We start from the raw sequence: 72089 nt of genomic DNA, 5'->3' as shown, positions 1-72089 counted from the left end.
CTTCATACTCTCCGGTGAGATTATCTGTGAGAGCCACAGCTACAGAGCACAGCCCCCTGTACGAACATCTAAACGCGTGTGTGACCTGCCATCAAGGCAACAACCTCAACAGAAAAGAGGGAAGCGGGGAGGAGATGGATTACCAAACTGGGATGTAAAATACTTAAAATATCACTTCCCAGGAACAAATTGAATTAGCTAAAACTCAACTGTTCTAGTTCATAGCCACATACTGAGCAAGGGTCAGACTTAAAAGCTTTTTCAAAATAGCATCTCACTTTGATGTGATGGTTGCGATTACTCAAACTTTCCTCGACATTGCTTCATGAAAATATTCTTGCTCGCTTCTCGTTTCACTGATAGTAGTGAGTTAGATTTTGAGGTGCTTCTAGTGTACTTATATCAAATATTTTAGTAGTTATTTTATAAAATAGCACGTGTCTTATTGAAATATGAGTAATGTATATTTTGGGCATAAGTTCTTTGTCAAATGTATATATTGTAAATATTTTTCTGCAGTATGTGGCTTGTTTTCATTTTAACAGTGCCTATCAGTGAGAAGAAACTTCTGATTTTGATGAATCCAAATATTTCATTGTTTCTATTATGCTTAGTAATTTCTAATCATGGTTAAGAAATCTTTCTTTCTGACCCAGGTTCCATCCTTGGCCCCCCCCACCTGGCCCTTGGGCCTGCTAGAAGTGATCCCTGAGCACAGAGACAGAAGTAAGCTCTGAGTACTTCTAGATGTGGCCCAAAAAACAAAACAAAACAAAAAAATTTTATCTACGTTAAAGACAATTTCATGCTTTCTTTTCCTTCCAGAAGCTTCACCAACACAAGAATAGATTTTTTTTAAAAAAAAGCAATAGCTGACAATACATAATGTAGGCAGAAATGTAGGTAACCAGATCTCTCTTGAATTGCTGTTGAGTAAAAAAATGTTAGTATAGGCACTGTCAAAATTCGTTTGATAGATTTTAATGATGGTGAACATATACCTACTCTACATCCAGAAGTTCCACTCTCCATATTTTTTCAAGTAGATAGATGCCTATTAAAGCTTATAAATTACAGCAACTGTATTTACAACCGCATAAAACTAGAAACATAAGTATCCAACATGCATCAGATCAGATAAACAAATTTTAATATATTCATACAATGGTGAATAAGATACATGTATATTCAATAATTTAGATGAATCACAAAAATAGGAACAAAACAAATCAGGGACAGAAGAGTAACATACTTTATCATTCCCTTTATTTTATGTTCAAAATAGATCAAACAAATGGATGCTGATGAAATTAAAATAGTTATTGCTTTGGTGTGCAAAGAATGGGTATTTTTCAAGAAGGTCCATAATGGAATTTTCTAAGATCATAGAAATATTTTTTATCCTGACAGTAGTAGACAATACAAAGATGTATTCAATATTATTGGATTGTGCATTTGAAGCTTGTGCATTTTACTGAATGTAAGTTGTTTCTCAAAGTACACATATGTTACATTTAGTTTTAGATTCATATGTTTAAATTTGTCCTAAATGTACATCAGCTAAAAAATATATACACTTTAAATATTCAGGTCTAAAAGCCACAGGCGTTCTACTGGGAAAAACATGTGAACTGAGAGCAATTCTGGTGGAAGCATACCTTTATTTCTTATATTCCTGGAAAGATATATCCTCATCTGAATGGTCTTCGATACAAGTATAGAATCAGTTATATGATGGAGTTTGTTACACTCTGGATTGCAACATTTTAACACAGTGAAAACTTTCGGAGGGACTGTGATTTCTAGGACATTTGATCTGTACAAAATGTTCACTTATGTCTACCTAGAGATCTACATGCAAAATATGATCTAACAGGATTTCTAAACTCTGATTGAACATAATTTTATTAGTTATAAAATTAAGTGCAATGCACTCCATCTTCTTTTTTTCTTTTGAATTTTATTTTTTTCATTTTAATGAATCACCTTGAGATACAGTTACAGACTTACAAACTTTCAGTTAAACAATGTTTCAGTTAAACAACATTCCAATACCCATCCCTCAACCAGTGCCCATTCTCCACCACCAATTTCCCAGTATCCCTCCCCCGACTCCCACCCCTTCCTACCTCCTACCTCCATGGCAGGCACATTCCCTCTTACTCTCTCTCTCCTTTTAGGTGTTATGGTTTGCAATACAGGTACTAAGCACCCATCATGTTTGGTCCATAGTCTACTTTCAGCACGCATCTACCATCCCAGGCGATCCCTCCAACCATCATTTACTTAGTGGTCATGTCTCCCTCCCAGCTGCCTTTTCCCCCAGCACGTGAGATCATTCCAAGCCATGGGGTGATCCTCCTGACCCTTAAGAGCCAGAGCAGGAGATTTGACCCGGGTGGCCATGTGCAGCCGCGGGAATGCCGAACGAGCAGGAACCAGAGGCAGCTATAAGACTTGGGGTTCCGGCGAGTGCTTGCAACCATGTATGCGGACTGTGAACTAAGCTTTTGCTCCATGCTGCTCCAGGAAGGGAAATGATTCAATTTCCAACTTTAATCTCCCTGGATTTAATTACTAAAATACAGAAATTGTAAACCGTGCGTCTGCTACCGTGGCCGCGTGACTTTTTAATCTCTTCATTCTCATCAGTGGATAACTCAATATCAAATATTTCCTTGTCAATAGGGCTGTATTCTTGGGGGATAAATTCCAACAAAAATAGTGAGTCTGTGTTGAAACTCCAATAACAATAGTGAGTTTTGTGTTGAAATATGGAATGTAATCAAGGTAAAGAGAAGAGTGAAATTTATCAGTTACCCAGGTGGGGGTGGGGGGTGGGGGGGGAGGCATACTGGGGTTTTGGGTGGTGGAATATGGGCACTGGTGAAGGGACGGGTGTTTGAACATTGTATAACTGAGACATAAGCCTGAGAACTTTGTAACTTTTCACATGGTGATTCAATAAAATAAATTAAAAAAATAAATAAATAAATAAAAGACAAAAAAAAAAGAGCCAGAGCAAAAGTGTCACTAGCTCAATGTCCCAAACCTGCAAAGACTCAACAACTTTTAATAGTAGAAGAGAATATGTAACTCTTGGGAAAGCATTAAGAAAAACTTTTGTCCCTTCTGAATGAAGTTGACCTGGGGTTAACTTTTTATCACACTGTTTCCCTGGAAACCTGAAAAAATAGAAAGGAAGTGGTGTTACTGGGTGACATTTCTTATGATGAAAGATGACAAGTTACATCTGGCAGGAGAGAAACTGGATGTGAAGCACAAATACCTGAGTGGAAACCATAGCTTTGGGCTCCTTGAGTATGATGAGTCATAGAACCCGGCGGGCCCCTTGCAGAGATGCTGGAGTGCAGACCTCTCATGTTGGCATATGTGATGCCACTTTCTCTCTGAGACATGGAGTTTTCAAACCAAAATGAACCAGCCCCAGTATGTGATGCACCTCCTTGCACCTGAACTGTCAGCATGGAAGCCGAACAATAGTCCCTGGGCTGGTGTAAGTATAGCTGCAAAAAAAAAAATCTTGCTGAAGAGAGATCCCAATTCTGCCCTTCCAGTGAGCCGCATATTCCCTGTCCTATATGCTTCTAATTGCAGGCGTGCGGCCATGGAAGTGTGACTCAGAATATTTAGACCCACGCAGGGAGCTCCAATAGCACAATATACACAAGCCTCTCCTGTTGGCTAAAAGTAGGCCCTTCCTATGAGGCTTTCATAAGCCAAAACGGCATAAATCAGAGGAACATTTGCCATATATGCATAAGGAAAAAAATATTTGAGCACTCCTCCACCACCAGATAATCTACCAAATCACATCAAATAACACATAAAGGCTAAAACTAGCATGTGGTTGGGCCAGGAATGTTGTGAGAGATGTAAAGCCCGCGTAGTCTTTCACGGGGAAAGAAGTTGGTGGTGCCATTCTTCCTGCTTAGGTGCAGGCTGAATAGTAGAACTCAGTATGTCAAACATTTTGGAAAGGCTATTTAGTTCCTTTTTAAGCAAAGATTTAAGTTTTTTAAAAAGAAAACAAAAAGTACTTTTTGAGGGGCCAGAGAGAGGGCTGGAGGGATAGCACAGCAGGTAGGCATTTGCCTTGCATGCGGCTGACCCACGTTCAATTCCTCAGCCCCTCTCAGAGAGCCCGGCAAGCTACCAAGAATATCTCACCCACATGGAACAGCCTGGCAAGCTAGCTGTGGCATATTTGATATGCCAAAAACAGTAACAACAAGTCTCACAATGGAGACGTTACTGGTGCCCACTCGAGCAAATTGATGAGCAATGGGACAACAGTGATTTAGTTCCTATAGTGATTCATGTTATGTCAACTTGGATACAACACAGGACCCAGATACTGGGTCAAACATTAGTTAGTCTTCCCCAAAAGGAGTGATGAGAACCTCTACCCTGGAAGTATGCTGGAATTATGGGGTACAGTAATAGCCTTGGGAACAATTGAGGGTCTCATCCCATTAGTTTGCATGAAGAGACAGATTTCTAGGGAGACACTGGGCAATAATATTCTGAAAAAGGGACCTGGGTTAGTTAAGTTTGGGGCTGTCTATAAGCTGTTCGTGTGTACGTTGGCACTGAAGTTCATATACTGTTAAGCAGATTGCCCCTCTGCTTAATGTGAGAGGATTAGGCGCACATCCAACTTAAATTCTCTCTCTCCCTCCCTTTTTTCCCATTAAAATTGTTACTCTTCACCTCTTTCCACCTCCTCAACGTCTTTTTATTCTATTTTCAATCATTAAGATTTTAACTTCAAAAATACATCCATATGCTCTGATAAAAAAAAAAAGCATTCACAAAAATAAGTCCCCACTATATCCAGTAAAAGCATTCCTTCTTGGTCAAGATAATATCTTCTGTCTGAATCTGAAGATTTTATCACTTTTGGTAAATTTAGAGGAGGGAGAAACAAGATAAAACAGAGGAATCACTCTGATCATCTCTGAAACTGGAGGAAATAGATAAAACTGTCTTTTCTAGAGTGAGTATAATTGTTATTTCTTTGTTCACACTGTCTGGGTCAGGAGAGATACTGCATGTGTTAAAGCACTTGCCTTACATGTGACGGACCCTTGTTCAGTCCCTGGCACTACATATCATTCCCTGAGCACCACCAGGAGTGATCCCAGAGCATAGATTCAAAGCCCTAAGTACTATCAGGTAAGGCCCAAAATACACACACATACACACACACACACACACACACACACACACACAGAGTAGATTACTATACACCTACTATTTTCCCACTGAGGAAAGAAAGACATGGAGTTGGCATTACAAAGTAGAGAAAGGAGAAATAATTGAAGAATCAAGAAACCCAAGTCACCCAAAATATTAACAGGTAGGCACTCATTAGAATCTTTCATTTTTATCCTTTTTATGAATTAATGATACATAAAGAATACCTCAAATCCTACTGAGAAAAGAAAAGGTGCTGAAGTGCCAAGGACATGGTTCAAGTCTGTGCCTCATTCATCCTTTGTACACTTTCTTTGTACACCCAGGATGCGGGAGGCAGAGAGAGGGGGATAGAGTTAGGCACGATAGCTGTGATCCCTTCTTAAAAGTGGGGGGCCATGGAGAGAGAATCCCATGATGTATCAAGCTGTAAAACACTGTGAGCCCTGCAAGGAGAAGCAGCTAGTGGAGACAGTTCCATGAGTTCGAATCATCACTCCGAGAAACGTTCTATAAGGAAGTGCTCTCTAAACCCAAATTAGAAAAGTAAATAGAATTTAGGACCATGGAGAAGGACATACAGAGGGTGAGGAGACAGCCCCAGGGCCTGGAGCTCCCACCTGGCATGTAGGAAGCTTGAATTTAGTCTTCAGCACCACAAGGCTCTACCCAGCACTGCCAGGTTTGGTCCTGTTGGCCCCCTGAGCACCAACCATCAGGCCCTGGCAGTCTGGGTATCAGTCGAAGTAGCCCTGGGGCTGCCAAGACCACTGGGTAGCCACTACCCTGATTTTAAGAGGTGGGGGGGTGCAGAGGGTAGCGACCAAAAGGGTTACTCAGGAAAGTGTCCCAGAAGGAATAGCACACGGCAAAGGGCTGAATGTGCAGTTTCTGGGGTCTCTCATTTACGATTCATAAAATATTCCTGACTTCTGTTCTAGGGTGACTTATATAGACCATTGTTACAATCACCAAGAGTTCACAAAAGGCTGGGGCAAGGGGGGAGGGGGCGGGAAATTCCTCTACATGATCAATAAAATTGCCCTCCGAATTCAATCTACTTTCAGACCAAGAACATGGCATAAAGTTGCCTGCTGATCTATTGTGAGAAAGGACATTAACTGGAAAATAGTTTACATTCTCTAAATTGAACCATAACTTTCTAATCTGGGAGGCTGAGTTTAGAACGAAAAGGATACAATTAAATCTGTGCTGTCTCAATTTATGTCCCCAACTAAATTTTAAATTACTCAGGAGGAATCTTACCTTGAACATCCCTTACAAAGCCTTATACAGACTCTAAAATCAAAGAAAACATTACTCTGCACACTTTAAAGAAATACCATCCTTTCTGAAAAGCCTAAGAATGCTTTTTCATGTCAGTCTTCTTTTTATGTCAGTCAACTCCCATCATGGGTCTTGGAGGGATGAGGACACATTCAGAAAAGTCTCCTTCCAAATTCTCCACACAAAAATAGAAATTGGAGTTCCCTGAAATGCAAGCACGGGACAGGTTGGCTTGATAGAACAAAACTACCAGACCAGTCTCTGTACCATTCCCTAGTGCATAGGCACATAGATAACAATAGCCATTCCCTCTCTCCTCTCTCTCTGTCTGTCTCTGTCTATGTCTCTCTCTCTCTCTCTCTCTCTCTCTCTCTCTCTCTCTCTCTCTCTCTCTCTCTCTCTCACACACACACACACACACACACACACATACATATACACACATGGTTACAAATGTTTAGATCACAACCTTAAGAAACAGATCGCAGGACTGGAGCCATAGCAAAGCGGATAGGGCGTTTGCCTTGCACACGGCCATCCCGGGTTCGATTTCCAGCATCCCATATGGTCCTGCCAGGAGTAATTCCTGAGTGCATGAGCCAGGAGTAACCCCTGTGCAATGCCAGGTGTGACCCAAAAAGCAAAAAGAAAGAAAGAAAGAAAGAAAGAAAGAAAGAAAGAAAGAAAGAAAGAAAGAAAGAAAGAAAGAAAGAAAGAAAGAAAGAAAGAAAGAAAGAAAGAAAGAAAGAAAGAAAGAAAGAAAGGAAGAAAGAAAGAAAGAAAAACTGATAGCCTGGATCTTTAGGGTTCCAGCAACAATAAATTGTATTGTATGGATTTGGTTAGATTGCTTAACTTCGACTTACTTCAGCCAAACTGGGTTCGATTCCTCCATTCCTCTCGGAGAGCCGGCAAGATACCAAGAGTATCCCACTCACACGGCAGAGCCTGGCAAGCTCCCCGTGGCGTATTCAATAGATAAGCCAAAAACAGTAACAACAAGTCTCACAATGGAGACGTTACTGGTGACTGTCAAGCAAATCGATGAACAACAGAATGACAGTGCTACAGTACTATTAATTGAAAACATTAAGACCTCCCTAATATTTGACTATTTTTCCCATGTTCACTGAATAACTAGGCACCTGGAAAACTTTTCAGCTTCTGCCATTACCCTAAAAATTTCCAACTCCCACATGTGAACTCATTCCAGATGGCGTCGTCAGCTTGTTTTTTTTTTTTCTTCTCAACACCACAAGCCTTCACTAACAGATTTGGTTTCTCACTTTGAAGGCTATACCCTGAACCTTGTTATCACTCTACTGACATCTCATATTGTATAACCAGAGCCTTTCAATCCTCTGTATTCCTCAGCTCCCTCTCTAATTACAACTCTCAAACACTGGGTTCCCTCTCCAGTTCCAAAATCCAAAAGACACACGATGCTTTTCATGTCCCAGAATTGTTCCTTAGGTTCTTTATTTTCCTACAACTTAGGGGAACCTCTTCTTGCCCCAATTTTCATTTCTCCTCCACTTAGATACTGTAGTTCATTATTCAAACAATATTCTCCCCATAACCCTTAAATTCACTGATTAAATGTTTTTCTATTTGAAGTCTCAGGTTTTAAAAAAAAAACCAAACATATCTAAATTCTTAATTTGCTATCGGACATGTTCATCTTCTGAAGGTTAAAGAAGCAATGAATTGTTCCACCAGGTCTCTTACATTACTGGAGGATACAAGTTCCTTTGTATTCTCATCTTATAGTGCATGCCAAATAAATCTCAGATTATCATCCATTCAATTATTTTATTTTAATTGATAACAAGTTCTGAAAATATACTTCCTATTAGCCCTTCATTGAAAAATGTAGACGAGCAGGGGCCAGGTGATAATGCAGCAGGTAGGGGAATGGTCTTGCACACAGCCAAGGTAGCTCCATCCCTGACACCCCAGACGGTCTCCTGTGCCTCTCTGGGAGTGACCCCTGAGGACAGAACCAGAAGTCAGCCCTGTTTTTAGCACTGCTGGGTGTGACTCCAAAGCAAAATTAAGCAAAAGTACAGAAGATCAGCTTCAGCTAAACAAGATAAATGGAAAAATTTTACAAACCAGTCTTTGCTTCTTTGGCCTCCATCAGTTGGAGGTGTGTAGTTTTTTACTTGGAGCACATGTCCACGTTAGGGGATGTATACTTGGGGCTTTTTCCACTCCAAAGAAGCCTGTATTCTCTCTAGAACATATATCTCTTTCCTTCCCTCCCTTTATTTCCCAAATGAACTTGGTTTACTTGAAAAAAAGTACAAATAGAATTTGAATTTCTGAATCTACTTAAATTTAAATATAGTGGGACTGGAGCAATAGCACGGTGGGTAGGTGTTTGCCTTGAAGGTGGAAAACCCAAGTTCAATTACCCTGTCCCTCTCAGAGAGCCTGGCAAGCAACCAAGAGTATCCCGCCCACACGGCAGAGTCTGGCAAGCTACCTGTGGCGTATTCAATATGCCAGAAACAGTAACAAGTCTCACAATGGAGACGTTACTGGTGCCTGCTTGAGCAAATTGATGAAGAATGGGACGACAGTGTACAGTGTACAGTGAACTTAAATATAGTAGTAGACCAAACTGAAAATTACAGTTGGGAAACAGAATTTAAATATTACAAATTGTAATAAGGCAAAAGTGTTACAAATAATAAAAGTTGAAGGAGGGAAGGTGGGGAAAATATCCTAATATAAAACTCTTATAATAGCATGCTGACAATGGCTTCCCACACAGAGTAAACTTGTTATGTACATTGCTTCTTTGCCATGTATTTAAAAACCGTGCAGTACACTGGATTTTTTAAATTTAGAATATAAGCAATAATGAATAAGCTTAGTAAAATGGCAAGATACAAAAGCCACATACACAATCTGTTGGCAGTTCTGAATTAGGGGAATGTAAATTAAGAAAACTATTCTTTTCATAGCTGGATCAGTAAAGACAAAATGGCTGGGAGCACACCATCTTATTTCAGCTAAGAGGAGAATTGCGAGAACAAGATGTATGCAACCGTTTTTGAGTTAGGGAAAAAGGCATGGCACTGATGCCATAAAAATGAATAGTTTGGGGGCCGGAGCGATAGCACAGCGGGTAGGGTGTTTGCCTTGCACACGGCCTACCCGGGTTCGATCCCCGGCATCCCATATGGTCCCCCACGCACCGCCAGGAGTAATTCCTGAGTGCAAAGCCAGGAGTAACCCCTGAGCATCGCTGGGTGTGACACAAAAAGCAAAAAAAAAAAAAAAAATGAATAGTTTGTACAACCCAAATGCCCAAGAACAGATGACTGTGTAAAGAAGGTATGCTACATATACACAATGGAATACTACGTAGCCATTAGAAAATATGAAATCATGAAATTTCCTATTACATGCATGGAGCTGCAGAGTTCTACGCTGAGTGAAAAGAGTCAAAGAAAGAAAGCCACACACAGAATGAACATTTGCGGGATATAAAGGAAGATAGCAGGGTAGTAACCAATGCCCAAGGATAATTAAAAACAAAGGGAAGGAGAAGTGATCTCCATCAGGAAGCTTTCTATTATAGCGGGAGGTGGGGGATAGGTCAGGGCAGGGACCACTAAGGGGGGGGGGGGCAATGTGCATGATACACCATCAGTGACAGTTTTGTAAACTACAGTCCCTAAAAGAGAAAAAGACAAAAACTGCCTGCCAGAAAGGAAGGCTGGGGCTCAGGAGGGAAACTGGGGACACTGATGGAGGGAAGAGGACAGTGGTAAAGGAATTAGCTCAAATATTGTATCCCTGGAAGTCAATCATGAGTAACTTTGTAGTGCGAGGTGATTCAAGAAATCATTTTTTTTTATTTTTTCTTTTTGGGTCACACCCGGCAATGCTCAGGGGTTACTCCTGGCTCATGCACTCAGGAATCACTCCTGGTGGTGCTCAGGGGACCATATGGGATAGTGGGAATCGAACCCGGGTCAGCCGCGTGCAAGGCAAATGCCCTACCTGCTGTGCTATTGCTCCAGCCCCTCAAGAAATCATTTTTATTTTTTTTCAAGGCAGAGTCTCTTGCCCGCACACCTGGCTGTCTTCCCCGGGGCCCCTCGAGGGGATGGGCTCCAGCTTCCCTCCCAACCCCGAGCAGAGCTCCGGGCGGCCTAAGACCACCAGAACCTAGCTACATCCATGCTCGAGGCCCCTCTCCACACGTTCGGACAGGCCTCATGCATGAAGGTACTGGCAGAGGAACCCAGGTGTGTGTAATCCCATCAACAGCCAACATCCAGAGAGAGACTTAACAGCAAGCTCCCAGATACCTTTAGCCTACTTCTCCCTCTGGGAAAAACTGGCAATCTTCTGAGAGTTTCCTTCCCCCATGGGACAGCCTTGCAAGCTTCCCATGGTGTATTCATATGCAAAATCCAGTAACAAGTTGGATCTCATTCCCCTGACCCTGAAAGAGCCCTCAGTGCAACATCTTTAGGAGGACTGAGTCGAGACAGACTTCTAAGATCTCAGGGAAAGGATGAAATAAGATGTTACTGAACCCACCCAAGAAATCAGTGATTAACGGGATTTTGTGATCATGATCATGATTGTGATCATGATTTTTTTAAAAAATGAAGGAGGAATTAATGACTAATACAATGACTAAGGAGTCTCAGCAGTTCCTAGAAATATTGGTACTCTGTTAGGATGTATTTAACTGCAAGCAATAAGTAACAGAATAGTGGACCAACTAAACTAAGCAGAAATTTATTATCCCACTAGAAAATAAATACAGGGCCAGAGGGAGAGTAGAGGGTAAGCTGATAGCCTGTACACAACCCAATCCCAATTTCAGGCCCACCATCATTTAGGGTTCCCTGAGTACTGCCAGGAGTAGTCCCAGAGCAACGAGTACCAGAAATGAGCCCCTAAGCACAAACAGGTATCGCACAAAAACAAAAGCAAAACAAAAAAAGAGGAAGTGATTCCAATCCCGCTAGCTATGAGACTCAGTTATGTCATATGGACCCAGGTTGTTCCCTTGCACCTGCACTATGTTAGCAATTTCTGCCTTCATGTTCACAAGAGAGCTGCTAAAGCTGGGAGACCACATCACCACAAGAATAACAACAGTGAAAAAAAATAAGGCAGAGGAAAGATAGTAGAAAGAGAAAATACTATTTCTTTTTTTTTTCCTTTCTTGGGTCACACCTGGAAATCCACAGGGGTTACTCCTGGCTCTGCCCTCAGGAATCACTCCTGACTGTGCTCAGGGGACCATATGGGATGCTGGGAATCAAACCCGGGTCGGCCGCATGCAAGCCCTACCCGCTGTGCTATCGCTCCAGCCCCCGGAAATACTGTTTCCAAAGTTCTTCCATTTCACTCTTTTACTTACTTTCCCACTGGCCAAAACTGTTCATTTGTTCAGACTGAATGAAAAAGAATGGGATTTCCATTCCTGGCACAGGACATTTTTCCATGGCTAGTGAACAGAGATGCATTCTCCCTGTCCTATTCTACCTAACAAGTAAATAAAATGAGAATTAAATTTGCATGGAACACTGAAAAAGTCCCAAATTCATGGCATTTGCATAGGTGACTGACCACATGATATGTGGCAGATCCTGAAAAAGTCACTCCCGAGGCCATTCATCACTGATTAAATATTTGTCGAATGTCTTCTATGTGACAGGTACTATTCTTTGTCCTTGAGATATATCAGGAAACAAAATATAGTTTTCAAAACTCATGGAATTTATAGTCTACAGGAGGAAGATAGACGATAAACAATAAATATGATAAATAGCAAGATACAAATGTGAAAATATATACATATTTCATCTATGTGTGAAAATGTAAGAAATGTTTTCTTTTATTTTTAACATTAGAGTAAGGTAGGACTGGGTAGAAGTTTTAAATATAGAGATTATATACTGCTGAGAAACCAGAAGACCTCATCGGGAAAGGGCTAACCACTGCCCCATCCCACTCCCCTTCAACTGAAAAATGAATTTATTCTGCATCCCTAATGAGAGAAAGTTAGATTGCTGCTTTTGAAGTTAAAACCAAATTTTCAGGTGGCCTTAAGATAGCTGTCATTAAAATGAAAGTATATGTTATAAGATCGAGAATCAATTACTAGCATGTTATATAGAATATACCTAGGTGGAACTGGAGTGATAGCACAGTGGGTAGGGCATTTGCCATCTCTGGTTCGATTCCCAGCATCCCATATGGTCCCCCTAGCACTGCCAGGAGTTTTAATTCCTGAATGCAGAGCCAGGAGTAACCCCTGTGCATCACCACGTGTGACCCAAAAAATAAAGGAAAAAAAAATACCTAGGGAAATACCTTGGGAATATACCTAGGGGAAAAATAGGCTATGCTTAAAGTTACGCTAATTGAAAACAAACTAGGAACAAAGGAAAAATTAGAATATTGTGTGATTAAAGAATTTACAAAACTAAGACCCATGTGCTTTTTTGAGCGATAAAGCAACCTATATATGGCCTGGGGAGATAGTACAAATCGTCAAGACACTTGCCTTGCTCATGGCCAGCCCTCAGTGCTCCCAGGAGTGAACCCTCGGCAGAGGACCAGGAGTCGCCCCTGAGCTGAGCCAGAGTCATGATGGGACCATGTGATTAAATTCAGCAGCGATGTGAGTAGATGTGCTACTTTTCTGTCTGAGTTGAAGTGGGCAAGATGTTTGCCTTGCATATAGAGGACCCTAGCTCAATTCTGGCACTGCATTTAGTTCACCAAGCATCACCAAGAGTGATTCCTGAGGAGAGAAGGAGGAGTGACTCCTGAGCACCTACAGATGTGACTTAACACTCCCCCCCCCTCCTCTTCTCTCCCTCCCTAAAAAGAGGAACTGGAACCGTTAAGAGGACCTCCTCTACACTGTTCCCCCTTTCTGGGTGAAAATCAGAAGTGCCAACCAAGACTCAATGATAAGATTCTAAAAGATGGAAGAATTCTGAGCCCCTACCTCCCCACTTGGAAAAAAGCTGGGCTAAGCCTGAAATACCCCTGACTATTACACAACAGGAGAATGATCTTGCTTATTAATTCTCTTATTTTCTAAGTCTATTTTTATCATTTAGTCTATGCTGACACAGAAATGTAGCTCCCTACTATTGTAGATATTATCTCCAATATATTTTAAGATGCAAGAAAGAATGAATATAACATACTTTAGGAAACTTGTTTTTTTTTTCTCAATTTGGACTGTTATTAGAGAATATTTAGATAAGGTGTCTTATAAACAACACAACTTTGCTTCACACAGTTCTGAAGGTTGAAATGTGAGACGAGATGATAGCAGATTCTGTGTCTTGTGTAGGCCTACTTCCTGGTTCACAGACAGACAGCTTCTCAAGCACACACTGCTCTGGTTCCTTCTTCGGAACCTTCTGGAAGTCACTAACTCCATCATCAGGGAAACCCCCTCATTAATTAATAACTTCCCTAAGGGCCTACCTCCAAATATGATCACACTGGGAATTCCAACAGGTGAATTTGGGGAAACAAAATTTGGTTTCTCGCTGCATTCCTCAAAAACAATTAAAAATCAAAAGCTTTGAAATCATCATTTTCCAGTTATTAAAAAAAAAGATAAAATTTCACACTCCTACAGATAAGTAATATTATAGTAATATAAATAATATATTATAATACTATATTATTATAGTAATATTATAGTAATCACTATAATATTGCACAAGTAGAATCTATCAAAATAGTGAAAAAAGAGCAAGAGAGAAAATTATTCTTTGCCAATGTAGTGAACACCTTTTTAGTGCAACAGCATGTAAATATATTTTCATTTTACCAAATGCAATTAAATGTCTATTAAATATAAATGTAATGTTAAAACCATTTAAGATCTTCAACAGCCCCAGATGTTTCCCTGAGCACCACCAGGGGTGATTCCTGAGCACAGAGACAGGAGTAACCCCTGAGCATGTCCAAGTGTTCACATGGGATGCCAGCTATCAAATCTGGGTCATATTCATGCAAGGTAAGCAATGTACTGCTGTACTAACTCTCTAGCCCCTCCACACCACTACTTTTCTGAATTTTAAGAAAATGTTTAAAATAATTCAAATTCTGAAAGTAAAATTTTGTATCTAACTCAATGGACACACCAATGGTTAATTCCCAAAAATGTAGATTTCAATCTTGAGCCTGAATATTCCACACTCAGATATCTGATATTTATACAACGAAGTACAAAAATAAACCTTCAGTAAAATATTATGAAACAGGCTCTTTTGTAACTTAGACATCAATCCAAAACTTTCCTTTTATCACCTTGAATTCGACTGTGGGAATTGTGCACATTACTAAAGACTGGATTTGGCCCAAAGCAGGAAAAAAAAAAAATCAATAGCTTCATGGTTAACTCCCAATCTTCTCCCAGCAATGCCTTCAGTGAATTTATCCACAGACTGGAAATAGCTTTGGTTTGTGCTGCTTGCACAACAGGACAATGGATCAGTAGAACAGCCTGCCCGTAATGTCAGCATTACTGTAACTATAGGTGGTAAATCCCTGTAATGCAAATATTTGTATCCAAAGTCTTCAAAAGAAAGCTTGTCTGAGCTTAAGAGGAAATATACTTTAAATAAATATATTTTCCTTAGAATTAAGGATTCCAATAGAGTGTCTCTAGACACTATTTCTAGAATCCTATAAGGATTAGACTTTTAGAAAAAGAATGCACAAAGCTGAAATAAATCTGCCACATAATTCAGGTTGACTACAAAGAAAAAAAGAATTTGAAGACAGTTATAGCTCTCTTGCTTACGAAAAGTAAAAAAATAATTTAAACAGGTACCTTCATATCAAATAATTCCATAAGCCAGAATGCAATCTAAGATTGAAAATTGAGTTCAGTGTTTATTAACCCATTTTAACACATTTATTCAAGAAATATTTATTGAACACATCTATAGAAGAAAGATATTGTCACCTATTCCAATTTCTACAAACTCTCTTCTAAATATTCTGATATTTAGCCAGACACATGGATCAAAAACCATATTCACAAACCTTCCTTTCAGTTAGTTTCTTACTACTGCAAAGATGAAGGATAATCAAAAATGCTACCCAGCAACTTCTGAGACATTTCCTTAAAAAGCAACTAGTATATATTCTTCTGCCCTCTTTTCTTGCCAGCCTCCACCTGGCTGCTCGCCATGTGTTTCTAATGAAAGAGCTTATCTCTGACACACAAAGCTTAGACCCACATTCTAAGAAGAAAGCTAGAGGCAACATACAGGCCTAAGAATTCTGTGACATAAAGGCCCCACACCCACCCTACACTGCCACCTCTACAAAGACTGCTATAAAGTCACTTTTACTTGTGGTTTTTAAATTATGTGCAGTGAAAAATAATCCTACCTGCTATAACTATAACTTGTAAAACATTATATGTTGAATAAATACAAGATTAGTAAGGCAGAATTCCTGCACAAAGCAGCTTAAAATGTAACCATGACTATTACTATATAAAGAGTAGCTGAGTGGATCAAGACATTTCGGGCCGGTAATGTTTTGAAACCAATTCTTTTCGTGTAACAATCACTTTCTTCTAGATAAATCCTTCTCCCTCATTATGAGATCATTTTTTTTTGTTTGTACCCCAATTCCTAAACCATCCTCAGTTATTTCCAGGTGAGGATGATCCAAATTGGAAAAGAAGTAAAATTTATATTACTTGCAGATAACATCACAATATACATGAAAAATATCCAAAGACTCTGCTAAAAATGCCTAGAAACAATATTAATTTTAAAAAAAACTATTAGAAACAGTAAAGTGGCTAGCTCTGAAATCAATATACAAAACCCCATTGCATATCCTTATGCAATGACTAGAAGAGGACAAAAACATTATTCCATTTGCAATCCCATCAGAAAGAGTCAAGTTCCATACTATGCAGCTGTTAGAAAAGATGAAGTCACGCAGTTTGCCTATAAGTGGATGGCGATGGAGAGTATCATGCTAAGTGAAGTGAGTCAGAAAGAGAGGGACAGACATAGAATGACTGTACTCAATTCTGGAATATTAAATATCATAATACGAGACTAACACCCAAGGGCAGTAAAGACAAGAGCCAGGAAGTTTACTCCACAGTTGGAAGCCTAACTTATAAACTGGGGGAGAAGGCAGCTTGGATAGAGAAGGGATCAATAAGTTAATGATGGTTGGAGGGATCGTTCGGGATGGGAGATGTGTGCTGAAAATAGATAAAGGACCAAACATGATGGCCTCCCAGTATCTGTATTGCAAACCATAATACCCATAAGGAGAGAAAGAGAAAATAAGAGGGCAATTGTCTGGCATAGAGACAGCAGAAGGGGTGGGAGACAGTGGGGAGGGATACTGGGGACATTGATGGTGGAAAACGTACACTGGTCGAGAGATGGGTGTTCAATCATTGTATGACTGAAACTCAAACATGAAAGTTTTTTAACTTTAGCTCATGGTGATCCAATAAAAAAAGTCAAATTCCAGGAATTAACTTACCAAAGACATGAAAGACATGTATATCAGAACTCTAAGTCACTGTTAAAAGAAAGAAAGTCTAAAGGAAAAAAAGAGGAAATGAAGAGATATTCCAGGCCCATAGATTGAAAAACTTAACACTGTAAAAATGACTATCCTGCCCAACCAATACAGAGACTCGGTGAAATCCCCTATCAAAATCCAAATGACATTCTTCAAGGGAGTAAAACAACTAGTATAAAGATTCATATGGAATCACAAAAGAACCCAAACAACCAAAAAAATCCTGAAACAAAAGTAAAATGGGAGCAGCATTCTCTGCCATCTTAAACTGTACTATTATAGTAATCAAATTGTATGATATTAGAATCAAAATATACAGATGAATAAAATAGAATTGATAGCTAAGAATTAAGTCTTAAGACACGTAACAATTAATTTTGACAAAGGAGCCAAAAGGAAAAACTGTATAACAATATGCAAAAATAACTATGCACAAAACTTTACTCAGAGGGATAAAGACTAGGATATTAGGGCCAAAGCTGTAAAAGTCAAAGAATAAAACATAAGCAAAACACTTCCACGATATATTCAGGTACTGAACTTCAACAGAATCCCAGGGAGAAAGCCCTAAGGCCTTCTTACCATTGCTTGGGATGATCACCCAAGAAACGTGGAGAAATAAACAGGCATTTTAGCAAAGAAAACATGCAGATGGTCACAACCACAATAGGGGACACAATGCTCAGTATCTCTTAAGACAAGGGAAATGCAGAGAGTAATCACAAGATATTCACACAAATTTGCATATAGGTGGATCTACATGGAAAGTATCATGCTAATGAAATGAGTCAGAAAGAGAGGGACAGACATAGAAAGATTGCACTCATTTGTGGAATATAGTAGAGATAAGTACCAGGAGGATGACTTCACAGCTTGGAAGCTGGCCTCACACGCTTGGGTGGGGAAAGCAGCTCAGATAGAGAAGGGACCACCAAGCAAAGGGACCACCAAGCAAAGGTAGGCACGATAGGTATGGGAGCTATGGGCTGAAAATAGACTATAGACAGAAAATTATGCCTACTTAATACCACTACAGCAAACCACAACACCCAAAAGAAGAGAGAGAGCAAAAGGGAATGCCCTGCCACAGAGGCAGGGTGGGGTGGAGGGGACAGGGTGGAGGTGGTGGGAGGGATGCTGGGAACATCGGTGGTAGAAAATGGGCACTGGGGGAGAGATGGGTACTCGATCATTGCATGACTGAAGTACAAGCGTTAAAGTTTGTAAGTCTGTAACTTTATCTCACAGTGATTCACTAATAAAAAAATTTATTTAAAAAAAAGATATTCACACCAGTGAAAATGGTCTGTATCTAAAAGGCCAGGAATAATTAGCGTTAGCAGGGATTTGGAGAAACAGGAACTCTCACACACAACTGGCAGAATGTAAATTGATCAAGTTTCATATGGAACACCATATGGATTTTTCTTAAAATATTAAAAATAAAGCTACCATATCATCTGGTAGTTCTACGATGAGGTATCAAAGAATACAAAAATACTAATTTGAATAGATATAGCTCACCACTATTGCAGTGCTATTTATAACAACCAAAATCTGGAAATAACCCATGTGCTCAACAACAAATGAGTGAATAGAGAATGAGGGAAATACATATTCAATGGAGCGCAATTCGCAATAAGGAAAAATAAAATGAGATCTAGCCTTTTGGTATACCATAGAAAGAAACAGAGGCAGACTGAGTAAATGAGTCATAAGGAGAAAAAACAAGTATCAGACGATCTCAGTCCAGAATAGGATATAAAGAAGCAAAACAAGGGAGCAAAGTCCAACAAAACCAAACCCTTGTACTCTGAGTGGGGGGGGGGGGGTTGAGGGTGGGCAAACAGAGAGGTAGCGTAGCAGATAAGGCACTTGTGTGGCTGATCGAGACTAGAGCTTCAGCACTCCATAGGGTCCACTGAGCTCACCGGAAGTGATCTCTGACTGCAATGCCAAGGGCAAACCCTGAGTACAACCAGGTATGACCCCAAAATAGAAGAAAAAAAAACAGTGAGTAGGGATTTGGAGGGGGTCCAATACCCATGGGGAAGAGATATTGGTGGTGGGTATGCTCTTCAGATAACATTATCTGAAGAGGCATGAAATTATACCCCTAAAACATACACTATCATAGAATCACTTGTATCACTTGTCATCCCACTGATGTTCAATTTGCTCAAGTGGGCACCAGTAACATCTCCATTCATCTCTGTTGCGTGCTAGTATAGCCCAGTGGTATCTGCTCACTCCAGGAACACAAAAAACCTCAAACCATTCATTCACAGTTTTGATGAAGAAGTCTGACAATCTAGTTGGTGGGCAGCCATGCAGTACTTTGACGTCCCATGGAATCCAGTCGGTAACAGCTCTAGTCCAGGGATCATCTCTAAATCGCATTACGTGTCCAGCCCTTCTGATTTTTGACATCTTAGCAAATGAGACAGCGTCCCAAATTCTTGATAGTTGACGGAGGTCAGAACTCCGGATTCCTTCTCTCACTTGAGTGAAACATGATATTCCAAGCATAGCTCTTTCAGTTCCTCTTTGGGAGACCTTAATAGCATTCTCATCCTGTTTTTGTAGGGCCCAGGTCTCTGAGGCATATGTTAGTGCAGGAAGAATGGTGGAGTCAAAAAGATGTGCCCAGAGCTGGAGGTTCTTCATCTTCTTGAATGTGTTAACAATTTCTTTGACGCTCTTGAGTGTGTTTCACACTGCTCTCTTCCTCGTGCGCAGTTCTGGTGCCAAGCCGTTCCTCATGTTGGAACCATTGGGTTGAGTTCTCGACCCAGGTACACACAGCTGCTGCATTTGGAGATGTTCACTCCATCGAGAGCAAATGGAACATCAGGGACTGGTTCATTTTTCATAAACATTGTGTTGGTGAGATTCATCTGCAATCCGACCTTTCCACACTCACGGTCGAAGTCGGCCAGCATTGGTCCCACTTGGCTAATGTCTGGTGTTATGAGAACAATGTCATCAGTGAAACAGAGGTGGTGTAGTTGCCGACTGTCTATCTTCACTCCCATCTCTTCCTATTCAAGTCGTTGCATGATGTTCTCGTGGATGGCACTGAAGAGTTTCGGTGAAATGGTTTCACCCTGCCGAGCTCCTCTCTTTACGTCGACGATTATTTCCTTGTAGAATGGTGAGATCCTGGTGGTGAATCCACAATACAGCTCACAGAGGATCCTGACATACTGAGTTTGAAAGCTGTGTTTAGCTAGGGCTTCGATGACTGCTTCAGTCTCAACAGAATCAAAGGCCTTCTTTAAATCGATGAATGTTAGACAGAGCGGCATCTTGAACTCTCGCAAAACTTCAATGAGCTTGGACACTGTGTGGATATAGTCGATGGTACTGAATCCTTTTTGGAACCCGGCTTGCTCGCATGGTTGTCCTTCGTCTAGTGTTCTGCCTATTCTATCCAGGATGACTCAAATGATCAACTTGTAGACAACGGACAACAGGCAAAGTGGGTGATAGTTGCCGATGTTGTGGATCTCTCTCTTCTTGTATAACAAAACGGTCCTGATGGTTCTCCATTGGGACGGAAACTTGCATTCAGATAGTTATCGTGTGAAGAGCTGAGCCAGGGTATTGACGAGTACTGGAGGCAGATTCTTCAGGTGTTCGGGTCTAACTTTGTCTGGACCGTGTGCTGTATGTGTCTTTACCGACGAAATGGCATGTTGGATTTCAGAAGGGAGGACATTGGGAATGACATATTCATCCTGCGGAATTTGGTATGTGGGCAGGTGGACCTGGCTATTAAAGAGATCTGAGTAGAAGTCATGAATAATCCTCTCCATTGCCTTTCTGGAAGATGTGATAGATCCATTGGGATGTCAGAGGGCAGTCATCTTGGTCTTGTAGTTGACGAAGGACAGGCAAGCATTGCGAAAACTTTTCCTGGCTTCTGCCACATCTGCCAACACTGCTGCTCTTCTCTCTTTGAGGTCTTCCTTTATCGCTTTTCTGCACAGCTTTGCGAGCTCGGACGTTAGCTTGTGGTTGCCTGAGGCTCGCGCCAAACCACGTTGGTGAATGAGCTCGAGAGTTTCCCAAGACAGGCATCTGTTTGTGGCTTTCCCACTCTTGGCATTCTTCGCACAGTCATGGGGGTGCTGAACCAGTCGATCATATTCCTCATCGATGTTGTCAACGATGGCATCTTTGTACGTTCCCACAATAGTGCCAAAGAGCTCCCAGCTGGTGGTCATTCTGGGAGTTTTCTTCAAAGACGGCTGCTGATATATTCCCTCATGAAAAACCAGCCAACTCCAGCAACACCACTGCCCAGCACTACCTTAGAAATCAACCTTAATCTAAAAACTGAAGTGACAAATTTAGAGATACAGTTCAAGTGATATTCTCATGCCTTGCAAATGTGGGGCCCTGACACAGCCCTGCAACACCCCAGGACACAGTCTCCTCATCCCAACCAGCAGTACTGACTCAACCCCAGAGTACCTCCAGATGCAATCCCCAGTCTTACCACCACCACCACGACCACTACCACAACAACAAAAAAATTAAGCTCATCACTTAGAAACCAGCTATACTAATGTTGTCACTGCAAAATGTTGGATAAGAAAACCCCACCACGCAGTGCTTACCTTAACAAACATCTATCGTGTCCTATAGACCAGCTGGGCTTACCCAGTTTTATGCTGCAAATGGAGCCAAGTCTCCTTTCCATATCTTTCATCCTTCTTAGACCAACAACTTCCTGGGAAAAAGTTCTGATGTGTTATTGCAGGGACACAAAGGCCAAGTTAAACAATGCAAGCACTTAAAAGTCTGTGTGTTATGTTCAGTAATGGTCCAATGGAGTGGGGAAATGTAATTCTTCCTCTGCTAGTGAACTCTCAAGTCGCAAGGCAGAAGACCAGCATGACGAAGTGGCAATACTACAATGCAGTATCCACACATCCTGAGTGACTTTAAGGTCACTATTACTAGAAGATTTTAAGCCTGGGGCTTCATTTGCCAATCATCCCACCTAAATAGACAAGGCACCTCTCGCATAGCAGAAAACGAGTAACACAATATAAGAAGCAGACAGTAGCGGCAAGAAAGGGATGCATGGACAGACTAAATCTTTATTTTAAACTAAGACCATAAAAAGAGACCAAAAATAGTAATTGAAGGAACAAGAAATGGGGGGATTCAGAAGTGAAAAAAATTTTGTAGCAGACATTTGTTGGAAATTGTGAGGAATATTTTTACCACAGTAGACAAAAAAGTGATTTTCAAGGAAAAGATTATGTAAACTCTCCCTACCAGTCATTGTATATTTATTTACCCAAGCTCACTTCCTTGTGTTTTGTCAAAGAAGCTAAAGACTATATGCACACTTTCCTGGAATCTCTTGTCAAATGGGTTCTGGTGACCCCATATAAGCAGAAATCGATGGGGGTGGCAGGGAAGCTTTGGTTTCCTTGCAAAATATGGAAGACAGAGTTTCCTCTTCTACTTTTCCTTACTTCCTTCAACTGTATCTTCCTGCGCTGTCACTGCAGCACTGTCATCCCACTGTTCCTCGATTTGCTTGAGTGTGCACCAGTAACCTCTTCATTGTGAGACTTGTAGTTACTGTTTTTGGCATACCGAATGGGTAGCTTGACAGGCTCTGCCATACAGACGAGATATGCTGGGTAGCTTGCCAGGCTCTCCGAGAGGGATGGCCTTGTGCAAAGCAAATGCCCTACCCACTGTGCTATCGCTCCAGCCCATCTTCCTGCATGGGGGGGAGAAGGGGGCAGAACGTTGCCTAATTGTAAGGCAGTCATTCTATACTCCTGAGGAAAAGTCCAGAATAGTAGCAGAAGGTAGTAGTCTAGACAATGATGAACCCATCTATCACTGCCACTTGGTTCCTCTGATCTTGGCCTGCAAAACAAATAAAACCTTCCTTGATTCTGATGCTGTTAATCGGTTTTCTGTCACTTGAATGGAAAGGATTCCTTATAGATTGAAGCCTGAAACCATGCTAATGTCTATTTTCAGCATAGAACCTAGTCTATAAAAACTTTGTTTCAGCATAGGGTTTATAATCATTTTCACACACTTTATTAAATTACTAGATTAGAAAGACTTGCAACCAGTACCCTTGATGTTCTATACAATTTAACAGTGAGGTTATATGAAATGAAACAATAAAGGAAAAGGGCAACTGTAATACAGGCAGAGAGAAAATGTGATCCCAAGCAGGGAGGAAACAAATAAGATGATCCCTACAGTAGCCCTGGTCTGTGCCTGGAGTTATTTCAGTCTATGTTCCACGGGGGAAGATTCAAGCAAATACTGCTGAGAAGACAAAGTTTGCTATTGGGGACCATGAGATGTCTGAATTTTTGCAAGGAAGAATGTTAGGGAAAAAAGAACTATACATAGAAAGAGTGTAAGACTGTCTTCACAAATTTGCCAGAATACTAAGCTATACATGGATGGAGACTTACAAAAACACAGCTCCCAGAGAAAGAATTAGTGGAGAACTGAACAACTACTAATAGATTCAAGAGCCAGAGATGAAACTAAACCAGTTACATGCAAGATTTAGCCTCTAGACTGTCTTGCCATTTCTTAATTTTATCATTAAAATATAGTTCAGAAAAAAATTACAACATGTCTGGAGTGGATTAACCTATGTGACATAAAATGTATGATCATATATTTCTTGTTCAGAGTCAAGAATATATTATTGGGGGGCTGGAGAGATAGCACAGCGGGTAGGGCGTTTGCCTTGCACGCGGCCGACCCGGGTTCAAATCCCAGCATCCCATATGGTCCCCTGAGCACAGCCAGGGGTAATTCCTGAGTGCAGAGCCAGGAGTAACCCCTGTGCATCGCCAGGTGTGACCCAAAAACCCAAAAAAAAAAAAAAAAAAGAATATATTATTGTTAGTTTCTTTTATTTTACATAAGTATTTCAGGCATATTTTGCTAAGATGAATGTACTAAACCCTAGATATTTTGCATCCACCAAATAAAATATATCTATATATAAATACCCAAAATCTAAATAAATGAATGAACAAAATAAGACAAAACAAGCAAACAAGTTCAAACTAATTTAAAGAAGGAATGAAAAAAGAACTGAAAACTTATGAATAAGAAAAGGCAAATGATAAAATGGTAGACTAACTGAGTTACATTTCATTCAAACAATTAAAAAAACAAATATTATCAGACTACATTGTAAAAACAAGACATGATAGTATTAACAACAAAGTAACTCACATTAACAAAAAGAAATAGGAGTAAAAACAAAGACAGAAAACATTAATAAGAATAAATAAATAAATAAATAAAACATTAATAATAAAAATAAAACATTAATAAGAAAGCAGGGTTTCCTGGAAAGGAAAGTCAGATTTTAGAAGAAATACTACCCAGACAAAAAAGTCTTGATGATCAAAGGACAATTCGTTAAAAGACCTAACAGTTCTTATAAAATAGGTTTTTAATTAAGAAAAAGAAAATGCAAGCCCACAGATATATCTTGACATAATCTTAGCAGCTTTAATAAGCTCCCCAAATGAGAAACAATTTGATTGTTCAGCAATGTGTGAATGGAAAAAATGTGGAAGTCATCAATAAAAACATGATTAATAAATCACCAATATGAACAATTATGCTGAATTTGAAAGTAGAAAATCACAAAAGTACATGCTATTTAGTTCCACAAATATGAATTTCTGGAAAGGGTAAATCTTGCCTTTTGTGATATAAATTTGATCAGAGTTTGATGAAAGCTTGAAGTGGAAGAAGCATGAGAAAATGTTCTTCTATGGAGTGGGGTGGTAGTTATACACTGTTAAACTCATCGACTGAAAATTTAAATTGGAAGAATTTTGTCTCAAAGTTATTTCTCAACATAATGTGTCTTTTAAAAAAGAAGAAAGGAGACAGTGTTATGGGAAGTTAAAAGAGTAAAATGCCACCGGAATGAGAGCTACCTCATAGAACTGTAGGCATTTGTATATTTACAAGATACTTATTAGTAACTTTAGAAAGCATTTGTATTTTTTTAAAGATTGATAGAATCTAGAGTGCTGGATACATCTATTTTAATTACATTTACCTAAAATGAGAAATTCCATTTTTAAAAAATTTTTATTAGTGAATCTCCGTGAGGTAGTTGCAAACTTATGAACTTTCATGTTTGCATTTCAGTCATACAGTGATCAAGTGATCATTTACATCCCTCCACCAGTGCCCATTCTCCTCCACCAGTGTTGCCAGTATCTCTCCCACCACCCCCAGCCCAACCCCCACCACTGCACCCTGCCTCTGCAGCAGGGCTTTCCCTTTTGTTCTTGCTCCTTTTGGGTCTTGTAGTTTGCAATCGAAGTAGAGAAATTCCATTTTTAAAGGCGTAGACTTTTCTATTTCAATCTGTGCTTCCTAAACTTCAAAGTACCCAGAAATCATGTGGAGGTCTAAATTCTAATTCTTCGGGAAGTCTGGAGAAAGACCTCGATCTACATTTCTAAGTAGATGCCCAGTGATGCTTGTCACTTACTCATCTACTTCACATCATAAACACATCACTTTTCAGAAGCATCTGTGACTTGTATCAAGCGCCAATTCAAACTAGAAAATAGCCCAAATCTAGAGGTGCATTGTCACAGGTAGATGAACACCCTAGTTCACTTTCCCTTTGTGTAAGTGGCCAGTACTGCTGCTTAAGAAACTGTGGCAAGCAAGCAACTGTGACTTTGCATCAAACCGCCTGGGATTCAATCCCTGCTCTATCTCATCTAGGTTAGTGTCACTCCTGGACTGCAAAATAGAAAAAGAAAGAAAGAAAAAGTCCTTTATTTTCGCCTCTCTGGGCGGTTGTGTGAATTACAGTATCAGCGAGACTACTGTAAGAATAGGAGAGAGACAGAGAGAAAGAGAGAGAGAGAGAGAGAGAGAGAGAGAGAGAGAGAGAGAGAGAGAGAGAGAGAGAGAGAGAGAGAGAGGGAGGAGAAGAGGAGAGAGAGGAGAGGAGAGAGGAGAGAGAAAGAGGAGAGAGGGGAGAGGAGAGGGAGAGAAGAGGAGAGAGAGAGAAGGAGAGAGAGGAGAGAGATAGAGAGGAGAGACAGGAGAGAGGAGAGAGAAGAGACAGAAGGAGAGGTGAGAGAGGGAGAGAGGAGAGAAGAGAGAGGAAGAGAGAGGAGAGAGAGGAGAGAGGAGAGGAGAGAGAAGAGGGAGGGAGAGAGGAGAGAGAAAGAGGAGAGGAGAGAGATGGGGGGGGGAGAGAGAGAGAGAGAGAGAGAGAGAGAGAGAGAGAGAGAGAGAGAGAGAGAGAGAGAATAGACTTTAAAAGAAAAGCCAAGTGCCAGCCAGAGCTGAAACAGCACCACGGAGTTTCCGAAAGGGGCGGGCCCCCAAAATTAAGAGGTGGGACCGCCGGGATCATCCCCTGGGGCCAGCAACGGAACGTACCACCTTGCCTGGGAGGCGCAGCCCCTTTAAACCCTGACCCGCCGGGCCCCGACCCCTGCGGGCAACAGCGGACCCCCCCCCCCGCCCCCCGCAACGGGGAAAGTCGCGAGGGGAACTTTCCCTTCCTCCCCACTCCCGCCCCGGCGCCCCAGCCCAGTGCCGCGGGGCCCGTGCCCGCGAGCCCTCCCCGCGCCCGCACCCACTCGTGACCCTTGGGGGGCCCCGCCCTCCCCCCCGCGGTCCCCGCCCCGGGGCAGGAGTTTCCGCGAGGGCGTCTGGGGGGCGGCGGCGGGCGCGGGGTGTCGCGCGCGGGCTCCTCTATCTCCGAGCCGCCGGGAAGGGGTGTCCGGGGAGCGGCGCGGCCGCGCAGACGCCGCAGGGAGCGCCCCAGCCGCCAGGCGCCGAGGCCCCCAGCGGCGCGAGCGGCGGGCGCGGCGCGGGGCGCGGGGTGCGGGGCGCGCGGGTGGGCGCCGCCGCGGAAGGAGCGCGCCGGGGTCGGGGCCGCTTCACACCCCCACCCCCACCCCCCCCCGCGAACCGAGCCGGGGCGCGGCGGCGGCGGCGGCGGCGGCGGCGGCGGCGGCGGCGGCGGCGGCGGCGGCGGCGGCGGCGGCGGGGGGCGGGGCCGGGCGCGCGGGAGCCGCCTCCGCGCTGCCGCCTCCGCCGCGGCCGGAAACAATAGTGGCGGATCCCGAGCCGCGCGGAACGGCGGCGGCGGCGGCGCTCGGAGCCGGACGGTAAAGAGAGAGAAAAAAAAAAAAACGCGCTCTGTTCGCTCTCGGGGTCCCCGCCCCGCCGCGCCGGCGTCGGCGATGCCCCGGCACTCGGAGGAGCCCTCCGCGGTTCCTCGACGGAGCGCTGGAGACGCGGAGCGCGGCTGCCGGCGCTGGCGGCGGCGGCGGGATGGTCCCGGGATGGGAGCGAAGCGCGGGGCCGGGACGGACGCCCCCGCCGGCCGGGGCCGGGCCGTGCCGGGTTGGGCTGGGTGGGGGCCAACCTACCCCTTTTCCCTCCCCCCCACTACTAGACACCTCCCCCCCCCATCTGTCCCCCCTCCCCCGCCCGTTGAGCCGCTGTCCGGCCTCGAGGGTGCCGGCGTTTTCGGGACGCTGACGGGACGCCCTCCCCAGGCTCGCGTCCCCACGTGCGTGGCGGCTGCCCCCGGGTCTCCAGTGGCGTGGACGCCCCCTCCCCCCCCCCCCCGGTGCCCGGAGTGTCCCGCGCCGGCCTGTCCTGTCCTGTCCTGTCCTCCGCCGGGGAGCCAGCTGCACGGGTCCGAGCGCAGACCTGACCCTGCCGGGGAAAGGCCGCTCCGAGAGCCGTTCGGTGGTGCCCGCGTGGTGCAGCGAGGGCTCGTGGGGTGCAGCTTAGATCCACTCCCCCACCCAAAATTTTTTTTAAACCACAGTTTCCTTTCCTCTTAATGGAACAAAGGACCCAGGGAAGGGCACCCCGGCACCAGTGTCACCTTCCGGCCAGGCATCACTTGGTTCCTGGCTTGGAGTCCCGGTCCCGGGCCCCGCGCGGGGCGAAGCTGCTGGTCTGCAGGAGGCTCTTCCCCGGGGCTCAGCGCAGCCCGAGCACTGAGCGTCCCTCGGGTTCCTGGAAGTTGCTTCTGGCCGCTGCTGTCCCGTCCCGCCCCGCGGTCAAGTTCCCTGAGACCGGGCCTGACTTGTCCCTTTGCTTGTCTCCTGCCCAGGGGCACGATGAACGAAGAGGAGGAGCAGTTTGTAAACATTGACTTGAATGATGACAACGTTTGCAGTGTGTGCAAGCTGGGAACGGAAAAAGAGACGCTCTCCTTCTGCCACGTTTGCTTTGAGCTAAATATTGAGGGTAAGGGACGCCAGATAGATGCATTCGACGTCGTCGTCGTCCTCTTGGAACAGGCTGGACACAGCTCAGCCTGCAGGCATGGGGGAGTTAGGAGGCACAGCTGGAATTTGGTGGAATGACTGGGGATGGTGCCTGGGACGAAATGTGGGGCGCGGTGAAAGCGAAGGGTTTCTGAGATCCAAGTCAGTTCAGGTCAGCATAGCTGTGAATTTTCAAGAGTCATTTGGGTTTTTTTTTGTTTTGTTTTGTTTTTTTTAATTTCCACAGTGCTCGCCCCATTTTTTTGCTAAGAGTGAGATGTGAGTATCAGTTTCTGCTTTGAGTGCTCAAGTTGTCAGATTTTTTAATAAGACAGTCGACGGGGGTGGTGGTGGGTTGGAGAACGGAGGATGTTTTAATAAGAATTCATGACTAGGTTTTTTTTTTTTTTAATGGGGAAAATGTAGTTGTATTCCTTTGGCCTCCATGCCTCGTACCTAACCGAGGAACTATGCAGTGCTGTCTTACCTAGAAAAACATTTGGTTTTTTATTTTTACATAAGCGCTCTTCAGTGATCTCACACACCCCGGTTCTAGTACCCCCAAACAAAAAGTGTTTCTGATGTTTCTTCATGGTACCTTTTAAGAGTATATGAAAAAGTTTTCCAAATATCAACCTGTGTTACTGAAAATATTTGTATTTGCCGCAAAGAAATCTGTAGGATGTTTCTTGTTTCTTTGGGGGGGGGCACAGGGGGTTTTGGGCCCACAGTCTGCAGTGCTCAGGTCTTACTCCTGGCACTGGGCTCAGGGATCACTCCTGAATCATATAGGGTGCTAGGGACTCCCCTTTCCCTCCCCCACTGTGCAAGCTGTGTCTCTACTCTCTGTACTATCACTTTGGCCCCTGTGGGATGTTTCTTAATCTTGATGTCATGATAAAGTTCTTGATTTTGTGGGGCTGGGGCTTTGTTTTGTTTGGGGGCCTCGCCTGCTGTACTGGGGGCTTACTCCTGTCCTGTGATCAGTGATCTCTCTTAAAGGGATTTGGGGAACCATGTACCATGTGTAGTGCCCCTGGATAGAGCATGCTAGTACCTCCGGATGACACCTCCATGGTCCCCTGAGCACCCGCCATGAGTAATTCCTGAGTGGAGAGCCAAGAGTAACCCCTGTGCATCACCAAGTGTGACCCAAAAAGAGAAAAAAAATCTTATGAGTTACCCTTAAAAAGAATCCCATGATTTAAAAACAAAGAATAGTTTACCTGTCATTGGAATTTTCAATTGTCACTTATTTATAGAGTTTGTTTGGTAGAACTTCAGAATTTGAAGTTTCAACACTTTTGTATTCTTCTTCCCAGGTTGTATATGTGAAATATTCATTATCGTTGCTTTTTCTGTTTTCTAAATAGGCCGTGTTTGTATAATGGCAAAGAAATGGATGGGGATTTTCTACCATGAAGTTTCTGTTAGGACTTAAGGTTCAGAAATTATTGTAGGCATCAGAAGAATATTTATAGTATCTAGTAAAATTAAATTTTTAGTAGACAACCTAACACAGTAGAGTTAATTATATGGCATTCATCTTTTATGATCATACTGCTTATGACATTTTGTCATTATATGGCCCAGAAGAATTGTAGTTGCTGAATATGTAACTGATCGAGATCATTGATTTCCTTTTGGGTTACATAAATTTCATATAATATTGGGTCTAATATAGGAGTTTCAAGTAATTTCAACGTAAAACATTGTCTTGCAGTCTTTGAATATGAAGTAATATTTCGTCTTGGTACGACGAAAGACCTAAATTCATATTACTTGGAAATAGAGTTGACCCTAAGTATTTTATATACGTTGTGCATTATGTATCATTTTTATATTTTGTATATTTAAATTTTAGATAGGCACTGGAAATTCCCAGCCCAAACCTATAACTCACAGTGAAAGAAACAGGGTCAAATTAGACTGCTCGGGCTATGACTAAGAATATTGCACTGAGACTCTTTTTCTTGGAAGAGTTTATTTAAATCAAAAACAAGTTTGTTTGGTTTTTTTTTGTAGTCTTCGTAGGATGTCTACGAAGCCTGGAGAATGGTTGTAGTATATCCTTACTTGACTTACCTACCATCCCTAGTAATTTTCATTCATGGGATAGTATAGAAACCTCTTTTCCTGAGTCCTAAATTCTTACTTTTTGGTCAGCCTACTCGCTAAATGTAGTGTGTACAGTGAGAAAAAGTTACTGCTTGGGGTTGGGAAGATGGTAAGGATGCAGGATTTGGACTTGTGACTGACCCAGGTTCGATGGACTGCCCAGTGTCCCCTGCCCCCAGCATCCCTCTTGGACCACAGCAGCACCACATCCTCAGGCTTACCATCAGCCTCGCTGGTCCTGTGGGCTCAGAATCACTGGGAGTGGCACCTTGAGCACCGCTGGGGAGGCACCCGCCCCCTCCCCACACACAGGTGGCCCACTCTCAGTGAAAAGCTCCAATTTCAGCAGACTTACTGCAGAAATCGAAACTTTGATAATTCTCATACATTTTCTTCATGTTTCTAGCCTTTTTTTCCCTCCTCCTTTTCCCCATTCCTCATTTTTCTAGTGGTTTCTGTTGCAGTGACGAGGCTGGCACCACTGCTTGGTCGAGGTACGTGCATGCACACTTCCCAGGAGTCACACTAACGTTTCAGCACACCGGAAATAGTACACTTTGCAGTGGCACCAGCTACCCAAGGCAGTGCTTTGGTATGTGAGACAGTACTGGGATCAAACTCCCAGCCTCGGGCTTGTAGGCGCTCTGCCACTGACCCCTTTCTCCCGGCCGCTTTAATGTGCCTTTTAATTAACGACTCCTTATTACACTGAGGATATACAAGTATTCCTCAGGGACCATCTTTAGAAACATTTGTCCCTCACAACACATATCTCCGAGTAGAAGCACAGCCTGTATGCCATTGAAATGTCCTTTATTGCTGAAGTAATAATTAATCTTTAAAAGGCAGAAGCAACTTATAATTTGAATTTGAGTTTTTGTTTTATACCCTAGAAATGCTTGATATTTCAAATTTTAAAAATACCAAGTAGATTTTTGTGAGGAGAAATTATTTTAGAAATAGATTTTCATCATTTATCTGGCATTCTTGATTCTTGGAATTATGTACATCTTATTATATTTTTGCTAGAGTGATGGGCGAGAGCATTATAGCTGCTTGAATTTGGTATTAGATTATTGGTAGAAACTGGAGGGAAATAAACCCACAACATTTGTTTTTATCAATACACCGTGGGTTTCTTTTAAAACGGGGACATGTAATAGTGATCCCTTGTAGAGTAATAAGGTGTATTATTTGTTTTTAGCATTTTCTTCTCCCCTACCAGTTTCTCAGCACATTGCCAGTAAATGACACAAAGTGTAAAGGACTCACCTGTGTGACATTTTTTTTTTCATGATTAGATTTCAGCCATATAGTGTTCCAACACCTGACCCTTCACCAGTATACATTTCCCACTACCCGTGTCCCCAGTTTCTGTCCTGTCCTCTCCACGGCCCCTCCCCCACCCCTCCTCTCTGGCAGGCTCTTTCCTTCTCTCTCTTTCTCTAACTTGTGACATTTAAATTTGGGAGTATCGTGTATTATGTTACCTGGTTCCTTAGTTTACGGAATACTGAGTTTGCTTTAAAGCATTCTATTCTTGTTTCTCTGCTTGGAGGGTAATAAATCTATTTCAGAATAACAGGCTAGTTTCGAATTCTCAAATTTGTAGGAAATATTTTACCCCTTTTGGATTGTTGCTTAAGTCTGATCAGCTAACCTCTTGTGTAAAATCTGCATTTATAAAATGAAAATACAATAACAGAAGACAAACCTATTAGGTTTTTGTATTCTGAGCATATTAAGTTGTGTTCTGTGACTTTACAGTAATTAAAAAGGAAAGAATACCAACATTTTATGAACTATCAAGTGATAGATGATACATTTCAAGAACTTAGGAATTGTATTTTAAGAACTTGTCTTTCAAAGTGCTAAGAAAAATTTTTTATATCTATGTTTCACTACCAGAATAACTTCTAGGATTAGATGATAGATGCATAAACTTCCTAATACTTATGACCTGTCCTTTTCCCTAAGACTGGATAAACTTTGTCGTGTGTGGGGGGGCGGAAACGGGTGGGTATGGGTATGGGGTAGGTGGTCAGATATTCATTGTTGTGCTAAAAACCTCATTTACTAAATTCCTTTACTAAGTGACCAAATCACTACCATTTCCTAAGCCATTGTGAATGGGAGGAAGGTCACGATGGATGATGAAGGCCAGTAATGAAACTCAGTTATGATATAATCAGTGTCTGGGGCCAGAGTGATGGTACTGCCGTGGGTCGGATGCTTACCTTGCACATAGCATAACCGGGCTCGGTCCCCGGCATCCCATGTAGTCCCCCGAGCCCACTAAGAGTGATCCATAAGTCAGCCCTGGAGCATTTCCAGGTGTAGCCCAGAAACCTAACAGAATAACCGGTGTAGAAACAGCACTGGAGGGAACAAGCGTTCAGAGCTCTAGCCTATTCCTTCCTGCTCTGTTTTTGTTTTATGTTAAAACACAATACAGGTAACTTTTTCGTAAAACTTTTATCGTAACACTGTGATTTACCAAGTTCTTTATAATGCAGTTGTTTCAGGCATGCAGAGTTCTAGCACCAATCTCACCACTACCTTCCCTCCACCAGTGTCCCCAGTTCTGCAGCCACCCTGACCCCTTGTGCGAATCATCTCTGAAGCACTTCTGCCTTCTTCAGATAACTAACTTTGTTTTCTCGAGAGAGACTTTCATAAGACTCATCAGTTTCTGTTATGCCAAGCAAAGTTTTCGGTGTAAGGTGGTCCTGCTTGTTGATTAGTCACCTTCTCTCCGGCTGTTCTCTAGGGAGCCTCCCCTCTTGGACTTTAATTTGTTGATCTTTGCAGGAACTTTTCTAAGAACAGGCTCAAATATGAATTCTTTAATAATCAGTCTATCAAGAACAATCTACAGATGTTTGCTCTTGGTTAAGGCACTGGTAAATCCAATTCCTGCTTTTACCCGCAATCTTCCTTGACTATCATTTATCAAAACCCAATTTACCTGGTGAGTAGTCAAGAAGTAACTTGAATCTCAGTATTGAATTAGTTAAGAAATCAAGGGTGCCAGAGGGCTAGTACAGCAGGTAAGGTGCTTGCCTTGCACACAGCCTACTCATCCATCCCCAGTAGCCCCCGTGCCACCAGGAATGGTCCTTTGTGATGTCTCTCTGTCTCTCCTCACTCTTTCTCGCACTTTTCTATACTACTATCAGAGCTCTCCTTGCCTTCCTCAAGCCACACCCCTACGTGGGCCACTGACTTGCAGACATCTTACATAGTTCCTAAGTATCTCATAAGTGTGAATTTGTTTTATTTACTAGTATATAATCGATGATAGTCTGGTCTACAGAGAGTAAAAATCAAATATGTGATGAATGAGTCCATCTAAAGGAGGCTTCAGAGAACTGTCTTGGCCCACAGGAACACTTTACTGATTTTCTGCCTTTTCATAGATTCCAAGAGATCTTTTTGTCTCTTACATGAAATTTTATAAATCTTAGTAATGTAAGAACTTATCAGTTTCAAAAGAAAATTAAAGTATCACCAATAATTGATATGATTCTCTTTTTCAAGTAGGAGAATTAAAAAAAATTCTTGTGTTTTCTCCACAAATACAAAAGCAAAAAAAAAAAAAAAAAGAAGAAAGAAAGTACACTGCTTAGAAAAGGAGTTTCGGGGCTGGAGTGATAGCACAGTGGGTAGTGCACGAGGCTGACCCAGGTTTGATTTCAAGCATCCCATATGGTTCCCTGAGCACCACCAGGAGTAATTTCCTGAGTGAAAAGCCAAGAGTAACCCCTGTGCATCGCCAGGTGTGACCCAAAAAAGCAAAAAAAAAAAAAAAAAGTTTCTGGGTTCAGAGAATGAACCGCAACTCTCTGAACCCCAAAATACTGATCCTTGCTCATAATTCTAGTCCTCAGGCACTTAATGATCCTGGATGCTTTAGAAACCAATGGTAAAAGTATGTTGTTTGTTTTAGCGATTTGAAATTAAAACAGCTGAATTTATAATACGGAATATCTTCATCAATAAAAGTGATGTCACAAAATGTAAAAAAAACATTCTGGTTCAAATTCATAATTCTCTCATCCTGATGCATTAACAAAAATGAAATGTTTTGTGAACTATATGGAAACAAATCTAGATTGAAAAATTATTGATGATCTTAAAAATAATTAGGTGAAGATTCAGTCAAGTGTCTATTTGAAAATAGTTTATAGTTGCTACTGAAGAGTTGATAAAGAGAATTCAGCTGATCAGAGATAAAAGGTATATTTTGGTTACATACAACATAGTATTGTATGTGAAGAAAGAAGACAAAATATAGGTTTATCTCTCCACTTTGGAGGAAATTAAATACCCATTTTCTGGTTGGTAGAAATCAGACCAAGAGTCAATATAGGTTTAAAGGATTTACCAGTTTAGATAAGTAACTTATCTAGATAATACTCTGCAGTTTGCATACACTATATTCCTTTATTGTTAACAGTGGAGGGAATTGATACGGATTTCCTTATTGTGTGTGTCTGTTGGGAGCTGGGGGGCAGAGATCAAACATCAAAGTTAACTGAAGTAGCTTTTCAGGACTTACCCTAACTTTATACCTGAAAAGGATTAGAGTAAATAGTAATACCTTTTTTTTTTTTTTAGAGCTATTTGAAGGGGATGAAGTAAGCAGAATATTGATGGGAGTTGAATTTTTGACTTTATTATCATAGCAAACTATCCATGCCACTTATTCAAAATTATAGTCTATGTTTGTAGCATTTTAACGTACTCAGAACAAAGTTCAACTTGTGTTCTGTGCTGTTTTGAGTTTACTGTCCCATATTAGTAAGAAATGGAAAGTTCCCATCATATTCTCTTTTCCAGGTAGTGCCCTTTTGTTGTATTGAATCAGTTAGCTATGGGTTACCTAGCGGAAGTGGGGTAACTTGATGCAGATTAGCCCCTCTGACACCCAGTTATGATTGGACAGCTCTCCGGCCATGTAAGGCCAGTGGCCACTGTATTAAAGCAGAGAGAGAGAACATGTCCACTATCGCAGAAAGTTCTTTTGGACATTGCTAATTAGAAAACAGTTAAATTAGGGAGTAGAATTGAGAGAGAATTTTGGTGGGGTTTTTTGTGTGTGTGCCTGTTAGTAATAAACAGTTGTTATGTAGGTGTGTTTCCCCGATTTTCCAACTGTCAAAATTGGAATATTCTATGAGTGAAATCCAGTCACTGTACAGCTTTGTAAGGGTCTATCTCACAGTGATTCAATACAAAAGTTAAAAAAATTTACTGAGACAGGTTAACTTTTTCACAAATCTTTTGCAATTTGTAGTTCTACCAATAAAATAACTGTTCTGCCATGGCTTCCCTGGCAATTTTATATTTATCATTAAGATACCATTGTCTCTGAATGCTCTGCTTATTGAAGTTTGTCCCGCTAGTTCATTTACTGGACTAAGCTGCTCTCATTAATGGTGTAATCCTTCTCAGCACACGCTGAAACCCCAAAATGGAATAAGCATCCCTAAGCTGAAATCTGCTGTCTAAGACCACCTGTTGGTGCATCTTTCTTTAGCTCAGTGATTCTCAGAATGTGGAAAAGCGAGTTGTTAACTCCATCTGTATGTTCATTTGATGTGCTTGCCAGTAATTCCATCTGTTGCTAATGCAGAGATAAGCAATTACCTATTACTTTAAAGTAGTGTTTTGGGGACAGAACATGACAGACTCTGTAAGTGACGCCAGAGTTAGCCAAAGTGAGCACTGTTTATCACATACTCCCCAAAACACACAGAACTACCAGTATACATTTCCGAGAGGTAAAAGGCTCTACTACTGTGAGTTTAGGAAAGAAGTGGACGGTTATCCCACTGTCCATTCTCGCCTGCCTACCTTTAGTCCTGTCTGATCATTCATCCACTGACTGGTTGTGGTGGAGCAGTAGGTACGTTGGAAATAACAGTTTGAGCCGTGGTTTGGATGGCGTTGCGTGCTCATCAGATACAGTTGTCTAGTGTACAAGCTTCATCAGGACAGGCGGGCAGTGTTTACACGAAGCATTCCAGACCTTTGTTGTCAATCTTTGTTTACAATCTAAATTTAGTACACTGCCACCAGCCTACACGAGCATGAACCTGCTGTGTTAAGTACCTGTGCCCTATGTCATGAATCGAGCACTGGCCCTATTTTCAGACCCCAAGTAGTTCCTGCTCACTGCAGGCCATTTGCTGCCGGGGCTTTCTGGTTTGGCTCTTAAGAGACATCAGGGAACAAAGTCCTGAGAGATTTCTGTTTTGGTTTCTTTTTCCCTTGTGACACACTTGTAGGCCAAGCAGAACATGTGTGTGCTATGGCTTCAGACTGTGGTCGGTAGGTCTGCCACTCTGCCCAAACAGAGCTTTCGCTGAATTTCGTGTAACTGAAATGGGAAGGATTCTGAGAGTCATTCAAAAACATCCAAGAGTTGGATCCTTTTCAGTCTGTTTTAGTACATAAAGCTTAGCAATCCTTGCCTTTGGGGGAAGGGGCGAAGGGGTGGGTGGGGTGGGGGAGGGGAGATGATAGTTGGGCCGCACCCACATATGCCCAGCTTACTTCTAGCTGGTGTTTTGAGACCATATGACTGGGGTCAAACCCAGTTGGACTGTTCGCAGAGCAAGCGCCATACGTATCGTGCAATCTCTTCAGCCTTGGCTACCCTGTCATTTTTAAAATTTATAAACACTTTTAAAGTAGCACACAAGTGCTTCTTGATATGCACAGCATTTAAGGATTTGTGTGCTATTACAAATTACTCTTTTTTTTTTTAACATCCGTGATAAGATTCCAGAAAGTGAAGCACTTAAACTCTTGTTCAATTCCTAAAGTTGGAAAAAATATGATCCTCTATTTTAAAAAATAATAATAATAAGGTTTTCTGGAAACACCAGTCTACAAAACTGGAGGTGGGGAGAAACAGGCAGACACTGAGACGAGGATGGAGTGAAGTGGACGCTGGTGGAGGGCGTGGTGTCAACATTATGTGTACGAAGCTCTGTCCATACTATTGTAAGTCACAGTGCCTCAGATCAATTTTTTTTTAAATTTTGAAGCAAACGTTGGTTATGTTCGAAGGCAGTATGTTTAAATTTTTTTCACAACATGTTAACATTCTGGAAATTAAATCATAACTAAATTTTCCTGCCTTATTTCAATATTAAAGAACATGCAAACCCACCATTTGGAATACAACACAGCCAGTATATTTGAAATTTAAAAAAAAATCTGTTTTAAATAAAAGTTGAAGTATTTGTTCTCATAGACCTTTCTCAGGATACTACTGATGTGATCTTGTGTACTGTAGCTTTACGTGCAGCAACTGCTTGTTTTGTGTTCTACCTGTGGAACGTATTATATGAAGGAATTCTTTTCCATGGAAATGAAGTCTGGTAATCAAATTCAAGACTTCTTAGTTGACAGAGTAAACATGCATAAGGCAGTTAGCTGATAGGATGCAAAAGCATGTGTAGTTTAAAACCAAGTAGCATCAGTTTAGGTGGCTGAGATATGGCACTATTGATGGGACAGGCTGGTGAGCCATCAGGAAAAAATAACTTCACTTTAGCTTTATTACCACCAAATCATAAATGAATCCTTCAGGAGACAGGGCAAAAGAGCCTGCATAGAACTTAAAGAAGCTGATGTCAAAGGGATCTTCTCACTAAATAAAATGTGGCATTCGTATTTCACCATATTTCCACCACAGCACACCCTGTTTTGAAGTAATACCAGCACAATTTATTTTTAAAGCTTCACATAATGGCTGCACCCCCGCTTGTTGCAAAAAAGTTTGGCCTCAAATCTGATTATGCAGTGAAGTAGGGTTGCGTGCCAGGTGTGTTGGTGGGCAGGCTTTCCAAGTAAGTGAGACCGGTAGGGGAAAAAAAATCACAGATCCAAGTGGGAAAAGCGTAGGGGGTGTGGCCCATGGTAGAACATGTCTTGCATGTGTGAGGTAGAACATGTGTGAGGCCCTAGTTTTAATCCCTGGCACCATAAGCAATAAGTAAATCTTAGGAAAAGGTAAAAAAAAAATCAAACTATTGAATAGGATTGCTGCCTTATTTCCTGTCCATATAGAAATATACTCTCTTCATTTGTTTCCAAGTGACCCTGAAATGAGAACTTTTAAAAAACTTAAGCAGTTGAAGCTGTCAACAGCCTTAGTTTTCTAATGATGACCTCATGGCCCCCAAAATTTACCTGGACATCTTTCAAATAACTTTCAAAATGTTCATACCAGCTATGATGTTAATTACATTGTTCTTCACACTTTTTTATTAGTAAAGGAATTGTACAATTTTTTAAAACTGGTTTAGAAATTCCTTATAACTCAGCTCCTCAGAAATCAGAAACAAGAAGAAAAAATATCAACTCATTTAACTGCATTTAGATGCGTTCTCTTTCAGAAGCTGCTGATGAAGCAAATTGATGCTCAGAGCTGTTTACTCTTGCAAAAGCAATTAAAATGGAAAAGTCAGTTGGGAAACTTGCTGGGATCTAGATAATAGCAATGGTTGTTAGTTTGGTGTTGCTGGTTTTTTTTAATCTTTCTTAGATCATTCAAACCAATGAATTGAAAATAATAATCAGAAATGTATAAAAGAGCATATATTGCTGATACATAGTGAGTGGGCAACTCACATTTTTTTCCTAGATTGTAATTTGTTCAAGTATGTGAAGGAATCTTTTTTTAAATTTACTGTTTTCTCTGCCACTGAGTGAGATTTGTTTGAAGTGTGTTTATAAAATGAATGTTTTCTAATTAAACTTTAAAATTCATTGACATTTAGAATATTTAGTGAGCAATGAAGTTGGGTACAGATATGAATGAGTGAGTTATAGTGTACATTCAAAAGCCTTATGCAATAAGTTTCTATTAAAAATACATCATTGGGGCTGGAACGATAGCACAGCGGGTAGGGCATTTGCCTTGCACGCTGCCGAACTGGGTTCAATTCCCAGCATCCCATATGGTCCACCAAGCACCACCAGGAGTAATTCCTAAGTGCAGAGCCAGGAATAATCCCTGTGCAACACCAGGTGTGACACAAAAAAAAAAAGAAAGAAAGGGTAACTAACTTTAAAAAATAATAACACTAAAATAAAATAAAAATACATAATTGAGTTGAAGTTTATGATTTTGCTTAGCAGACTAAATCCCACAGGAATACCATCTCTGTATCACTATTGCTCATTGCTCCTTCAGACCAGTGATCCATTATACTGTGTTCAATACAACAGTAGTTTCACTGGTCGGTGTCTTTAATTAATCTTTGAACAGTCTGGCAAACTTTAACCTAGTTTCCTTGCTAGGATAGGTGTAAATTCTTCGCAGTAGATTTTGAACTGGTTGTACTTTTGGGGGTTGTGGGTATTTAAAAAAATAATTTAAATTAAATTTGCTTATAGGGCTACTTTTTCTTGAATACCTGCATGGTGGCAGGCACTGACACCAAGAATGCACATGCAACCAGGGCATGGTACTTTTTCTCATAAGATTTAATTTGCAGCAGACCAAGACCCAGTAAAGAGGCCATTTTTAAATCAGTTTTAAGTCAAATGTATTGCTTCTTGGAGGAATTGAGAATTTAGGAAGTGACTGATGATGCAGGTAGCCTACAGATAGTGGTAATGGAGAGAAACATTTTAGGTACTAGATTTTAGTGGGGAGGGCGGGCAGGGAGTAGTGAGGATGGACAGCAAGACCTCTGGGAGTAGGTGGGGAGGAGAGGGAAAGCCTGGGGGAGGTGCCCAGGACATTCAGAACCTTCTTGACCTGTGACATTTTTTTGCCATTTCTTTTTATAAGGATTTTTTTTTTCCTAAGTGCTGGAGCAATAGCACAGGAGGCAGGGCGTTTGCCTTGCACACGGCAGACCCGGTTTGATTCCCAGCATTCCATATGGTCCTCTGAGCACTGCCAGGGGTAATTCCTAAGTGCAGAGTGAGGAGAAACCCCCCTGCATTGCCAGGTCTGCCCCCCCCCAAAAAAAAATTGGGCTGGAGCGATAGCACAGCGGTTAGGGTGTTTGCCTTGCACACAGGTCGACCTGAGTTCGATTCCTCCATCCCTCTCAGAGAGCCTGGCAAGCTACCGAGAGTATCTTGCCCGCACGGCAGAGCCTGGCAAACTACCCATGGCATACTGGATATGCCAAAGACAGTAACAAGTCTCACGATGGAGATGTTACTGGTGCCCGCTCAAGCAAATCGATGAGAAACGGGATGACAGTGACAGTTTTTCCTAAATATATGAAAGGACTTGAAATTTAATTTTCATTTCTGTGTTTTTACAGTAGATTGGCTGTTAGCAATCCGTTTTGTCCCTCCTCTCAACAGACACCTTAATGCATGGAATTGTATACATTCCTAAATTCATGGTACTGATCTTGAAATTTATACAGGAATTAAGAGAAAAATTATTTCTAGAAATTGTATTTCACCAATTACCAAGAAAAAACTTTGGGTAAAATCTTTACGAGCTCACATAATTCTTAATGGAGGCCTGTATGGCACTGACCTGTTGTGGCGCATCTTAGTGTATATCTGGAATTCCAGTGTTTCAATGTTTTTTTCATCTTTTTATTTTTGTACCATTTGGTTGCGGGGTGAGGATTCCTAGGTACTTTTCATGTATACATCATTCCAGCAATACACTCATCACTCTAGTACCCACTTCCCTCCACCACTGTCCCAAGCACCTTTTTCATCTTTTTAATACTATTTCTGAAGTTTTAAATGAATCCCAAAAAGTTTAACAGCGAAAATTAATTTGCTGACACTAATTTAGAAGCACTCTCCTATGCCAAGGAATTTCAGCTAGACTGAAAGAGAAGCTTATAATTTGTTCTGTTTATATTCTGCAGAATTAGATTAGAACTGTGGCGGCCCATCCGCCAGCTGAGAATGCCATCGTTCACTAGTTAGCGGGGTCGGCTTGCCAGCTGTGGCCAGCGAGACTTCAGTGTACAGAGAAGGAAGCTCTTTCATAAGTTTTTCCAAAGTTAGCAAAGTAACCGAGTTATAAATTCTCCCTCCTGCAGGATAGTAAGTATACACACTAAGCATGAAACTTTGCACTTGGTCTCTAGCTTGTACTACCTTTTTAAAAAATGTTCCAACACCAATCCCTCCACCAGTGTCCCCAGTCCCCATCCCGTCCCCCTGCTCCCAGCCTGCCTGTATGGCAAGCGCTCTGTGGTTTATAATACTGGTACTGACAGATTGTCAGATATGTACTAATAAATATGTACAACTAATATATGCAGTTGATACCATAGTTGGGAGGGCTGGAGTGATAGCACAGCGAGTAGGGCATTTGCCTTGCACGTGGCTGACCTGGGTTCGATTCTTCCGTCTCTCTTGGAGAGCCCAGCAAGCTACCGAGAGTATCCCTCCCGCACAGCAGAGCTACCCGTGGCATATTCCATATGCCAAAAACAGTAACACAAGTCTCACAATGGAGACATTACTGGTTCCCACTCAAGCAAATCGATGAACAACGGGACGATGTTGCTACACTGTTAGTGCTACCATAGTTAACTTACAGTATTTTATTCTGATAAGCAGAGTTTGTGAACTTCCTTTCTGTGTAATTTTAGTTTTAAAGGTGTGTACTCAGCTCAGAAATTGAGTTTTGAGGCCTTTTTTTAAAAAAATTTATTTAGATATCTTAACTTTGGTGACATAACTCTTACCTAATCATATAATAACTAGTATAATAAAAGTAAGATAATACAATTGCAGCACAGTGTTTGTGCTCAGTGGAAGAAACAAGACTGAAATCTTTGAGATTACCCTTGAGAGTGGCTGTTCACATAGGCGGATGCTATTTGTATTCAGGAGATGAACTCACATAGCTTCCTTGTAGGGGAACCGATAGGCCATTCAGCCCTGCTTTTGGGAATCTCGGTAAGTCTCACCATTGGCTAATGAATCTTTTCAAACAAATTCATATGCTCAAATAAATTAGGTACTCTTATTCCTAATTCAGTATCATTAAAGTGCCAATATTTTACTATTTTACAATCAGCTTGGAATTCAATTTTCACTTTTTGAATTCTGAAACCAAGAATGGAAACAGAATGTAGTATTTTTGATGACTCAGCAAACTTTTTCTTAACCTAGTACCGGAAAAGCTTTCCACTTACTCTTTTTTTTCACAGCTAAATAGATTTAGATTTGGACCAGTTAGTTCTGGCAGGCATTAATTTTCGTCTCCACATCCCTACTCACCTTTGGCATATAAGCATTGCTGTTTGACTTTAATAATGTTATTTGATCTTTGGAAAATGTATTATTGCATTCCATATTTTAAAGTACATATTTGAAAACGTATACTATGTTCTGAAAAAGCAGTTCATAAACTGGGATCAGAGTGATAGATAGAACGGCAGATAGGGTGTTTGCCTAGCACATGGCCAACCTGGGTTCAATTCCCTGCATCCCATATGGTCCCCCAAGCACTGCCAGGAGTAATTCCTGAGAGCAGAGCTAGGAGTAACCCCTGAGCATCACTGAGTGTGACACAAAAAGCCCTACCCAAAAAAAATCAGTTCATAAGCATAACTGCTAAAAAGTTGGGATACAGCCCTAGAGACCAGAAAAAAGCAGTTCATAAACATCACTACTGAAATGTTGGGATATAGACCTAGAGATCATACAGGAGTTAGAGTACAGCCAGATCTATCCCTGGTACCTCCGATTCCACCAAGACTACCAGGAGTGATCTCTGAGCAAAGCCAGGAATAAGCCCTGTGCATTGCTGACTATGGCCCAAAGAACAACAACCCAAAAAGTTGATATGGAATATTTATATTTATGGAATCTGGTGAACATTTGTGAGTTGAAAAATTGTAGCACTGTCATAGCACTGTCATCCCATTGTTCATCGATTTGCTCGAGCAGGCACCAGTAATGTCTCCATTGTGAGATTTGTTGTTACTGCTTTTGGTATATTGAATATGCCACAGGTAGCTTCCTGGGCTCTCCAAGGGGGACGGAGGAATCGGACCCGGATTGGCCGAGTGCACAGCAAACACCCTACCCGCTGTGCTATCACTCCAGTCCGAGTCAAAAAATCATACTAACTAATTTGGCAAATTTACTGCTGCATGAAAAATAATTGAATGGAGTACGTATTTTTTGGAAGATAAAATTACCTTGATACAATTTGAAGTATAAAGCAAGTATAAAAAAATATTGATAGATGGTTTCAGTATCTTTAAAAATTGAATCCCAAGGCACATGAGATTATCTAGGAGGTAATGCTTTCACCAGACATGCAGCCAACCTTAGTTCTGCCACCGGCATCACATGATCACCAGGACCTAGCAGCAGTCACTCTGAGCATGGAGCCGGGAGTGGCCCCTCCGCACTGACCGGTGAGACCTACTCCCTTCCCCAAATAACAATCCAAACTGTTCATTGATTTTTTTGAGGTTTTTATGTCTAGGTCTTTTCTTACATTGTATTATTTTTTCATGGTAAGAGCGCAGCTAATAATTGAAGGATATGATTTACTATGTTTCATTTAAAAAAATATTCTAAACATTCATTATTTAGCCTCATTATGGAAGGGTCCTTTTTCAAGTGTATTTTAGAAAAATTAGCGAGGAAAGTGTTGTAATATAAATTGAGTAAATACACACTACAGGGTTCAGTGATTTTTATGTAATGTGCAGTAAAATGTATCTGGGCTCAAGTTCAAATACAGTCCTAAGTGTTTAGAAAGACCCAGCTATTGTTTTGTTTGTTTGTTCTGTGAAGGGGGCTTGGCTTTCTACTCAAGGATCACTCCTGGCTAGGCTCAGGAGACCATATATTTCCTCGGGGTTAGGAATCCGAATTGAACTTGGGTCTTGGATTGACTGCTTACAAAAGATGTGCCCAACCTGATATGCTATCTTTCTGGCCTATTTTGCCAATATTTTTGTCACATTCATGGATTATCAGTGATATTGTGGTCCCAGAAATTTGTTTACTTATGCAGTTCATAAAAGAAATAATTTTTTTTCAAGGCTTCTGTTTTCTTTTTTCTTTCTCTCTAGGAGTACCAAAATCTAATCTCTTGCACACAAGATCGTTAAGGGGCCATAGAGACTGCTTTGAAAAATATCATTTGATTGCCAACCAGGATTGTCCTAGATCTAAGCTTTCAAAAAGTACTTATGAAGAAGTTAAAACTATTTTGAGTAAGAAGATAAACTGGATTGTACAATATGCACAGAATAAAGACTTGGATTCAGATTCTGAGTGTTCCAAAAATACCCAGCATCACCTGTTCAATTTCAGACATAAACCAGAGAAAAAGTTACTCCCACAGTTTGACTCCCAGGTACCAAAGTATTCTGCAAAATGGATAGATGGAAGCACAGGTGGCCTCACAAACTGCACACAAAGAATCTTCGAGCAGAGGGAAAACACAGACTTTGAACTTTCTGTGTTACAAGATTCAAATACCACATTATTGTGGTCCCACAGTCACAACCAGGCACAGAAAAAAGAAGAAACCATCTCTGACCCAGAGACTAGCGCCCAGACCCCGCACCCGACTTACAGCAGAGAGGAACGTAAGTAAAATGGGGAGGAAGTCAAAGTGGGAGTTTTGTTGTTTGCTTTCGTTTTACTTTTTTACATATATGTGACACGTCAAGTCATTTTGATGTAGAATCATGTGTTGAGAATTTAACATGTTCACCCTGGTGAAAATGCCAGTTCCCTGAAAATAGTTCATGATCTGACTTAGGCTTTGGTATTTTATAGTCCAGACACTGGTGTTTGCTTTGAATTTCTCAATCAAATGGAATCAAAAAACGGAGTTGAAAAGTTCAGGGTTTGTGTAGTTTTAGAAGAACTGTCTCTACTGTTGGCTAGCAGACACTGTCGCATTGCCAGTCCCTTCAAGACTAATTGACTAGAGGTGGCATTTCTAAAGCAAACATCTGACATTTTTACCAAAGGCCAAAGGTAATATGTGCACTTGCTTTAATGTTGGAGAAAATGACTCATTCAGTCTGCATGTTTCTATTAAAACCTGCAGAAGCTAACATCATTTTAATTAACTAGTATATTTTTAAGCGACTTAATTCTTCATATGAAATAGCTAAGGTTATGTAACTCAGTAGACAAATGAAGTTTTCAAACTTAAGTACATGGGGCTTCAGACTTTTCTGGGACTGGAGATATGGCTCACTGGTAGGGTACCTGCCTCAAATGTGTGAGTCCCTGCTCTTACTCCACACATCTGCAAAAGTTTAAGTATAGTGAGTTTTTTAACTCTGGGTCCTGAATTCTGTAGAGCTTCTTATTAAGCAAAATAACCTTCATGGGAAGTGAGTAACACTTTTGAAACACCAAAGTAGAGTCAGAAGTATTAGGACCCAGCGCACTCAGTCCTCGGTGATATTTGGTGAAGCTTTTGACTCAGGTGGGCTATGTACTGGCGGTGAAAGCAAATCTTTCTTAGGGGGGAGGTCTTTAAATTGCAGTATAAGTGTTAGTGACTGGATCCTACTGGATGTTATATTGGCAGATAAGTGCAAATGCTTTATCAGGATATTACATTGCTTGTAGAGGCAGCTTTTTTCCCCAATTTCTTGTGGTAATAATAAATATATTTTCATGTTTCAGTGAATTCGATGACCCTTGGTGAGGTAAAGCAACTGAATGCAAAGCTTCGACAGCAAATACAGGGTAAAGAATAAGTCTCAATGCTTTTCAAATAAATGAAAGTTTTCGTTCACAAAGTCCCCTTACAACACGGGACCATTAGCTTCATTTGCACTGAAATTGGGAAATGGGATTAGAATCATATAGTTTCCAGAGCAAGGAGGGTTAGAGAACTTAAATGCAACTGGAGACAACAAGATGGGTCTCTACCTTTCCCTAACATTTTACTGACTACTTCCTGCTATGCTGGGCAGTCACACTCTCACTGCCATCCCCATTGATCATCGATTTGCTTGAGTGGGCGCCAGTGACCCCTCCATTTGTCCTATTCCTGAGATTTTAGCGGCCTCTCTTTACTCATTCTTCCCAGCAGTGCTGCATTGGAGGCTCTCTCAGGGTACAGGGAATGAGACCCATCATTGTTACTGTATTTGGCATATGGATTACGCCACGAAGAGCTTGCCAGCTCTGCCATGTGGGCAGGATGCTCTCTGTATCTTGCCAGGTTCTCCGAGAGGGAGAACTAGGCTGAAAGAGAGCTTCTGGGAGCTTTGTTTTATAGTCTCTGGGCAGTATGCAAATCTGTTTCCTGCCAACTCTGTAAAGCAGATACATCGGCCCTGTTTTTCTTACTTTTTTTTTTTCATGATGAGTAATTTCAAACACAGCTATCAAAAAATAGTTTTGTGTACCCTTTAACCTAACCTTACTACCAGTTTCATCTGCTTTCAGAAGTGTAGTGTCCTTCATCTCTTCTTGCCCTTGTACTCCTCGCACCCTCACACCCAGCGTGGATTATTTTGAAGTCAGTCCAAGGCTACATGTTTCACCCATATGTAGGTCATGAATTACTTTCAGATGAGGATGGCTCTCCGTCCTCCTCACCCCAGGATAGAGTGCCTGCCTTGCGCACAGCCAACCTGGCTTCAATTCCTGGTGTCCGACATGGCCGCCCACGCCTAGCAGGAGTGATCTCTGAGCACAGAGCTAGGGGTAAGCCCTGAACACCACTGGGTATGGCCCAAAAAGAAAAAAAAAAATTAAGAGGTCTTGAAAAGAGAGAAAAATCATGACCTCATTGGTGACATTTTAAAAAAAAAATCTTTACCCTCGTTCAGTATGTTGCCACTGACTCTTAACAATTGCTAGTTAGTGTTTAAGTTCCCCAGTTTTCTTTCTTTCCCTTCCCCAAACCCAATTCCTATTTTGGTGAAGAAACTGTATTTGAAGATAATGTTAATTATAGAGATTATGCATTCAATCAACAACAGGGTTGTTGATTGACAATTTTAACCCCTACCCTTCAACTCAAACTCATGCTTTCATAACAACATGGCCACTCAAAATAATGAAACAGTAATAGCAACATACATTTGTCAAGTACTTACTCTGCATTAGGAGCATGATAAGTGTGATCTCCTATAATTCTCACAGTAACCCTGTGAGATGCGGCTGTTATTGTCAAGGCTATGCTCAGTGGGAACTAAATTATAATCTTGCTTGCCTTACTCAGAAGAATAGGAACTAGGATTCAAAAATTCAGTTAGTTTAGTTCCACAGCCTCTTGTTCTCTAGATCTGAGCACTAATGGGCACTTAGCCACAGGTCGTTGTAGATATTATTATAAAACATTCATACATTTCGACTGAGAAAATTATCTCAGGTATAACTTTAATGACTATTTCTGCCATACATCTCTAATAGTCATTGCTTATGTAGTTTTATTTGATGAGAAAAAGTCTTCCAGTTGTCTGTGGCAGGTGTTCAGCTTCATTGGATGCTCAAAACACATTTCCTTGATGTCAGATTTTGCTTTTATCATGAAAAATACTCTAACTCACTTAGATTACTAATACTCTACCTAAGTTAAATATTCTTTAAGTGAAATACTCTAATGCCCAGTGCTCTGACTTAGAGTATTAAAATACACAACATACAATTAACTTTACATTTTCTAAAAATGAAACTGTATTTTTAAATCTTTACAGAAGTGTTTGAAGAGTTGACACACCAGGTGCAAGAGAAAGATTCTTTGGCCTCGGAGCTCCATGTCCGCCATGTTGCCATCGAGCAGCTTCTCAAGAACTATTCCAAGTTACCGTGTCGGCAAGTGGGTCGGACAGGGATGAAGTCACACTCACCCGTAAACAACTAAACTTCTCCTGATTTCCTAAGCCCTCTCATGCTTTGGTCTGCCAGGCATGCAAACTTCGAAGAAGCTGAAGAAAGTCAACGGTCTATTATTTTATGACATTATATTGGCAAAGTTTAAAGTAATATTTGACATCCTTGTCAAATAAAGCAGGTTGTTGGTTGCCCTGTGGGGTTAATCATTTTTGTTCTTTTGGGGAGGTTGTTTTTTTTTTTTTTTATGCCCATAATTGCTAAAGAGCCCTCCTTAATTTTTGTCACATGTGACTACTTTAAATATATTATTACAGTGTGACTTTATTAAACATTTTAATGTAATTCACCTCAAACCAGTGGGTTAACAAACTCCTTAGATAAAGCTACTAAAGATAGTTTTTAAGAGGGAAATGGAAATCATAGCATCACCTCTTATTTATTATGAGCAATATTTTCATATAAAAATTTTATATATAAAATTGCTATTTTCGGTACTTTCCCATTCTCTTTATAATGTGTTTGAATGACTATATATTATATTTACACTTGGTGTATGAACATGTTCACCCATATTTAAGATCACTGCATTTTATTCTACTATACTGTTTTTATAACTATCTTGTTTTCAAAAGATAAATGTATTTTGGAATAGAAATCTATCTAGTTGAATTGTTTTAAACTCTAAGAACTCTTATGAAAAAAGAATTAACTTTTTAAAAAGCGAAGATCCAAGAAAATTTTTAAAATCTTTAATGAAAACAATTTTGAGTTAATTCAGGAAGAAAATACTAAGCTAGTTTTTGTATGCCCATTTGTTTCCATAAAAGAAAAAGCCTCTTATATGTCACTCTTTTCATTCTAGTAACTTAGAAATGATTGAATTTGGACAAAGTAAATCAAACCTCACTACTTAAGTGTAGTATCATCAAACTGGATGTGCTGTGAAACTGTTGTCCTAATTTTGAAATTTAAAAATGATTTGTAGGGGCCGGAGTGATAGCACAGCGGGTAGGGCGTTTGCCTTGCATGCGGCCGACCCAGGTTCGATCCCCGGCATCCCATATGGTCCCCCAGCACCGCCAGGAGTAATTCCTGAGTGCAAAGCCAGGAATAACCCCTGAGCATCGCTGGGTGTGACCCAAAAAGAAAAAAAAATGATTTGTATGCCACTTTGGATAAAAGTATAAGGATTCTTACACTTTTACTTAAACTATCCAAATTGTGTTATCCGAATTCCTATTGAAGTGAGTGCCCAAAGAAAGCATTGTGAGGTGAGGTATTATTTTTCTAAAATTTAGAATCTAAGGCAATGTTTCCCCAAGTGGGGGATGGGGAGAGGGGTGGGGTGGGTCATCTGCTAAGATGGCCCTGGAGATGTGTCAGGGTGCTCAGGTGCTGGGGGAGGGGGAGGGATGATCTGTTAGTCTCTTACAGTGGAAGTTTCCAGGGGAGCGCTAAGTGAATTCTTTAAAGGGAGCAGTAGGTCAGACTCATTTGGAAACCTCTGAGCTAAGGGGACCAATTGCTTGACAAGAGATCAAACTTGTTCAGATTCTAATCAGCTCTTTTTAAAAAGGGTAGTCTTAAAGGTTGCCTCTGAGGTTTCCAAAGAGTTCTTTGGAAATCTAATGGGAAGATTGTCACCAAAAGCCAGATAAGTTGTTAAATAATGTATTACACACAAGCTGTAACCAATGCAGAATTAAAATGGGTTCTGAATTCTGTTTTCAGCTGGTGCTTAGAATGTATTTGTGAGATAGAGTCTCTCTACAGAAGGCCCATTAACTTCCTTGCAGGCTTCATGCAAAGAGCTATGAATGGATTCCTGCCTTAAATTTGGCAGCCTGCCCTGCACAGGTCAGCTGAGAGGTCCTTAACAAAAACAGTATTTGACTAAGCAAAGAAACATCCCAACCTAATAGAAGACAGCTCTTAGTAATCCTAAGATGTGTTATCTTTGCTTGAATATTAATTGATATCTAACGGATTTTGTTTTATTTGCTTTTAAAAATGACTGCTTTTTTTTTTGAGAGAGAGCTTTTGAAAGATGATTTCAATTTGTCTCAGTTCTTTTGAGTCATCCAAAGTATTTAAAGCTGAGTGGGGGTTGCATTGCCTTAGTTTTGATAAGCTTTAAATGAATGTGTGCAATATCCAGATCTCCATAAATTTCCAAGTTGAATAAAGATATTTTCTCATCATACCAGTATCTTAGTGCTTAGTTGTTACGATCACTCACATTTTATAATTTGACTTTACTTAGGGAAGGGTGGTTAAGAGTATGTACTGGCACATATTTGTGCTTGTATTGCACTTAGGAATCATCGTAAAGGTTTGGAATATGTTGCATTTGATAACAGTATTAGCATATTTCGAGAGTATGAGCCATATGACGCCATCCAGAATACAGCAGTGTTATCCAAAGAAAGCATTTGCTTGTTTCTGACAATTAGTAGCTTTACTGAGTTTGGGACAAGTGGATTGGATTGTACATATATGAAAGCCTTTATCCGAGAATCTTATCTTTCCATGTAGGTCTTTCTACTTAAGCTCTTCAAAGGAAAGGTGCTCTTTAAAAGAATCTGTGACACTAGTGTTCACACAGTACTTACTTGGATGAATATTTGAGTGGAAATGTTTTTTGAAGAATGTTGCACAGCAGTGTATGCAAATATTAAGTAAACATATATGCCTATGTTTGTTTTCTTAATCAAATATGCAATTGTTTATTTTAAAAATCAGGGTAAGGGATGAAGTTGAGTATTTTAGGCTAAAATACCACAAATGTTGAATGCCATAGGTGGCTATACTTCTTGTACGGTTGTTAGTACTGCTTCTGGAAGAAGTTTAGAAGAAAACCTCATGCATAGCTTCGGTTTCAGAATGGTAAAAGAGGGCCTGCCAGTCAGCAACTAAACATTTTCCTGGCGTATGTGATTAAAGGGAATGAAATAAAAATGATTTTCAAGCCTAAAACTCACTTTTTAATGAGTTTATCATCCTTTGACCCTAGTATTTAATAGCCAAATTAGCCCCTTTCAGAGTCAGGGGGCGGGGGGGAGGAAGCATGCAGTTAAGATACCAGTAATCAATCATACAAGCAACAGAATAATTTTATGTATTACAGTGTTGGAACAAACAATTATTCTTTTTCAAATTACATTTCATCACCAAGTGCCCATTTTCATACACATTTGAGGAGTATTATTTGGGGGAAGGGGAACTCTGTTCAGGGGTCTCTCCAGTGGTGCTTGGGGATCCCGTGGTGCCAGGGATTGAACCCAGACCCCAGGATACAATGCTTGTGCTCCAATCCTTTTGAACTCTCTCTCCAGTCCTCCCTCCCTTTTTTTTTTTAAAGTATTTGAACATGATTTCAGAAATAAGAGTCAAAATATATTTATCTTGTGATGTCTTGGGTTTTTGTTTTTTTTTACTTTGGTGTTTACACTGTTGTCAGTTTTTGCTAATTTAAAAAAGGGATTTTCTTTTGGATTTACTTACATTAATGTTTACCAGGTATGTTTTGTTTTTTAGGAAGAAATCTATGTGACGAATGCTGTAAGTGTAATCTAAAATGTATATGCTCTAAACTTTAGGTAAACTTACAAAGTAAATTATTTGTGTAGCTTTGTAAAAGGTTCAGGTTAGTGGCCACAAAATATGAAACATGAAACCTTCTAAATGGTGCAGTTTAAATTTACGCCAGTTTACTGACATGCTATTATGCTTATGAGAAAGTAAGATACTTGAGTATTTTTAAGTACATACTGAAAAGTTTTGTGTTCGACAGCATTTTTAAAATGTCTTTGTTCCAGTGTGACTAAAGCTAAGCTAATTGTTTTTCTTGGTGGTTAATTGCATTTTTTTACTTTCACGTTTGTGGAATATTGGGAGAAATTTGTGGTGGAAGTCAGTGAGATGGAAGTGATAATAAATCATTCTTGCCAGATGGTATGCTGTTGGGGAGGAAGAAAGTTTATGTGTAGAAATAATCGAGTCATAAAGGTATGGCACAACTTAAAGCCATTTTGTAGAAAAGTGTGCGTGTTAGCCTTGACTGAGCAGCCTGCCTGTGGTCAGTGAGCTAAAATTGTGTTGTTTGGAAAAAGGAAAATGAAACTGCAGTGTGCAGAGCAAGTTGATTTCAAAAAAGTTTAACATTAGTGTTTACACTTTGTTTTGAAACTGCAATAAATTCTATGTTTGTATTGCCCTGCTTTCAGCTACAACATATGCTTGTCTACTATTTTTAATTTTGAAACAATAAAATAAATATTTTGTAACCTGTTCTCTTGAGTGGCTATCTTTAAGGGCGGTTTTTGATGTTAAATTGATCAATACGTTAGCACAAAAGCAGATTTTCCTGCGTTGGTGGATTCTTGAGAGTTGTATTAAAGATTTGCAAACAAAACTTGGTCGATGCATAGTTAATTATGCATATAAAGTTAGAAGGGGCCAGGCCCCTCCCCAGATGTCCAGGCCTCTCTTTTACCCATCAAGAACGTCACCACTCCTGGCCCTGACGCTGCTCGGACACCTGAATGACTTCCCCATCCCGTTCCGTGCAATCTACACATTTCCCATGAACGAAGTCACTGGTCTGTCCTGTGAACAACTTCCCTGTCCAGCCCCTGCTCCGCGCTCTCTGTTCCGTGTATGCGCTCCTTGTCTCTGGTCACAGCCTCGTGTGGTGGGTGAGAGCCCTGTGCTCAGTACCTTGGCATCGAGCCCTGCCTGAACCTGCGCTTCCCTGGGCATCTGAGTGACCCGCCTGTACTGGGCCCCGTGTCTGGGTGTGCTACCCTGGCTAATTTTAAAGGTCCTGGAGAGAGGACAGTCCAGAGAGCAGGTACAGAGACAGCCTAGAGAGGGGAGAAGAGAGAGATGGGGCTAGGGGCTTCCTTTCATCTGTTGTCAAATCTCCACCTGCAGCCATCCCAATATCTATTCTGATTGGCTACCTGTTCCATGGGTGGAGATTTAAAGTGACGGTGCCCCACACACCTCAGCCCTTGCTGCAGCAATAATTCCGTAATTTTTGTTTTGCAAGTCCAGGGAGCCTAAGAATGAATTCTCTAATTTCCTTTCTTTTGAGAATACTTGATACTTAATATTCTCTCTGTCCCGAGAAGTCCGGAAGTAGAAAATAAAATCTAGTGAAGGACTGGAAGTCAGTGAAGTTTTCTTAACTGAAGTTTATAGACAACAAATACACAAATTGTTATTCGAAGTTTTTAAGGGCGGTGGGGGGGTGGGGAAGGGGAGAAAGTTGGGCCACACCTGGCGTTGCTTAAGGGACCACATGGTGGGGATTGATCTGGGTTTCACCAGTGGCAAGGCAAGTACCTCGCCCCCTGTTGTCTGAGTTTTAAGAATTATGAACAGAGGACAGAGAGAGAGAGCAGGAAGGGTTTTTGCCTGGTACATGGTTCAATCCCCAGCATCCTACATAGTCCCTCAGGCTTTTGCCAGAAGTAATCCCTGAGCACCCCCAGATGTAACCCCCCCAAAACATTTTTTTTAACTATAAACAACTGCATAGTCACCTTGGTTGCCCTCTTCCAGTCTTCACTTTTCATTTTCCTTCAGCTTACTGTTCTATTTCCATAATTTGCATTTATCAATTTCAGGACTTTATTTAAATTAATGCATTATCTACTCATTATCTCTGGCTTTCACTCTGTACTTTGAAATTCAGCCCCCTTAATACAAGGATCATTCCTTATTTTTTGCTGACTACTATTATATGAATATATTAGCATTTGTTTATCCATTCACCTGTTGATGGAGGTTTGAGTAATTTCCAGTTTGAGGCCAATGTAATAAAGGTGTTAGAAACGTGTTTATTGGGCTTTTAAAAGATTTTCTTTTTAAAGTATCGAGGGTCACTTGTGATTAGCCTTAACAATGAATATTTTTTAGTTATCTTTTTTCATTTTTCATGAATGATTTAAAGCAACCAAGTTTGTTGAAAAACTAAGAGCCTGTTTTGGAGAAAGTAACGTTGAAAAGAGCATCTGACCACAAGTCAAATTGTCCTGTTGAGCTTTTGTTAGGGAAATGGGTCTCTTTTGTAAACTGTATTCATAAGACGGTAGAATGTAAATCTCCTGCTGCTTGATCACCTTTGTTTCTGCCCAGTGCCAAGCTGCCCTTGGGAATTTTCAAACTCTATGAGGTGATTTGCTCATTTTAACATCATAGCACCTGCTGTTGTTGCAAGTCTTCTGCCTCGTATCCGGTGGGGATAATAATAGTTTCGCTCCTGGCACATGGAGTTGAATAGCCATTGCTGTGTGAATCTGGCCATGATCCTAATAGCTGATTAACTGCCTTTGTCTTCCCTGGTTTCCGAGACAGTTGAACAATCCCTGCCCTTTGGGGATTGCCTTGCCAGGGATTGATCAGGTTTGAATCCTGGCACCAGATATGGGCCCCCTGAGCACCATCAAGAGTGATTACTTGAGAATAGAGCCAGAACCACCACCATGTGTGTCCCCAAAACCAATAACTATTTAAATTCCTTTCAGCCTAACCCCAACTAGTTGCTTTCCTTAGTAGCTGAGAACAGTTAGACTTCACATCGTACCATAGGCTGAGTCCTCCCCCGCTGCTCTGCTCGAAAAATCTTACAAAATTGATTTCCAAAAGTGAATTCCTGAGCGCCAACCATGGCTAAACTACATCTCCCGGGGGCTGGAGCGATAGCACAGCGGGTAAGGCGTTTACCTTGCACGCGGCCGACCCGGGTTCGATTCCCAGCATCCCATATGGTCCCCTGAGCACCGCCAGGGGTAATTCCTGAGTGCAGAGCCAGGAGTAACCCCTGTGCATCTCTGGGTGTGACCCAAAAAGCAAAAAATAAAAAATAAATAAATAAAAACAATTGATAAACTACATCTCCCATCCAAGTACTAACTCCCGTCTCCCACCCAAGAACTAACCAGGCCTGGCCCTGCTTTAAAGTAGACTACAGATCAAATATAATGGCCACTTATTACCAGTATTGCAAGTCACAACACCTAAAAGGAAAGAGAAAGTAAAAGGGAATGTGCCTTCCACAGAGGGAAGGGGAAGTCTGAGGGGATGGGGGGATACTGGGAACACTGGTGGAGGTATGGGTACTCAATTATTGTATGAAACGTAATCATGAAAGTTTTTAAGTCTGTAACTATTTCACGGTGAGTCATTTAAAAATATTTTTGAATAAATAAAATAATAATAATAATAATAATAATAATAATAACTACATCTAGGACCAAATGCTGTGCCTTTAGGTCTACTGAAACTGCTATGACCCTTCTGGAGAGAAACTAAACCTCTGGTATTAGAGACGTCAATTTTTCAGTTATAAATGGGCTGGAGCAATAGCAGTAGAGTGTTTGCCTTGCAAGTGACAGACCCGAGTTCGATTCCTCTGCCCCTCTCAGAGAGCCTGGCAAGCTACAGGGAGTATCTCGCCCACACGGCAGAGCCTGGAAAGCTACCCGTGGCATATTGGATATGTCAAAAACAGTAACAACAAGTCTCAAGATACGTTACTGGTGCCCGCTTGAGCAAATCGTTGAGCAACGGGATGACAGTGATAGTGAAATGTTCCAGTTAAAAGGTGAGGAGTGGAGAATAAGGTTTATTTCCAGTTTTTCTCTACCAAGATCCTGGAGGAGGTGGTGGTATTGAAACAGTAGTGATGAGAACTTAGGTCTGGGCATGATTTGGGTTCTTGGTAATGCTAAATAACCCTCCACCCAGTAAGCATCCACTGAATGAATGAGAGATCCTCAGAGACATAATATGTTCTCTAAAAGCAAATCCACTACCTCAAGAAAATGCATACAGTCCTTAGCCATGGAGTGAATATTACACGTTGTCTCCATACCCTTCCAGGACTATTCTAGGTCTTCGATAACAACATAACTTGTTCTTTCTCCGTTTCTCCTACATGCCAGTAGGTCTATCATTGAGTTTCATGAAACATGTATCATGGGATCAGCCTCCAGAGTTTCTGACTCAACAGCTCAGGACTGGAGAACTTGCATTCTTTCATCTCACAATGTCCCAAGTGGCACTGATGTTACTAGTATCTATAGCATTTTGCAGATCTTCATTCCTAACCATTGGCCCAGAGTTTTCTTCCAATATTGCATCTTGCCTGCTCAAAGACATATAGATTACCACTCCCTCAGACAGTGGTCTTCAACCTTTTTAATACCTGAGGACCCACTGGACTAGAGAGTTTAAAAATCCCCATAGTTCGGCATTAAAATCCTTCAACACTTTATTCCCACTAAATTTCTAATTCTTCCCATCAAGTTGAGATTTTTTTGTTTTACTACCAAGAACCTCTCGAAGAGCCCAGCAAGCTACTGAGAGTATCCTGCCAGGCATGGAAGAGGCATGCTCCCCATGGTGTATTTGATATGCCAAATACAGTAACAATAACAGGTCTCATTCCCCTGATCCTGAAAAGAGCCTCCAATCATTGGGAAAAACGAGTAAGGAGAGGCTGCTAAAATCTCAGGGCTGGGACAACTGGAGATGTTACTGGCGCCTACTCAAGTAAATAGATGAACAACAGGAGGACAGTGATACAGTGATACAGAGATACCAAGAACAAGCCTGATAGGCTTTTATTCTAATGAAGAGCATCCAGCAAGTCTCTGATGATTAACTGAAAAGGATTTTCCCCAAGATTTTTGTTTGTTTTTAAAGAATTGAAAAATGTCCATTAGGTTTAGCAACCAGAAATTGAGCAAGAATAGTTCTGATGGAGTGTTGGGAACAGAAACAGATCGCAGTTGATTGAAATAGGTGAGAGGTTCGAGTGGATTACGGTGTGGCGTCTAAGAAGCTTAACCATGAAGTAAAGTCAGAGATGTGAGGCTAAGGTGGTTTTTTCAGTTAGGAAGTACTAGAATAAATACAAAAATGACAGGACTAGCGGGAAGCCTAATGATGTGAGGAGAGCAATAATCACAGTAAATTGCTGAGGAGGCAGAACAGGACATCGCTCCTGAAATGATTTGTCTGTAGAGAAGTTTAGGATCACCTCAGGCTTTGACACTGGAAAGAAGTCGGAACTCCAGATGAAAGTATTTGACAGAAATTCAGGAGATAAACCGGTCTATGCCTGACTGCTTCTGTTCTCTATAACGAAGAAAAAGATGGTGTGTTCTGGTGCTCCAGGGAATGGAGTATTAAATAGCTGCTTTCAGGGGAGAATCACAGGGCCCACTTAAAACAGGAGGTTGACTGTTGAGAGGAGAAATTAGGATCCATGACACACAGTGGCAGAGTGTTACTCAGTTTGCATTCAGATTTTGTTGCTGTAAATACATAAAAGCAGGCGTATTTTTACAATCGGAATATCCTAAACAGAATAAACTGAAAGCAATCTGAAAGGCAGATTAATATGAGTTTAAAAAAAAAGTAAATTCACAAAAAAAAATCTAGCCAGTAGATAAGATCACAAGTGTAGAAAAAAATGCAAAGTTTAAAGAATACAAATTATCAAGGTGAGTGATAGGAGGAGTTGGGGAAGAGTTTTGTAGCTTTCATGTCGGTAATTCTCAAGCAGTCAGTATTCTATGTCCTTCCAATAACTGTTTTTATAAAGCAAACATGAATTAAGACCCTCGAAAGCCAAGCCCTTATAAATCAGTTGCTGCCAGAGTTTAGCAGAAGTGGGAAAACCAGAAACCCAAATAAATGGAGGTTTATAGGAAATTAGTTTGCAGAGAGCGGGAAGAAGGATAAAGGATAACTAAGTCTCCTATGTGTAACTTCAAAGAAAACGCAATGTGGAAGGAAAAGGACTTGTCAGAAGGGCAGAGCCCATGATTTGGCAGGTAGTAAAGGCAGAAGAGGAAGTTGAAACAAGGCGATTGCTAAACGGCTTTGGGTAACTCCTAGCCCTCCTCTGCCTCTTTGGGCCACCGTTTTTAGCCTCTTCGCCTCTGTTTTCTCATCTGTGAAAACTGATATTGGACTGCGTAGTCTTTAAGTGAATTTCTAGTTCTAACACTCTATAAAAATAATGCATTCCAAGAAATGTATGATGGAAAATCTCCCCAGCCCCTGAATGAACAGCAGAACTCAACTGAAAGGACATGAAGTGTGGTTTCATTTAAGAAGAAACCGAGAGGTGCCTTTCCAGCAAGCTATTTCTATGACCATCTGTGACAAAAGAGAAACGATGGCAGAATCATCCTGGCTCAGAATAACTGTGAAATTGCTAATGTTTAAAAGCAAGTAGGTTATAGAATTGGGGTGTGGGGAGCTTTAAGTCGACCTTTTTTCATCCACATGCTTATATCAGGGCAAAATACATAGGAGACGATTCTTTTAGGAATAGCAGTGAAATGGTTCACCCACACATTTGCAAGTTGGGTCACCTACAGTGTAGTTCTAAAAGACTGGAAAATGAATCATATAAAGCATAGGAATCTATTTAGGGGGATATTATTTATTCAAGAGAGTTGTCTTTTATTCTGATACTCTATGATTCCTATTATGGGAGTAATAGAAAAGTCTTTTCAAGATATGATGGTAATGGTAGAGTTCTTATTATTGTTTATTAGTTTAGTTTTGAGCTCTTGGTAAAAACTAAAACCGCAATTGCACATTGGTATATTCTTAAGGATTCTCCAGAAAAAAAACAGTAGGATGTACACACAGACGAGTGCATGCACGCGCGTGCACACACACACACACACACACACACACACACATACACACACACACACATACACACACAGAACCATATGCACATAAATAGAGATTTGGGGGAATTGGCTGATACAACTGTGGGAGCTGTTAAGTCCAAACATTTGCAGTGCAGATTGGCCAGCAGGAAATTCTGGCAAAAGTTGACATTGCACCTAAGTCCAAAAGTGTTCTGGAGGCAGACTCACTCGCTCTTTAGGAAGCTTATTCTTGGCTGCTAAGACATTCAAATTGATTGGGTGAGGCCCATCCACTGTTTTGAAGTTAATTTTACGTTATCCAAAGTATTGATTTAAATGCAAATCACATGTAAAACTGACTTGCATGGCAACAGCTAACTTGTCATTTGATCAAGTGGTTACCAAGGTCTAGTCAACTTGATAATACATCGAACACCCCAATTGGTGTTTAGTTTCATTTTTATCTTAATATCCACTCATTTGGACTGGAGCAATAGCACAGCTGGTAGGGCGTTTGCCTTGCATGCGGCCGACCCCGGTTCGATTCCTCCGTCCCTCTCAGAGAACCCAGCAAGCTACTGAGAATATCTCGCCTGCATGGCAGAGCCTAGCAAGCTACCTGTGGCAACTTCGATATGCCAAAAACAGTAACAAGAAATCTCATAATAGAGACCTTATTGGTGCCCGCTAGAGCAAATCGATGAACAATAGGATGACAATGCTACAGTGCTACAACCGACCCATTTGATAAGTCCAGAAACCATGCATCTGACAAAATACTACCCAGAGAACCAACCCCAAGTCTCACAGCTCAGGTTTTCAAAATGTTAGAAAGAAAATTCACTCTGGCGTCTCTTAGACCATTCTGGATACATCCGTGTGTTCGAGAGGCTTAAGGAAGCAACTTTCCATTTTTCGTTCTTTAAAATAAACCTACATAAGACAGATTATTGTGCTTTTTTCTTATCATCTGTTATTGGACTTTGATTATTTGAAGATAGAGTGCATGCTTCATTGTTAGATATAAATGATTGAATATTATTGTCACTGTCACTGTCATCCCGTTGCTTATCGATTTGCTTGAGCAGGCACCAGTAACGTCTTCATTGTGAGACTTGTCGTTACTGTTATTGGCATATTGGATACACCATGGGTAGCTTGCCAGGCTCTGCCGTGTGGGCAGGATACTCTCGGTTGCTTGCAGGGCTCTCAGAGAGGGGCAGAGGAATCGAACCCAGGTCACCACGTGCAAAGCAAACACCCTACCCGCTGTGCTATGGCTCCAGCCCTGAATATTATTAGAATGCTGAATGTATAGTGTGTGCTTTATTAACGGGTGTCCTGCTCCCTCAGACTTGCAATCCACACATTGCTCCATAAAGAATTATTTCATATCAGAGAAAAATACCTCAATTTTTTTTTACCTCTAGCACAGAGCTCTCATTTTTAAATTAACTTAGTCTGAGGTGGTAGAAAAGTTCTAAAACTTCCCAAGTTTATTTATTTATTTTTTTATTTGATATTGAGTTTTCTTTTTTTATATAATTTATTTATTTTTAATTAGAGAATCACTGTGAGGGTACAGTTACAGATTTATACACTTTTGTGCTTATACTTCCCTCATACAAAGTTCGGGAACCCATCCCTTCACCAGTGCCCATTCTCCACCACCCGTAAACCCAGCGTCCCTCACACCCTCCCCAGTCCCATCTCTCCCCCACCCCACCCTGCCACTGTGGCAGGGCATTTCCTTCTGTTCTCTCTCTCTAATTAGCTGTTGTGGTTTGCAATAAAGGTGTTGAGTGGCCGCTGTGCTCAGTCTCTAGCCCTCATTCAGCCCGCAACTCCCTTCCCCCACATGGCCTTCGACTACAATGTAGTTGGTGATCGCTTCTCTGAGTTGCCCTTTCCCCGGAACGTGAGGCCAGCCTCGAAGCCATGGGGTCAACCTCCTGGTACTTATTTCTACAGTTCTTGGGTATTAGTCTACCACTCTGATATTCTATAAACCATAGATGAGTGCAGTCTTTCTATGTCTGTCTCTCTCTTTCTGACTCATTTCACTCAGCATGAAACTTTTCATGCCCATCCACTTAACTACAAAATTCTTGACTTCCTTTTTTCTAACAGCTGCATAGTATTCCATTGTATAGATGTACCAAAGCTTCCTCAACCAGTCATCCGTTTTGGGGCATTCGGGTTTTTTCCAGATTCTGGCTATTGTAAACAGTGCTGCGATGAACATACATGTGCAGATGTTGTTTCGATTGTACTTTTTTGCCTCTCTGGGATATATTCCCAGCAGTGGTATTGCTGGGTCAAATGGGAATTCAATATCTAATTTTTTGAGAATCGTCCAAATTGTTTTCCAGAAGGGCTGAACCAGTCAGCATTCCCACCAGCAGTGAAGAAGGGTCCCTTTCTCCCCACATCCTCTCCAACAGCGGTTGCTTTTGTTCTTTTGGATGTGTGCTAGTCTCTGTGGTGTGAGGTGGTATCTCATGGTTGTTTTGATCTGCATCTCTCTGATGATTAGTGATGCAGAGCACTTTTTCATGTGCCTTTTGGCCATTCGTATTTCTTCCTTGGTAAAGTTTCTGTTCATTTCTTCGCCCCATTTTTTGATGGGGTTGGATGTTTTCTTTTTGTAGAGTTCAACCAGTGCTTTATATACCATTGATATCAACCCCTTATCTGATGGGTATTGTGTAAATATCCTTTCCCATTCTGTGGATAGTCTTTGTATTCTGGTCACTGTATCTCTTGCGGTGCAGAAGCTTTTTAGTTTAATGTAGTCCCATTTGTTGATCTCTGTTTTTACTAGATTGCTTAGTTCCGTGTCACCTTTGAAGATACCTTTATCTTCAATATCGTGGAGGGTTTTGCCGACCTTGTCTTCAATGTACCTTATGGTTTGTGGTCTAATGTTGAGGTCTTTAATCCATTTTGATCTGACTTTTGTGCATGGTGTCAGGTCAAGGTCTAAACCCATTTTTTTGCATGTGGTTGTCCAGTTGTGCCAGCACCATTTGTTAAAGAGGCTTTCCTTGCTCCACTTCACATCTCTTGCTCCCTTATCAAAGATTAGATGATCATACATTTAGGGTTGTGTGTAGGGATATTCCACCCTGTTCCATTGGTCTACAGCTCTGCCTTTGTTCCAGTACCATGCTGTTTTAATTGTTACTGCTTTGTAGTAAAGTTTGAGGTTGGGGAGGGTGATGCCTCCCATCATCTTTTTCCCAAGAATTGTTTTAGCTATCCTTGGACGTTTGTTATTCCATATGAATTTTAGGATTGCTTGATCCATTTCTTTGAAGAATGTCATGGGTATACTTATAGGGATCGCATTGAATCTGTATAATGCTTTAGGGAGTATTGCCATTTTGACAACATTGATTCTCCCTATCCACGAGCAGGGTATATGTTTCCATTTCCTCATGTCCTCTTTGATTTCATGGAGTAGCGTTTTGTAGTTTTCTTTGTAAAGGTCTTTTACTTCCTTGGTTAAGCTGATTCCGAGGTACTTGATTTCCTGGGGCACGATTGTGAATGGGATTGCTTTTTTCATGTCCCTTTCCTCTGCCTCATTGTTTGCATATATGAAGGCCATGGATTTTTGGGTATTGATTTTGTAGCCCGCAACTTTACTGTATAAGTCTATTGTTTCTAAGAGTTTCTTAGTAGAGGTTTTAGGCTTCTCTAGATATAGTATCATGTCGTCTGCAAATAATGAGAGTTTGATTTCTTCCTTTCCTATCTGGATGCCCTTAATCTCTTTTTCTTGTCTAATAGCTATCGCAAGTACTTCCAGTACTATATTGAAGAGGAGTGGTGATAGTGGGCATCCAAGTTTAATGTGATAAATAATTAAGTTGCTGGCTATCTAGCGGTGGGGAGTTGTAGTTCTTTGACTTGATCAGATAACCTAGGGGAGAAACGCCAAACCTCTCTGTCCCTCACAAAAGCAACAGAAAAGTGTGGGAAGCCCATGCTTGGTTGCTATCCTAAGAAGAGGTTTGGGGGGCTGCGGGGGTCGGGGGAGTCTTCTTTCACTTAGCAGAAAAAGGAAATGCAGGGGAGTGGAGTTAGTGATGTGCGCAAGCACATTTCCGGTGCTACTTTCAGTTCTTCTCTGCTCCAGACCCATGTGAACAAAGAAAGAGCCAACAGTTGTTGACGTGCTACAGGGTGACAGCAGGTGGCGGGGAAATGCCTGTCCTCAATGGTCGCACATTGTTCTCAGAAAACAAAGAGAAGCCACATGGGAGAGATATAAATATCCCAAGAAACCCATGTTGGTGCAGAGGTGAGGGAGAACCACACCGGGCAGTCTTAGGGATTACTCCTGATTCTCTACTCAGGGATCGTTCCTAGTCAGGGGCAGGGGTCCATGTGTGGTAGCAGGGATGGAACCAGGATCGGCTGCATGCAAGACAAGCGCCGTACCCCTGACAGTAACTGTCTACCCCTCATAGCTTTTGTTACTTTATTCCAGGAGCACCTCTCTGTTCCAGAGAGAAAATCCTCAGGGGATAACTAAACTATTCCACAAAGAAGAGCAAAGCGGCTCCTGAGCTGTAGGTCAGACAATGGGGAGTGACGGAGCAAAGGCACCTTCACTTCTGCCCAGCAAGTAGCTCTCCAGGTTCCCCCAAAAGGGGACTGGATCCATAGCACAGCGGGTAGGGCGTTTACCTTGCACGCTGCGGACCAGGGTTTGATTCCCAGCATCCCATATGGTCCCCTGAGCACCACTAGGAGTAATTGCTGAGTGCATATGCCAGGAGTAACCCTTGTGCATCGCTGGGTGTGACCCAAAAAGCCAGAATTCCCAAAGGCCACTGTGAGTCCAGAGGTTGCTCTAGGTGACCCTTGGAGCGCTCAGTAGCAACAAAGCGCTGTTCGCAACTGCTGATCTGGTCTCCCCTCTTCTTGACCTAAATTGCTGAGGAAACTCCTAAACATTCTGCAGACCTGATTAGCACAAAGGCTAATGTCCTGCTCCCACTCTTAGTTCCCGTAAGAGGAGACCCCGCCTCTAACTGGGTTTGAATTTTTATCACACAAAATCTTACATCTAATGTGTACACTGTTTCCTCCACACTCTGGTGATTTAGAGAAACTAGGAAAAGAGACTATCGTGTCGGGGGGAGGGGGAGACAAGTTTTCCATGCTCAGTGAAGCTACGTTTGATCCAAAGCAAACCTGCTAGTGAATCCAGAGGTTGTTTTTGACTTTTTCCTTCAGCAAGGACAGGCTAGGAGAACATTAGAAACTAAATCCAGCAAATCCTTTCCTTACATCAAAATGTCCTTACAGCCAAAATGTTATCTTAGGAAATGCCACAGCTAGTAAATGTCTATTGCCATTACCTAGAAGAAAAAGTGGGGGAAAAATATTTTTTTAAAGGAAAACAGTCCAGGGGCTGGAGCGATAGCATAGCAGGTAGGGCGTTTGCCTTGCATGCGGCCGACCAGGGGTTCGATTCCCAGCATCCCATATGGTCCCCTGGGCACCGCCAGGAGTGATTCCTGAGTGCAGAGCCAGGAGTAATCCCTGAGCATCACCAGATGTGACCCAAAAAACAAAAAAAAAAAAGGAAAACAGTCCAATGCGTCTGACTGGCTCTAATGCAGAAGCTCTTTCGGCATGTTACTGCTGTGGTATCGACCAGAAAGAATACACGATGTGGGAGGGATTTCCTAGACCAACAGGGGGAAGTGGCAACAGAGTGCTAAGCATCAAATGTCCCTCACTGACAGGGAGAAAGAAGTGGCATCTTTCTGTACTGCATCTAGATGGAACCAATGGAAGGGATCGGGGTGGTGAGAGCAGGAAAAAACCTCTCATGAAGCAAATTCCAGTCTCATACCTAACTGTATCCTAAATGGAAATCTAGTTCAGTGGGAACTTGAGTACAAGATCTGAACGTGTTAGTTAAATCACCCTCTTCTTACTCATTACTGCTAACTTAAGACTCATTAGCAGTAAAAGGAAGCCCTATTCAATTACCCACTGCTTGGTTTCCTGTTGTGCTAACGGACAGGAAGAGAAATGAAGACTGCTGTAGAGTAAGAACCGGTGCCCGAGTACAGCCTGCGGCTGGTTTGGGCCAAGGAGTTGTACTGATCAGTCTGTTTAGGGGAAATCCCGTTAGTAAAGATGCCCAAAATAGCACCAGCAAAATGCCCTAAGAAGATTCCCCCATTCCTCTTTCCTTCCCAGCCTCAGTCTAACAGCTAGTAGAGGGGGTGGACAAGGTAGGGGCTCAGCTGATGGTACTAAAATTTGGGGCTGCCAGTGTGGAGTGTTAGATAAAGGGGTGAGGGGTGGTAGCAACGGAAGCAGGCTGGCAGACCACCTGAGGAGTAAAAAACAAACAAACAAAAAGAATGCAGACGGGGCCAGCCTGAAAGATGAGGACCCAGAGGTTCACCTGTGAGATGTAAAATTCTCGATGGGCTGAAGAAGGTATCTGAAAAGGGTCGGAGAGAGGGTATGAAAGATTAGGTCCAGGTATTAAGAGTCCTCCAGTATGTAAAAGGATGACAGGAACAGTGAGGTGAACAGAAACATGGGGATACCGAGATAATATGGCGGGTAGGGCCATTGCCTTGCATTTGGCCGATGACCTGGATTCGATCCCCAGAATTTCATATGGTTCCCCCAAGAACCACCAGGAGTAAACACTAAGCCAAATATGCTCCCTGGCCCCACCACTAAAAGAAGGATAATAGAACTCCAATTTTCTTTCTTTCTGTTTGTTTGCTTTGGAGTCAAATTCTACAGTGCTCAAGGGGCTGCACGGAGTTGGGTGCTCATCACTGGAAACTGTCATGCTGGCGAATGATCTTGGGCTTCCTGCCTGCAGACACGGGTTTAATCCTTTGAAACTTCTCCTCGGCCCCATCAGAATCCTCTTCCCCACCCTGGAAGAAATTACAAATATGGAAGGGGGTGATATTAGAATGAACCCTGTGTAGTTGATTGGCATTAAAGATATTGGGGCAAACTTTTGATTTTCTATATTAATTGTGATAGATACATACATGTATTCATAAGACATAGGGACACATATGCATATAGACACAAACATGCCTGCATGCTTGTTTGGTGATGGGACCTGGGAGAGTGACCCCAGGACATTAGCAGTGAACCCTAGAACTCAAAGGTGGGTTTCTTCCAACTGTTCCCTATTAAATCAGAGCTCCTTGGCTAAATGTGACATTAGGGCTGAAGCAAGAAGAGAATAAATGAGTCTGGAAGATTTTGTGGTTCCAGAAAATATAGAAGTGTTCTGAACTTTTGACACAAAGGTGGTCAGAAGATGTCATGGGCATGTGAGAAGAATATGGAAGTTTTGAAGGGCTACACTGACCAAATAAAAGACAACTTAAGCATTTTTTTAAAAATCAATGAATCCTTTTAATAAAACAGGAAAACCTGAAACTACTCATTTAAACATTTTGCTTGTTTTAAAGCCACTTTTGGTGATGCTTAGGGCTTCCTCCTTGACTCTGCACACAGGAATCACTCCCGAGGGGCTCAGGATCAAACCCAGGTTGGCTGTGTGCAAGGCAAGTGCCTTGCCTGCTAGACTCACAGCGTCTGTCGTGCGAGTCTGAACCTGTGACTCTGCTCCCCGGACCCCAGTGCCACCCACATGTTTTAAGTGAGTCCCTCAAGGCCTTGCTCTTTTGTCTGGCACTCCCACTGCCTTGACAGAGTGCTCAAATCTCAGCTCACAGCCAAGCACGCACAATATGTGTAAATGTGTAATATAATGTGCATCCCTGTTAGAACAATTCATTTCAGAGGTAAATGACAAAGGAGCAAACTTAGATCTTAGTTGATGTTTCTGATGGCATTTTATCTACCAAAATGATTGGCCAACTCTGCCATGGATTTTCATTTTTTCGAGGAGAACAATTTGGATTTATATGTGATTGGAGAACAGAATACAGTTTCTAGCTATCTGCAATCTAACAATAAATAATTTAAGGAATAAACTAATAAGTGGACAAACAAACAAAAAACTACAAGTAAAACAGGCTGCCTTCAACAGACACAGCAACTAACAAATTAAAACTAAGAGGAGCTGGAGAGATAGCACAGTGGGTAGGGTGTTTTCCTTGCATGCAGCCAACCTAGGTTTGATTCCCAGCATCCCATATGGTGCCCCCGAGCACCTCTAGGAGTAATTCCTGAGTGCATGAGCCAGGAGAAACCCATGTGCAGTGCCAGGTGTGACCCAAAAAGCAAAAGAAAGAAAAGAAGAAAGAAAGGAAGAAAGAAAGAAAGAAAGAAAGAAAGAAAGAAAGAAAGAAAGAAAGAAAGAAAGAAAGAAAGAAAGAAAGAAAGGAAGAAAGAAAGAAAGAAAGAAAGAAAGAAAGAAAGAAAGAAAGAAAGAAAGAAAGAAAGAAAGAAAGAAAGAAAGAAAGAAAGAAAGAAAGAAAGAAAGAAAGAAAGAAAGAAAGAGAAAACTATGAAACAAACATGCAAAAGAAATGTCTGTTGGTTATACAGCCTCCTGTGGAGAAGGGAGAATGCTGCAGGCATATAAGGTGGGAAACAGTTTAGTCACTAGCCCTGAGTTAGATGGAAGGTATGAAGACCCCATATCTTTGAGACACAAATATGAAGCTCTTTGGAAATGAAAGAGAGAGAGAGAGAGAGAGAGAGAGAGAGAGAGAGAGTATCCAGATGCAGACTTGGCCAGAGAGGTTTGGACTGTCAAGAATAAGAGATTCATAGTGAAGAACAAACATCGTGATAAAATTATGGAAAGTTCAGAGACTCTTTGCCTTGGCCAACTCTAGCGACAAAATCCCAGGTGGGACAGTTTGAGAAATTCTTAATCTAAAGCCACTATTGTAAGAGAAAGTAGACCATAATCCTTATCCTGGAAATTTGTCCATATCTCACCCTGAGTGTCTCTCTCTCTCTCTCTCTCTCTCTCTCTCTCTCTCTCTCTCTCTCTCTCTCTCTCTCTGTGTGTGTGTGTGTGTCTCTCTCTCTTCTACTCCCCACTCCTTTACTCCTTCTTTCCCATCATATTTCACAAAATAAAACTATTTTACCCCTAAAAAGTGCCTATTGGTCAATCCAGCTAACATCAGATTTATTCATATTGAATTCCCAGTGGAACACATGAAATGGTATGCTGACTAAGAGTGGAGCTCATATTCCTCGAGGCCTTTCTCACCGGCTTCACTGGTCCCGTCTTTTCAAGAGTTTTTTCCAACTCTCCATGCTCCCATAATGCTTTGCTTGTAACTTTCTTAAGGCAAGCACTTTTCTAGGGTCAGTTTCAGACAAAAACTAAAGATGCCCCAAGGGTAAAGATATTTTCTCCACATCCTTCTGTCTGTACCCCTTGCACAGTGACTGGCTGTGGACGTTCATTAAGCTAATGTTGAGAGAATGACTTGAATCTATAGATGCACTTTTCAAATTTTGATAGCCATTAACTGTAGCTGGAGTTGGAGTAGCAATTATAGCAAGCAACATTTGGGGGACATAATCTGCTTATCTAATCTCCTGACATTGCAGATTTCCTGCAGTCCCACATCCAGTTCCTTAATCAACTATCAAACTGAAGGATCATGTGTTACATCTACTGAGAGTCAGTTGGCCAGGGGGGAAGGTTATGTCACACTTTTTCATTTGACATTAAGAGAAAAGCACATTTCTGTTTTCAGGACAGGAGTCTTGAAAATTACAGCAATAAATGCAGCACTGATTGAGGTCAGCAGCGAAAGCCTGGTATTACTTATAAAAATGTACACATTCTGGGCTGGAAGCTTGCCACAAGTGTCGGGGACAAAGGGCAATTAGGATAAGGAAGGGACCAGTATGACAATGATAGTTAGAAATGATCACTCTGAACAAGAAATGAGTGTCAAAAATATCATGTCATACACGATAACCTTTCAGTATCTGTATTACAGACCATTAGTGCCCAGAGAGAGAGACAGAGACAGAGAGATAGGGAGTGACAGAGAGAAGAGAGAGAGAGAGAGAAAGAGAGAGAGAGAGAGAAGAGAGAGAGAGAGAGAGAGAGAGAGAGAGAGAGAGAAAAGTGCCTGCCATAGAGACAGGTGGCGTTGTGGGGGGGAGAGTCCTGGGACATCGGTGGTGGGAAGTGTACACTGGTGAAAGGACAAGTGTAGGAACCAATGACAGATCATTATATGAACAGTTTTGTAACTGTATAAACTGTATATCTCACTGTGATTCAATAAAATAAATAAATTTTAAGATAAAAGAAAACGTACACCTTCTGGATGCATGTTCTCAGTCTAGTATTTGTGATTATTATTATTGTTATTGTTATTGCTGCTAATAATGATCGGGCACCACGTTCAGGGTGGTATGGCCATAGATATTTGGACTGGAGCTATAGCACAACAGGTAGGGCCTTTGCCTTGCACGCATCCAACCCGGGTTGGATTCCTCCGTCCCTCTCAGAGAGCCCCTCAAGCACAGAGAGTGTCCCGCCCACACAGCAGAGCCTGGCAAGCTGCTCGTGGCGTATTCAATATGCCAAAAACAGTAACAACAAGTCTCACAAGGGAGATGTTACTGATGCCTGCTCAAGCAAATCGGGACGACAGTGCTACAGTGCTATTAACGCTGATGAGTTGCCAAAGTTTCTCACAGAGAACTTGTGCAAAGACTCTAACAAACACTCTTGCCAAGGTATTTCTTTGGGTTTTCAACTACTAACTATAACATAGTTGATAAAATGATTCCAGTGGAAGACAAACCTTTTACTATAGGAAGCAGCCCAATATTTGTCATCCCCACAAACTGTGGTGAGAGGGTTGACTAAGGAGAAACCCTAGGAAGCATCTCCCAGTCTAGTTGACCTTCCTCAGGGGAGGAACACAAAGACTTTCTTTAAAGTACCTGCTCTGCTATAATTGGATGTTCAGACTGAGACATTTAGACAGAAACATACACATTCTTTCTGTGTCTGTGTTTACCATCATAACGAGGAACACGGAAACCTACAGATGAGGATCTTTTCCTTCTTTTCTGGTTAACAAGTGTATAAGAGAAAAAGAACTAAGCTAAAAGTCAAGCTATCTGAGAAGAGGCACTTAAAATCAATGATAATAGCTAATAATAATAATAACAAGAAGTTTGTTATAATCGCCATGTGCCATTAGTTATTCTAATGCCTCATTGTATTAACTGAGTTAATCCTCTTGATAAGCCTAAGGGGTGAATACTGTTATTTTACAGAAGGGAAACTGAGGCATAGCAAGATTGAGTCAACCATAGCACACAATTGTAAGTGGCAGGGCTAGGATTCAAAATCAGGCATTCTAGCAAACAGGATCTGGGCTCTTAGCCACCTGCTCCAAATCAGTAATACTTGTATCTATCTACAAAAATGCACTGCTCTTATCCGCTCAGTATTTTTCTCATTTGTTTTGGGGTTTCTAAGCATCAGAAGACTTGCCTGGCAAACAGCTTTTGTGCTAAAGAATATATATATGAAAGGAGAAATTGTACATTCAAATAGTCATGGGATACTAATTAAATGGAGCAGATCATAGATGATATTTGAATTTGAAAAGTAGGGGACAATTAAGAAAAGATGGCTTTATTCAACCATCATCCAAATGCCTTTTCATAACCTTAGGTCGTAAACCCTCATTTTGCAATAGGCGCAAAAACAAACACCTCCCATAACCCAGCAATTCTACACCCCATCGCCTCCCACATTCCCTTGAAGACAAAGTGAAAATTGTTTTTCTTAAAAAAACAGAATGAAAAAAGCATATTGAAATCTCTGTGCATTTATCCTGTTTCTCGAGTGTTCTCTTCTTGGAAAAGCTTTAGAAGCACTATTCAACTCAATCATCGCTTGCAATCCTGCCTCACTTGATACAAACAATCAACACAAATAAATGTTCAGAAATTAAACCAAGTTAGAGCAGTTGAGTGTGCCTGATGAGCGAGGCCCCCAGGAGGTTTGTGGTACTTGAGTATCTAGCAACTTAATCTCAGCAAAAATGGTAAATTCTATTTGCCTTATAATTTTACAGCTCCACTTCCACCAAGATTCAACTTCCGGATTTCATTTCTTTACCCAAAGTGGGAATGTGTCTGACCGTAACTGTTTTCTCAGCCTACAAATTTTCCAGGGTCAGTGAGCTAGAGTTTACTGCATTTAAACCATAACCAGGCAGTAAATTACAGGAAGGACAACAAAAGCAAATTCTGCTGAGAAGCGTGATTCTTTGCTTAAGTGAAGGACTCTCTGCCTTACCCTGAGTGAGCAAAGAGTAAAACACTCCTTAGGAATTTGTCATCAAACTTTATTTTCTATGTAGAAACAGAAGCAGTTTTGAAAAGAAACAATTTTCACCTGGGGATAGGTAAACTGAGAGACAATTAGTGCCCTAATAATTGTGACAGTTACCAAATAAATCCTGTTTCATGAAGTATTAGTGTTAGATTAGGCAAGCAGTGAAAGAGGGTGGGATGAGTTTAGACTTCCAATTAGCCCTTTATTTACATAACACAATCTGATTGGCCTGTTGAACAAGTCCTCATTTGCATAAGATATCGCCAATCAGCCAAAAAGCTAAAGAACGGGATACAAGTCAACTGAAGTTGCAGTTGGTGCCACTGGGTGATGACTATCATTACTGCTGGTGCTGATTCCAATAGACAGTTAGCCCCACATAAGTGTACCCATAATGCGCTATAAACAGAGCTGTAGCACTGAAGACATACGGTAATCAACATGTTATTCTTACCATCCATAGAACCTGAAACTCAGACCCATGACCCTAGGATTTTGATATTAAGTGTGTGGACAAACATGCAAGCAAATAACCGTACTCAAATATTTTTGGCTTTCTCAGCTTTCCTGAAACTGCTAAAAGTCAACGTGACATTTTTTCCTCATGTAGTCCCCATTTTCCAGAGGGAGGTGGTGGGGGAAGAAAGGACTTAGAACAACGCTCTAAAATAGGCAAAAATCAATCATTGCCACAATTCTGTAAAGATTATAGGATTTACTGTGCTAAAGAAGATTGAGAATTAAACCAATTTCTATGTA

General features: G+C 41.3%; 1 protein-coding gene across 2 annotated transcripts; it reads left to right on the top strand.

The window, feature by feature from the left end:
• The first annotated feature begins 27154 nt into the window (after window positions 1-27154).
• Window positions 27155-52607, top strand: C2H21orf91 (chromosome 2 C21orf91 homolog). 2 transcript variants are annotated; one of them, XM_055129574.1, is made up of 5 exons: window positions 27155-27275; window positions 28238-28374; window positions 44570-45091; window positions 46152-46214; window positions 48179-52607. In XM_055129574.1, exons 2-5 carry the CDS (start codon window positions 28245-28247, stop codon window positions 48343-48345), a joined length of 882 nt encoding a protein of 293 aa, XP_054985549.1. In that variant the 5' UTR covers window positions 27155-27275; window positions 28238-28244; the 3' UTR covers window positions 48346-52607. The 2 variants fall into 2 exon arrangements, with proteins under 2 accessions (XP_054985549.1, XP_054985550.1); XM_055129575.1 differs by lacking the exon at window positions 46152-46214.
• The last annotated feature ends 19482 nt before the right edge of the window (window positions 52608-72089 follow it).

The sequence above is a fragment of the Sorex araneus genome, chromosome 2 (genome assembly GCF_027595985.1).
Source record: "Sorex araneus isolate mSorAra2 chromosome 2, mSorAra2.pri, whole genome shotgun sequence".
Taxonomy (NCBI): Eukaryota; Metazoa; Chordata; class Mammalia; order Eulipotyphla; family Soricidae; genus Sorex; species Sorex araneus.
This window is presented reverse-complemented; position numbering and strand designations above follow the sequence as displayed.

What these genes read in the sequence shown, in the direction of transcription:
- C2H21orf91 (XM_055129574.1), top strand. Translation starts at nt 28,245, where the DNA reads ATGAACGAAGAGGAGGAGCAGTTTGTAAACATTGACTTGAATGATGAC. An exon ending in GACTTACAGCAGAGAGGAAC is followed by an intron (nt 45,092 to 46,151) that starts GTAAGTAAAATG and finishes TTCATGTTTCAG; the next exon opens with TGAATTCGATGACCCTTGGT. An exon ending in GCTTCGACAGCAAATACAGG is followed by an intron (nt 46,215 to 48,178) that starts GTAAAGAATAAG and finishes AAATCTTTACAG; the next exon opens with AAGTGTTTGAAGAGTTGACA.